This window comes from Pongo abelii, chromosome 16 (assembly GCF_028885655.2).
Source record: "Pongo abelii isolate AG06213 chromosome 16, NHGRI_mPonAbe1-v2.0_pri, whole genome shotgun sequence".
Classification (NCBI taxonomy): domain Eukaryota; kingdom Metazoa; phylum Chordata; class Mammalia; order Primates; family Hominidae; genus Pongo; species Pongo abelii.
The window spans coordinates 4,944,529-5,016,617 of record NC_072001.2 but is presented as its reverse complement, the minus strand read 5'-3'; positions in this window follow the sequence as shown (position 1 = coordinate 5,016,617).

The following is a 72,089-nucleotide window of genomic DNA, read 5'->3' as shown; positions in this document are numbered from 1 at the left end:
CCACGTTCCATTTTACATGCCATTCTACGTTCCATTACGCGTTCCATTGCACGTTCCCTTCCACTTTCCATTCCATTCCATTGCACGTTCCCTTCCGCATTCCATTCCATTCCATTCCACATTCTATTCAACATTCCATTCCACATTAGATTCCATTCCATCCCACCATCCATTCCATTCCACATTCCATTCCTCTCAAATCCACCTTTCATTCCATTCCATTGCAATCCACATTCCATTCCATTCCATTCCGCTTTCTGTTCCTTTCCATTCCATTCAAATTTCCATACCATTCCAATCGACATTCCATTCCATTCCACTTTCCACTCCACATTCCATTAAACATTCTATTCCACCTTCCATTCCATTTCATTCCACATTCCATTCCAGTCTATTCCACATACCATTCCACGTTCTATTCAATTCCATAACACATTCCGTTACAATGAATTCCTCAGTTCATTCCATTTCATTGCATTCCACATTCCATTCCCTTCCATTCCTTTTTATACCACTTTCCATTCCATTCCATCCCACTTTCCATTCCATTCCACATTCCATTCCACATTCCATTCCACATTCTATTCCTCGTTCAATTCCATTTAATTCCACATTCTATTCCATTCATTTCCACATGCCGTTGCTTTCCATTCCACATTCCATTCCTCATTCCATTCCATTCCACTCCACTTTTCATTCCATTCATTTCCACATTCCTTTACTTTCCATTCCACATTGCATTCCAAATTCCATTCCATTCCATTCTACATTCCATTCCACATTCAATTCCATTCCATTCCACATTCCATTCCACATTACATTACAGATTACATTCCTTTACCTTCCACATTCCATTCCACATTACATTACAGATTACATTCCTTTACTTTCCACTTTCCATTCCACATTCCATTCCACATTCTGGTCCGTTTCCATTCCACATTCCATTCCACATTCTATTCCCTTCCATTCCACATTCCATTCCCTTCCATTCGACATTCCATTCCACATTCCATTCCATGTTCTATTCCAGTTTCCACCCTATTCCTTTCTACATTGCATACCATTCCATTCCGGATTCCATTCCATTCCAATCCATATTGTGTTCCATATTCCATTGCCTTCCATTCCACGTTACACTCCGCATTCCCTTTCGCGTTCCATTCCACTTTCCATTCCACGTTCCATTCCACATTCCAATCCATTCCATTGCACGTTCCATTCCACTGTCCATTCCACATTCCATTCCCTTCCATTCGACATTCCATTCCACGTTCCATTCCACTTTCCATGTTATTCCTTTCTACATTCCATACCATTCCATTCCATTCCATTCTGGATTCCATTCCATTCCAATCCATATTATATTCCATATTCCATTGCCTTCCATTCCACATTACACTCCGCATTCCCTTTCACGTTCCATTCCACTTTCCATTCCACGTTCCATTCCACGTTCCAATCCATTCCTTTGCACGTTCCATTCCACTTTCCTTTCCACATTCCATTCCACGCTCCATTCTACATTCCATTCCACGTTTCATTCCACGTTCCATTCCAAGTTCCATTCCATTTTCCATTCCATTCCATTCCAAGTTCCATTCGACATTCCATTCAATTCCATTCCACTTTCTAATATACATTCCATACCACATTCCATTCCACATTCCATTCCGTACAATTCCACGTTGCATTCGACATTCCATTCCATTCCACATTCCTTCGCACATGTCATTCCACGTTCCATTCCACATGCCATTCCACGTTCCATTACGCGTTCCATTCCACGTTCCATTTAACGTTCCTTTCCATACCATTCCACGTTCCATTCAACATTCCATTCCACATTCCATTTCTCATTCCGTACCATTGCATTCCACATTCCATTACACATTCCATTAGATTGAATTCCACATTCCATTCCACATTCCATTCCACACTCCATTCCATTCCATTCCACGATTCATTCCACTTTCCATTCAATATTCCATTCCACCTTCCATGCCACATTCCATTCCAGTCCTTTCCACATTTCATTTCACGTTCCATTACAGTCCATTACACTTTCCTTTTCATGTTCCACTCCATTCAATTCCACATTCCATTTGATTCCATTCCACCTTCCATTTCAAATTCCATTGCAAATTCCGTCCCATTCCATTCGACATTCTCTTCCACATTCTCTTCCACATTCCATTCCATTCCATTCCACATTCCAATCAATTCCTTTCCAGATTCCATTCCACATTCCATTATATTGCATTCAACCTTCCATTCCATTCCATGCCGCGTTGCATTCCACGTTCCATTCCATATTCCATTCCATTCCAATCCACGTTCCATTCAATTCCATGCCACGTTCCACTTCATTCCATTCCACATTCCATTTTATTCCATTTCACATTCCATTCCATTCCATTCCGTTGCATTCCACATCCCATTCCATTCCAATCCACATTCCATTCCACTCCATTCCACGATCCATTCCATTCCACATTCCGTTCCATTCCATTCCACATTCCCTTCCATTTCTTTCCACATTCCATTCCATTCAACTCCACATTCCATTCCTACTTTCATTCCATACCATTCTATTCCACATTCCATTCCATTCCATTCCACATTCCATTCCATTACATTCTACATTCCATTACACATTCCATCCCACGTTCCTTTCCATTCCATTCCACGTCCTATTCCACATTCCATTAGGCGTTCCATTCCATGTTCCATTCCATTCCATTCCGCGTTCCATTCCATATTCCATTCCATTACATTCCGCATTCCATTTCATTGCTTTCCTCATTCCACTCCATTCCATTCCACATTCCATTCCATTCCATTATACGTTCCATTCCACGTTCCATTCCACTCCATTCCACCATCCATTTCATTCTATTCCACGTTGCATTCCACATTCAATTTCAGATTCCCTTCCACCATACTTTCAATTCCATTCCACATTATATTCCAATCAATTCCACTTCCCATTCCATTTAATTCCACTTTCCAATCCTTTCTATTACGTTCCATTCCACATTCCATTGCTTTCCATTCCATCCCATTCCACATTCCATTCCATTCTTTTCCATTACATTCCACAATCCATTCCTTATCATTCTGCATTCCATTCCATTACATTCCATTCCACATTCCATTCCCTTCCATTCCATTCCACATTCCATTCTATTCCATTCCATTCCACATTCCATTCCTGTCCTTTCCATTCCACATTCCATTCTATTCCTTTCCATTCCACATTCCATTCCATTCCATTCCACATTCCATTCCATTCCATTATATTCCATTCCATTCCACATTGCAAAAAATTCCATTCCATTCCGCATTCCATTCCTTACCATTCCACATTAAATTCGATTTCATTCCTCATTCCATTCCATTTAATTCCATACCATTCTATTCAATTCCATTCCATTCCACATTCCATTTCACATTCCATTCCTTTCCATTCCACATTCCATTCCCTTCCATTCCACATTCAATTCCACCTTCCATTCCACGTTCCATTCCAAGTTCCCTTCTATTACTTTCCACATTCCATACCATTCCATTCCATTCCATTCTGGATTCCATTCCATTCCAATCCATATTGTATTCCATATTCCATTCCTTTCAATTCCACGTTCAATTCCATTCCATTGCACGTTCCATTCCACTTTTCATTCCACATTCCATTGCACACTCCATTCCACATTCCATTCCACGTTCCATTCCACGTTCCATTCCGAGCCCCATTCCAATTTCATTTCCATTCCATTCCACGTTCCGTTTGACATTCCATTCAATTCCATTCCACTTTCCCATCTAAATTCCATTCCACATTCCATTCCCTTCCATTCCACGTTGCATTCGACATTCCATTCCATTCCATTCCACTTTCCTTTCCACATTCCATTCCATATTCCATTCCACATTCCATTCCGCTCCATTCCACTTTCCATTCCACATTCCATTGCACATTCCATTCCACATTCCATTCTGCATTCCTTTACATTCCATTCCACAATCGTTTTCACATTCCAATCCATTCCGTTCCACATTCATTCCACTTTCCATTCCATTGTACATTCCATTCCACATTGAATTCCTTTCCAGTCCACATCCCTTTCCACATTCCATTCCATTCCTTTCCACATTCCATTACATTCCATTACACATTCCCTTCCACATTTCATTAAACCTCTCATTCCATTTCATTCCACATTCCATTCTGCATTCCATTTCATTCCCTTCCATTCCTGTCCATTCTGCTTTCCATTCCACATTCCATTCTTTTCCATTCCACATTCCATTCCACGTTCCATTCCACGTTCAATTTCATTCCATTCCACATTGCATTCCATTCCATTCCACATTGCATACCATTCCATTTTGCATTCCATTCCAATCCATTCCACATCCTATTCCAGATACCATTCCATTCCATTCCACATTCAATTCCACATTCTATTCCATTCCATTCCGCATTCCATTGCATTACATTCCATATTGCATTCCATTGCATTGCATTCTACATTCCATTCCTCATTCCATTCCATTCCATTCCGCATTCCATTCCATTCCATTCCATTCTGAATTCCCTACCATTGCATTCCACATTCTATTCCTCATTCCATTCCATTCTGAATTCCCTATCATTGCATTCCACATTCTATTCCTCATTCCATTCCATTCCATTCCACATTCACTTCCACATCCCACTCCATTCCATTCCACATTCCATTCAATTCCATTGCACATTTCATACACTTCCTTTCCGCATTCAATTCCACATTCCATTCCACGTTCCATTCCACTTTCCATTCCATTCCATTCCACCTTCCATACCATGTTCCATTCCGCATTCCATTCCTCTTTCAATTCCACGTTCCTCTCCATTACATTCCATTTTCCTTACCTTTGCATTCCATCCCATTCCGTATTCCATTCCATTCCATTCCATTCCATTCCAGTTTCCATTCCACTTTACATTAAATTCCATTCCACCTTCCATTCCACATTCCAGTCCATTCCATTCCACATTCCATTCCATTTCATTCCATTCCATTCCATATTCCATTCCATTCCATTCCATTCCAATCCACATTCCATTCCATTCCATTCCACATTCCATTCCATTCCATTCCACATTCCATTCCACATTTCATTCCATTCCAGTCCACATCCCATTCCGCATTCCATTCCATTCCTTACCACATTCGATTACATTCCATTACACATTCAATTCCACATTTCCTTCCACATCCAATTCCACATTTCATTCCACATCCCATTCCATCCCATTCCACATTCCATTTCACATTCCATTCCACATTCCATTCCACTTTCCATTCCATTCCATTCCACATTCCATTCCACGTTCCATTCCACATTCCATTGCATTCCAATTCACATTCCATTCCACTTTCCAACCCATTCCATTCCACATTCCATTCCATTCCACATTCCTTTCCTTGTTCCATTCCACGTTCCATTCCATGTTCCATTCTATTCCACTGCATGTTTCATTCCACATTCTATTCCACTCCATTCCACTTTCCTTTCCTCATTCCATTTCACATTCCATTCCACATTACTTTCCATTAAGTACCACATTCCGTTCCACATTCCATTCCACATTAAAATTCATTCAATTCCACATCCCAGTCCATATTCCATTCAAGATTCCATTCCACATTCCATTCCTTTCCATTATACATTCCATTCCACATTCCTTTCCGTTCCATTCCATATTCCATTCCACTTTCCATTCCTTTGCATTAAACGTTGCATTACGCATTCCATTCCATTCCATTCCACTTTCCATTCCATTCCATTCCACGTTCCATTCCACTTTCCAATCCACATTCCATTCCACTTTCCATTCCATTCCATTCCACGTTCAATTCCACTTTCCTTTGCACATTCAATTCCACCTTCCATTCCACTTTTCAGTTCACATTCCGTCCCATTCAATTCCACATTCCATTCCACATTGCATTCCATTACTTTCCACATTCCTTTCACACATTCCATTCCATTACATTCCACATTCCATTCCACAATCCATTCCATTCCTTTCCACATTCCATTCTACTGCTTTCCACTTTCCTTTCCTCATTACATTTCACATTCCATTACACATTACTTTCCGTTCCATACCACATTCCATTGCACATTCCTTTCCACATTACATTCCATGCAATTCCGCATCCCACTCCACATTCCATTCAACATTCCTTTCCACTTTCCATTCCTTTCCATTATACATTCCATTCCCCATTCCGTTGTATTCCATTTCATATTCCATTCCACTTTCCATTCCTTTCCATTATACATTGCATTCCACTTTCCATTCCATTTCATTCCATATTCCATTCCACTTTCCATTCCATTCCATTCCACGTACCATTCCACTTTCCATTCCACATTCCATTCCACATTAAATTCCACATTTCAGTTCGCATTCCGTCCCATTCAACTCCACATTCCATTTCACTTTCCATTGCATTCCATTCCACATTCCATTACACATTCCATTCCATTCCATTCCACATTCCTTTCCACAATCCATTCCATTCCTTTCCACATTCCATTCCACGTTCCATTCCACAACAAATTCCATTCCATTCCATTCCATTCCACATTCCATTTTATTCCAGTGCACATTCCATTCCACATTCCATTTCACATACCATTCCACATTCCATTTCTCCTTCCATTCCATTCAATTCCATTCCACATTCAATTCCACATTCCTTTCCATTCCATTACACTTTCCATTCCACATTCCACTCCATGTTCCATTCCACGTTCCATTACATGTTGCATTGCATTCCACTCCACATTCCATTCCATTCCATTCCATGTTGCATTTCATTGCATTCAACACTCCGTTGCACATTGCATTTCACATTCCATTCCACATTCCATTTCACATTCCATTCCATTACATGCCATTAAAATCCACATTCCATTCTATTCCAATCCACGTTCCCTTCCTTTCCATTCCATTTTACATTACATTCCACATTCCATTCCACTCTATTCCAATTTCCTTTCCATTCCATTAGACATTGCATTTCACATTCCATTCCATTCCATTCCATTCCATTCCACATTCCATCCCATTCCATTCGGTTTCACTTTCCATTTCACATTTCATTCTACATTCCATTCCATTTCCTTCCATTCAACATTGCATTCCATTCCATTCCTTTCCATTCCGTTTCACATTCCATTCCATTCCATTCCACATTCGATTGCACATTCCATTCCTTTCCATTCCACATTCCATTCCACTTTGAATTCCATTCCATTCCACATTTCACTCCACATTCCATTCTATTCCATTCCACATTCTATTCCGTTGCATTCCACATTGCATTCCATTCCAATCCACATTCCATTCAATTCCATTCCACATTCCATTCCATTCCACATTCCATTCCATTCCATTCCACTCCACATTCAATTGCATTCCATTCTACATTCCATTCCATTCAATTTCACTCCATATTACATTCCATTCCATTCCGTATTCCATTTCATTCCATTCCACATTGCATTGCATCACGTTCCATTATACATTTCATTCCATTCCATTACATTTCACCTTACATTCCATTCCATTCCACATTCAATTCCATTCCATTCCACTTTCCATTCCATTCCATTCCATTCCAGATTTCGTTCCACATTCCAAACCATTCCATTCCACATTCTATTCCACATTCCATTAAATTGCATTCCACATTCCATTCCATATTCCATTCCATTCCATTCTGCATTCCATTCCATTCCATTCCGCATTCCTTTCCATTCAACTCCGCATTCCATTCCATTCCATTTCGTTCCAATACATTCCACATTGCATTCCATTCCATTCCATTCCACATTCCATTCTATTCCATTCCATTCCGTTTCACATTCCACTTCAAATTCCATTCCAATCCATTCCACAATCCATTCCACATTAATTTCCATTCCATTCCAATCCATTCCACATCCATTCCACATTCCATTGCATTCCATTCCATTCAATTCCATTCCATTCCACATTCCATTCCACATTCCACTCCAATCCATTCCACATTCCATTCCTCGTTGCATTCCATTCCATTCCACATTACATTCCATTCCATTCCACTTCCCATTCCATTCCATTCCACATTCTATTCCATTCCATTCCACATTCCCTTCCATTCCAATCCACATTCCATTCCATTCCACGTTAAATTTCACCTTCCATTCCTTTCCATTCCACATTCTATTCCATTTCATTCCACATTCCATTCCATTCCATTCCACATTGCATTCTATTCCATTGCACATTCCATTCCATTCAAGATTCCATTCTATTCTATTCCACATTCCATTCCATTCCAGGTTCTATTCCATTCCATTCCATTAAATTTGAAATTCCATTTCACATTCCATTCCATTCCACTCCACATTCCATTCCATTCCATTCCACATTGCATTACATTCCATTCCATTCCATTCTACGTTCCATCCCACGTACCATTTCAAGTCCCATTCCATTCCATTCCATGTTCCATTCCATGTTCCATTCCACATTCCATTCCAAGATCTATTCCATTGAATTACACATTCCATTTCATTCTGTTACACATTCAATTCCATTCCATTCCACATTCCATTCCTTTTCATTCCAGCTTCCATTCCATTCCATTCCGTTCCACTCCATTCCATGTTCCTGTTCACATTCCATTGAATTCTGCTGCACATTCTATTCCATTCCACATTCCACTCCACATTCCATTCAACATTCCATTCCATTCCATTACACATTCCATTCCATTCCATTCCACATTGCATTGCATTCCATTACATATTCCATTGCATTCCACATTCCTTTCCATTCCATTCCATTCCATTCCTAATTTCATTCCATTCCATTCCACATTCCATTCGACATACCATTCCTTTCCATTCCACATTCCATTCCACTTTCCATTCCATTGCATTCTACATTTCATTCCACATTCCATTCCATTCCATTCCACATTACATTCCATGGAATTCCACATTGCAATCCATTCCATTCCATATTCTATTCCATTCCATTCCACATTCCATTCCATTCCACATTTCATTCCATTCCATTCCACATTCCAGTCTGTTTCATTCCACATTGCTTTCCATGCCATTCCATTTCACGTTCCATTCTATTCCATTCCATTCCATTCCATTCCCCATTCCATTCCACATTCCATTACATTCCGTTCCACATTCCATTCCATTCCATTCACATTACATTCCATTGAATTCCACATTGCAATCCATTCCATTTCATATTCCATTCCATTCCATTCCAAATTCCATTCCATTCCACATTCCATTCCATTCCATTAGACATTCCAATCTTTTCCATTCCACATTGCTTTCCATTCCATTCCATTCCACATTCCATTCTATTCCATTCCTTTGCATTCCATTCCCCATTCCATTCCACATCCCATTACATTCCGTTACACATTCCATTCCATTCCCTTCCACATTCCATTCCATTCCCCCTTCCATTCAATTCCACATTCCATTCCCCCTTCCATTCTATTCCACATTCCATTCCATTCCTTTCCATTCAATGCCAAATTCCATTGAACTTTCAATTCCATTCCAATCCACTCCACATTCAATTCCATTCCATTCCACATTCCATTCCATTCCATTCCATTCCACATTCCATTCCATTCCATTCCTTTCCACATTCCATTTCATTCCACATCCCGTTCCTTTCCTTTCCATTCAATTCCAAATTCCATTCCACATTCCATTCCAACTTCCATTCATTTCCATTCCACATTCCATTCTATTTCATCCCACATTCCATTCCATTCCATTCCACAATGCATTCCATTCCATTCCACATTCCATTCCATTCCAGTTTCCATTCCATTCCATTCCATTAAATTCCAAATTCCATTCCACATTCCATTCCGTTCCGCTCCACATTCCATTCCATTCCGTTTCACTTTCCATTCCATTCCATTCCATCCATTTCCATTCCATTCCATTCCACTCTACGTTCCATCCCACGTTTCATTCTATGTACCATTCCATTCCGTTGAACGTTCTGTTCCATATTCCATTCCACGTTCCATTCCAGGATCCTTTCCAATGAATTCCACATTACTTTCCATTCCGTTCCACATTCTATTCCATTCCTTTCCACCTTCCCTTCCTTTCCATTCCACCTTGCATTCCATTCTATTCCATTCCATTACATTACATTGCATTCCATATTCCACCCCACTTTCCATTCAATTCTGCTGCACATTCCATTCCATTCCACATTTCATTCCACAGTCCATTCCATTCCATTGCACATTCCATTCCATTCCACATTCCTTTCCATTCCATTCCACATTGCATTGCATTCCATTCCGTATTCCATTCCATTCCTCATTCCTTCCATTCCATTCCTTTCCATTCCAAATTTCATTCCATTCCATTCCAATCCATTCCACATCCCAATCCTTTCCACATTCAAATCCTTTCCATTCCGCATTCCATTCCACTTTCCATTCCCTTCCATTCCATATTTCATTCCACATTCCATTCCACGTTCCATTCCATTCGATTCCACATTCCATTCCATTGCATTCCACATTGAATTACATTCCTTTCCATATTCTGTTACATTCCATTCCACATTCCATTCCATTCCACATTGCATTCCATTCTATTCCACATTCCAGTCCTTTCCATTCCACATTGCATTCCATTCTATTCCATTCCACATTCCATTCTATTACATTCCATTCCATTACCTTCCACATTGCATTCCACTTTCCGTTACATTCCATTCCACATTCCATTCCATTCCATTCCACGTTCCATTCAATTCCATTCCTTTCCTTTCCGTTTTCCTTTTCGTGTTCCATTCCATGATCCTTTCCTTTCCATTCCACTTTCCATTGCATGTTCATTTCCACAATGCTTTCCATTGAATTCCACATTCCATTCCTTTCCATTCAACTCTCAATTCCATTCCCTTCCACATTCCATTCCTTATCATTCCATATTCCATTCCATTCCATTGCACATTCCATTCAATTCCATTCTGCATTCCGTTCCAATCCATTCCATATTCCATTCCTTTCCATTACACATTAAATTAAATTGCATTGCATTCAATTCCACGTTGAATTCCACGTTCCATTCAATTGCATTCCACATTCCATTCAATTCCATTCCACATTCCATTCCACTCCATTCCACATTGCATTGCATTCCATTCCATTCAATTCCGGATTGCGTTCCATTCCATTCCATTCCACTATCCATTCCACTCCCTTTCACATTACATTCCATTAAATTCCACATTGCATTCCATTGCATTCCATTCCACATTCCATTCCATTACATTCATTTCCATTCCACATTCCATTGTATTCCATTCCACATTCCATTCCTTTCCACATTCCGTTCAATTACACATTACATTACATTCCATATTCCATTCTATTCCACATTCCATTCCACATTCCATTCCACGTTCAATTACATGTTTCATTACATGTTCCAATCCATTCCATTCCATGTTCCATTCCACATTCTATTCCATCCCATTCCACTTTGCAATCCATACCATTCCACGTTCTGTTCCACATTCCATTCCACATTCTATTCCGCAATCCATTCCATTCCATTCATTTCCATTCAACGTTCCATTCCACATTCCATTCCTCATTCCATTCCGCATTCCATTCCGTTCCATTCCACATTCCATTCCATTCCATTCCACTCCATTCCACCTTCCATTCCATTCCATTGCGCATTCCATTCCATTCCATTCCATTCTACATTCCATTCCATTATATTCCACATTCAGTTCGTTTCCTTTCCACATTCCATTCCATTCCATTCCACATTGCATTCCATTCCATTCCCTTCCAAATTACATTCCATTCCATTTAATTTCACATTCCATTTCATTCCTTTCCACGTTCCATTCCATTCCATTCCACATTCCATTCCATTCCATTCCAATCCAGATTCCATAACATTCCATTCTATTCCATATTCCATTCCTTTCCATTCCACATTCCATAGTTTTCCAATCCACATTCCATTCCATTCCACATTCCATTCCATTCCATCCACATTCCATTCCATTGCATTCTACATTCCATTCCATTCCATCCACATTCCATTCCATTGCATTACACCTTCCATTCCATTCCACATTACATTACACGTTGCGTTCCATTCCATTTGACGTTCCGTTCCATGCTCCATTCCATTTTCCTTTGCATTCCGTTCTATGTTACATTCCACTTTCCATTCCATTGCATTCCTCATTCCATTACACATACCATTGCACATTCCATTTCATTCCTTTCCACATTCCATTACACGTTTCATTCCATTCCATTCTACCTTCCGTTCTACGTTTCATTCCACCTTCCATTACACATTCCATTCTACATTCTGTTTCTCTTTCCATTCCATTCCAATGCACATTCCATTCCATTCCATTCCACTTTCCATTCAACATTCTATTCCACATTCCATTCCACTTTCCTTTCCACATTCCATTCTACATTCCATTCCAAATTCCATTCCATTCCATCACACATTCCATTGCACGTTCCATTCCATTCCATTTCACATTCAATTCCACGTTCCATTCGATTACATTCTACGTTGCTTTCCACGTTCTTTTCCACTTTCCATTCCACATTTCATTCCATTCTATATTCTATACCATTCCATTCCATTCCACAATCCGTTCAGCATTCCATTCCACATTCCATCTCCCATTCCATTCCACTTTCCATTCCATTCCATTCCACATTTCATTCCATTCCACGTTCCCTTCCAAGGCGCATTGCACGTTCCACTCCAAGTTGCATTCCATTCCTTTCCACGTTCCATTCCGCATTCCATTCCATTCCATTCCACTTTACATTCCACATTCCTTTCCTCCTTACTTTCGACAGTGTATTCCTTTGCATTCCACATTCCATTCTACATTCCATTCCCCATTCCATTCCATTGCAATCCACATTTAATTCCACATTGCACTCAACATTCCATTACACATGCCATTGCATTCCATTCCTCATACCATTCCATTCCACTCCACATTGCATTCGACATTCCATTCCATTCGATTCCACATTCCATTCCACATGCCATTCCACAATCCATTCCTTTCCATTACACATTCCATTCCATGATGCATTCCATTCCATTCCAAGTTCTATTCCACGTTCCATTCCACGTTCCATTCCACATTCCATTCTACATTCTATTCTGTTCCATTACACATTCCTTTCCACATTTCATTCCACAATCCATTCCATAATGTATTCCACATTCCAAGGACATTCCATTCCATTCCGTTCCTCATTCCATCATAGATTCCATTCCATTCCATTCTACACTCCATTCCACATTCCACTCCGTTCCATTCCACATTCCATTCCGCGTATCATTTCAAGTTCCATTCCACTTTCCATTCCAAGTTCCTTTCCATTCCATTGCACTATCCATTATTTTCCATTCCATGTTCCAGTTCTTTCCATTCTGCTTTCTATTCCACATTCCATTCCAGCTACCATTTCACATTCCACTAAACATTCCATTTCACTTTCCATTCCATTGGATTCCATTCCATTGCATATTCCATTCCATTCCAATCCACATTTCACTCCAGTCCATTCCACGTTCCATTCCGATCCTCATTCCATTCCATTCCGTTCCACATTCCATTCCATTCCTTTCCACATTCCGTTCCATTACATTGCACATTCCATTCCATTCCATGACTTTCGTCATTCCATGCCATTCCATTCCTCATTCCATTCCATTACATTGCATATTCCATTCCACTTTCCATTCCACATTGCATTGCATTCCAATCCACATTCCATTCCATTGCATTCCCCATTCCATTCCATTCCATTACCCATTCCATTCCATTCCACAAACCATTTCATTCTAATTCATATTCCATTCCATTCAATTTAACATTCCATTCCATTACATTGCATTCCACATTCCATTCCATTCCGTTCTGCATTCCATTCCTTTCCATTCCATTCTATTCCACATTCCATTCCATTCCATTCTATTCCACATTCCATTCCATTCCACATTCCATTCCATTGCATTCTATTCCACATTCCATTCCATTCCATTCCACATTCCATTCAATTACATACCACATTCCATTCCCCTTATCATTCCACATTCTATTCCTCTTTCCATTGCACATTACAATCCACATTCCATTCCATTCCATCCCACATTCCATTACACTTTCCATTCCATTTTATTCCACATTCCATTCCACGTTCCATTCCATTCTATTCCACCTTCCATTCCACGTCGCATTCCATGTTCCATTACCCATTCCTTTCCATTTTCAATTCCACATTCCCATCCATTCCTTTCCATATTCCTTTCCATTCCATTCATTTCTAATCCACTAGCCATGCCATATTCCATACCACTCCATTCCATTCCATTCCGCAATCCATTCCATTCCATTGCAGATTCCATTCCACATTCCATTCCACATTAAACTCCTTTCCATTCCACATTCCATTCCACAATGCATTAAACATTCCATTCCGTTCCATTCCACATTCCATTCCACACTCCATTCCACATTCCATTCCACATTCCGTTCCAGCTTCCATTCAAAATTCCATTCCACATTCCATTCGATTCCATTCCACATTCCGTTTCACATTCCATTCCATTCGATTGCTTTCCACTTTCCGTTCCACATTCCATTACATTACATTCCACATTCTATTCCACATTCCATTCCACATTCCATTCCATTCCATTCCACATTCCATTATACGTTCCATTCCGTTCCATTCGACGTTCCATTCCACGTTATATTCCATATTCCATTCCAACCCTTTCCACCATCCATTCCATTACATTCCACATTATATTCCATATTCCATTCCATCCCTTTCCACCTTCCATTCCATTACATTCCACATGTCATTCCATTATTACATTCCACATTTCATTCCATTACATTCCACATTACACACCACGTTCCATTTCACATTCCATTCCATTCCATTCCACATTCTATTATATGTTCCATTCCATTCCAGTCGAAGTTCCATTCCGAGTTCCATTCCACATTCCATTGCACATTGCATTCCACATTCCTTTTCACATTCCAATCCAATGCATTTCACTCCATTCCAATCCATACCACTTTCCAGTCCACATTACATTCTAGATTCCATTCCACATTCCTTTCCATTCCATCCCGCTTTCCATCGCATGTTCCATTCCATTCCATTCCAAATTCCATTCCGCATTCCATTCCATTCCATGCCACTTTCACTACCACATTCCATTCCTCATTACATTCGACAGTGCGTTCCTTTCCCTTCCACATTACATACAACATTCCATTCCCCATTCCAGTCCATTCCAATCCACATTCAATTCCGCATTCCACTCAACATTCCATTACACATTAAATTGCATTCCATTTCACATTCCATTCCATTCCTTTCCACATTCCATTGCACAATCCATTCCACATTCCATTCCTTTCCATTCTACATTCCATTCCATGTTCCATTCTATTCCATTCCATGTTCAATTCAATTCCACTCCACATGCCATTCGACATTTCTTTCCATTCCATTCCACATTCCATTCCACCTTGCATTCTACATTCCATTCCTTTCCATTACACATTCCATTTCACATTTCATTCCACAATGCATTCAACATTCCATTGCACATTCCAACTATGTTCCGTTCCATTCCATTCCTCATTCCATTCAAAATTCCATTACATTCCATTCCGCATTCCATTCCACATTCCACTCCTTTCCATTCCGTGTTTCATTCCACGTTCCATTCCACATTCCATTCCAAGTTCCATTCCATTCCATGATCCATTCCTTTCCGTTCCTCTTTCCATTTCATTCCATTCTGCTTTCCATTCCCCATTCCTTTCCAACTTCCGTTTAACTTTCCATTTAACATTCCATTTCACTTTCCATTCCATTCCATTACATTACATTACATATTCCCTTCCATTCCAATCCACATTCCATTCCATTCCATTCCACGTTCCATTCCGTTGCACATTCCATTCCATTCAGTTCCACTGTCCATTCCATTCCATTCCTCATTCCGTTCCATTATATTCCACATTCTATTCCGCATTCAATTCCATTCCATTATATTCGACATTCCATTCCATTCAATTCCACAATCCATTCCATTACGTTCCACTTTCCATTCCACATTCCATTCCGCATTCCATTCCACATTCCATTCCTTTCCCTTCCACATTCCGTTCCCCATTCTTTTCCATTCCTTTCCACATTCCATTTCATTCAATTTCACATTCCTTTCCATTACATTGCATTAGACATTCCATCCCATTCCATTACGCATTCCATTCCATTCCATTCCATTCTATTCCACAATCCATTCCATTCCATTCTATTCCACATTCCATCCCATTCCATTCTATTCCACATTCCATTCCATTCCATTCTATTCCACATTCCATTCCATTCCATTCTATTCCACATTCCATTCCTTTCCATTCCACATTCCATTCAATTCCATTACACATTCCATTCCACAAACCATTCCACATTTTATTAAACTTTCCATTGCTCATTCCATTCCCCACTCCACTCTATTCCATCCCACTTTCCATTAAACTTTCCATTCCGTTCCATACCACATTCCATTCAACGTTCCATTCCATTCCATTCTACCTTGCATTCTACATTCCATTCCATGTTCTATTACACATTCAATTCCACGTTCAATTGCACATTCCATTCCATTCCATTCCATATTCCATACCTTTCCATTCCATTCCTTTCCACAATCCATTCCATTCCATTGAACATGCCATTCCACATTTCTTTCCACATTCCATTCTATTACATTCCATATTACTTTCCACATTCTATTCCACATTCCATTCCACATTCAATGCATTCCTTTCCATGTTCCCTCCCACATTCCATTCCTCATTCCATTCCACATTCGTTTCCATTCCATTCAACCTTCTATTCTGCATTCCATTTCACATTCCATTCCACAATCCATTACATTCAATTCCACATTTCATTACATTCCTAGTTCCCTTTCATGATCCATTCCACCTTCCACTCCACGTCCCATTCCATTCCATTCCTCGTTCCATTCCACATTCCATTCCATTCCATTTTCCATTCCACATTCCATTCCACATTCCATTCCACATTACACTCATTTCCATTCCTCTTTACATTCCAAATTCCATTCCAATGTCCATTTCATTCCATTCCACATTCCATTCTACATTCCACTCAACATTCCATTATACTTTCCATTCCACTACACATTCCTTTCCACGTTCCTTTCAATTTCACTCCACATTCAATTCCACATTCCATTCCACATTTCAATCCGTTACATTCCACATTCCATTGCACGTTCCATTCCATTCCATTCCACGATCCATTGCACGTTCTATTCCACATTCCATTCGACATTCCTTTCGACATTACATTCCGTTTCATTACACTTTCCTTTCCACATTTAATTCCACAATCCATTCCACATTCCAACCACATTCCAACCAAATTGCATTCCTTTCTATTCCTCATTCCAATCCACATTCCATTCCATTCCATTCCACTTTCCATTCCACATTCCATTCCATTCCTTTCAACATTCCTTTCCATGATCCATTCCACGTTCCATTGCATTCCACTCCACGATGCATTCCATTCCTCATTCCATTTCATTCCATTCCACTTTCCATTCCACATTCCATTCCACATTCCTTTTCACAGTCCATTCCACATTCCATTTCACTTTCCATTCCATTCTATTACACATCCCATTTCACAGTCCATTCCACATTCCATTTTACTGTCCATTAAATTCCATTCCATTCCATTACACTTTCCATTCTATTCCAATCCACATTCCACTCCATTCCATTCCACGTTCCATTCCATTTCAAATTCCATTCCATTCCATTCCACATTCCATTCCATTACAATGCACATACCATTCCATTCCATTCCACATTACACTCCACATTCCATTCCACATTCCATTGCACATTCCTTTCCATTGCATTCTATTCCGTATTCCATTCCATTGCATTCCACATTGCATTCCATTACTTTCCACTTTCCATTCCACAATCCATTCCACATTCCATTCCTTTCCCTTCCACATTCCATTCCCCATTCTATTCCATTCCTTTCCACATTCCATATCATTCAATTTCACATTCCTTTCCATTACATTGCATTAGACATTCCATCCCATTCCATTACGCATTCCATTCCATTCCATTCCTTTCTATTCCACAATGCATTCCATTCCATTCCATTCCACATTCCATCCCATTCCATTCTATTCCACATTCCATTCCATTCCATTCTATTCCACATTCCATTCTATTCCACATTCCATTCCTTTCCATTCCACATTCCATTCAATTCCATTACACATTCCATTCCACAAACCATTCCACATTTTACTAAACTTTCCATTGCTCATTCCATTCCCCACCCCACTCTATTCCATCCCACTTTCCGTTTCACTTTCCATTCCATTCCATACCACATTCCATTCAACGTTCCATTCCATTCCATTCTACCGTCCATTCTACGTTCCATTCCATGTTTCATTACCCGTTCAATTCCACGTTCAATTGCACATTCCATTCCATTCCATTCCATATTCGATACCATTCCATTCCATTCCAATCCACAATCCGTGCCATATTCCATACCTTTCCATTCCACTTCATTCCACAATCCATTCCATTCCATTGAACATGTCATTCCACATTTCTTTCCACATTCAATTCCTTTACATTCCACATTCCATTCCACACTCCATTCCACATTCTATTCCACATTCCATTCCGTTCCATTCCACTTTACATTCAACACTCCATTCCACATTCCATTCCACATTCCATTCCGTTCCACTCCACATTCCATTCCACATTCCATTCCACATTCCTTTCTGTTGCATGCCACATTCCATTGCATTCCATTCAACATTCCTTTCCACATTCCAATCTATTCCATTCCACATTCCATTGCATAGCATTCCACTTTCCATTTCACTTTGTATTCCACATTCCATTCCACATTCCATGCTATTCCATTCCATATTACTTTCCACATTCTATTCCACAATCCATTCCACATTCCAATGCATTCCTTTCCATGTTCCCTCCCACATTACATTCCTCATTGCATTCCACATTCTTTTCCATTCCATTCAACATTCCATTCTGCTTTCCATTTCACATTCCATTCCACAATCCATTACATTCAATTCCACATTTCATTACATTCCTTGTTCCCTTCCATGATCCATTCCACCTTCCACTCCACGTCCCATTCCATTCCATTCCACGTTCCATTCCACATTCCGTTCCATTCCATTACATTTTCCATTCCACATTCCATTCCACATTCCATTCCACATTACATTACTTTCCATTCCTCTTTACATTCCAAATTCCATTCCAATGTCTATTTCATTCCATTCCACATTCCATTCCACATTCCACCCAACATTCCATTATACGTTCCATTCCACTCCACATTTCTTTCCACATTCCTTTCAATTTCATTCCACATTCCATTCCACATTCCATTCCACATTTCAATCCATTACATTCCACATTTCATTGCACGTTCCACTCCATTCCATTCCACGTTCCTTTGCCCATTCCATTCCACATTCCATTCGACATTCCTTTCGACATTACATTCCGTTTCATTACACTTTCCATTCCACTTTTAATTCCACAATCCAGTCCATATTCCAACCACATTCCAAACAAATTGCATTCCTTTCTATTCCTCATTCCAATCCACATTCCATTCCGTTCCATTCCACTTTCCATTCCACATTCCATTCCATTCCTTTCCACATTCCTTTCCGTGATCCATTCCACGTTCCATTCCACTCCACTCCACGATCCATTCCATTCCATTCCTCATTCCATTTCATTCCATTCCACTTTCCATTCCACATTCCATTCCACATTCCTTTTCACAGTCCATTCCACATTCCATTTCAATTTCCATTCCATTCTATTACACATTCCATATCACAGTCCATTCCACATTCCATTTTACTGTCCATTTAATTCCATTCCATTTCATTACACTTTCCATTCTATTCCAATCCACATTCCACTCCATTCCATTCCACGTTCCATTCCATTTCAAATTCCATTCCATTCCATTCCACATTCCATTCCATTCCAATGCACATACCATTCCATTACATTCCACATTCCATTCCACATTCCATTCCACATTCCATTGCACATTCCTTTCCATTCCATTCTATTCCGTGTTCCATTCCATTGCATTCTATATTCCATTCCATTCCTCATTAAATTCCATTCCATTCCACATCCCATTCCATTCCAGTCCACATACCATTCTATTTAATTTCACATTTCATTCCATTATTTTGCATTCCATATTCCATTCTATTTGATTCCACATTCAATTCAATTCCATTCCACATTCCATTCCATTCCATTCTATTACGTATTCCATTCCATTCCATTCCACTTTCCATTAAATTCCATTTCACATACCATTCCGCATTACATTCTACATTCCATTCAACTTTCCTTTCCGTTCAATTCCACATTCCACTCCATTTCATTCCTCATTCCACACCATTCCATTTCACCTTCCACTACATTATATGGCTTTCCACATTCCATTCAAATCCATTCCACATTCCATTCCATTCCATTCCATTCTATTCCATGTTCCATTCCATTCCATTCTATTCCACATTCCATTACATTCCATTTCACATTCCATTCAACTACATTCCACATTCCTTTCCACATTCCATTTGGAATTCTATTCCATGTTCCATTTCACATTTCATTCCACATTCCATTCCATTGCATCCCACAGTCCATTACACTTTCCATTCCATTCCATTCCACATTTCATTCCACTTTTCATTCCAGTCCATTCCACCTTCCTTTCCACGTTGCATTCCTCGTTGCATTCCACGTTCCTTTCCAAGTTCCATTCCACATTCCATTGCATTCCATTCCATATTCCATACCATTCCATTCAATTCCATTCCACAATCCACTCCATTACTTTGCACATTCCATTCCACGTTGCATTCCACATTCCTTTCCTTTCCATTCCGCATTCCATTCCACACCACATTCCACATTCCCTTCCACAATTCTTTCCATTCCATTCCACATTCCATTCCACACTCCATTTCACATTGCACTTTGTACCATTCCAAATTCCATTCCACATTCCATTCCTTTCCATTCCTCTTTCCATTGCATTCCATTCCACATTCGTCTCCACATTCCAATCCATTCCATTCCATATTCCAGTCGATTCCATTCCACATCACCTTCCACATTCAATTCCACATTTCGTTCCTTTCCATTCCACATTCCATTCCATATTCCTTTCCATATTCCATTCCACATAGCTTTCCACGCTCCATTCCATTCCATTCCACGTTCCATTCCATTGCATTCCACATTCCATTCCGTTCTATTCCACATTCCATTCCATGCAATTTCACGTTCCACTACATTATATTGCATTCCACATTTCATTCAATTCAATTCCACATTTCACTCCATTGCATTCCATTCCATTCCACATTTCATTCCACATTCCATTCCGTTCCATTCCACATTCCATTCCACGTTCCGTTACACATTCAATTCCATTCCATTCCATATTTCATTCCACTCCACATTCCATTCCATTCCGTTACACATTTCATTGCACCTTCCATTTCATTCCATTTCACTTTCCATTACACGTTTCATTCCATTCAATTACACGTTCCACTCCACGTTCCATTCCATTATCCATTCCACATTCGATGTCACATTCCACTACATTCCATTCCATATAACATTCCACAATCCATTCCACATTGCATTCCATTCCATCCCACACTCCATTCTGCCTTCCATTCCTTTCCATTCCGCGTTCAATTCCACACTGAATTCCATTACATTTGACATCCCATTCCACATTGTATTCCACATTCTATTTCACATCCCATTCCTTTCCATTCCACATTCCTTTCCACATTCCATTTTGCATTCCATTCCACATTCCATTCCACATTCCTTTCCACACTCCATTCCACATTCCATTCCAGATTTCTTTCCACATTCCGTTCCACATTTCCCTCCATTCCGTTCCACATTCCTTTCCACATTCCTTTCCACATTCCTTTTCACATTCCGTTCAACATTTCATTCCACATTCCATTTAATATTCCATTCCGTTCCATTCCACATTCATTTCCACATTCCATTCCACATTACATTCCACATTCCATTCTATTGCATTCCACATTCCATTCCACAAACCATTACATTCCATTCCACATTCCATTCCATTCCATTCCACATTCCATTCCACATTCCATTCCACATTCCATTCCATTCCATTTCACTTTCCATGCCAGATTCCTTTCCGCATTCCATTCCACATTCCATTCCATTCCATACCACTTTCCTTTCCACGTTCCATTCGACTTTCCATTCCATGTTATAATCCACGTTTCATTCCATTCCATTCCACATTCCATTCCATGTTGCATTCCATTCAATTGCGTGTTCCATTCCACATTCTATTCCATTCCATTCCACGTTGCTATTCACATTCCATTCCACATAGCATTTCACATTGCTTTCCACATTCCATTCCACATTCCTTTCCATTCCATTCCAAGTTCAATTCCACGTTCCATCCTGCGTAACATTCCACATTCCATTTCCACGTACCATTCCATTCCTTTCCACGTTGCATTCCACGTTCCACTCAACATTCCATTCCACATTCCACTCCATTCCATTCCATTGCATTCCACATTCCATTCCACATTCCATTCCACATTCCTTTCCATTCCATTCCACGTTCAATTCCACATTGTGTTCCACGTTCCATTCCATGATCCATTCCATTGCAATCCACGTTACATTCCATTTCATTTGACATTTCTTTCCAAATTGCATTTCACATTCCATTCCACATTCCATTTCCCATGCCCTTGCATTCCCTTCCACATTCCATTCTGCATTCCTTTGCACATTCCTTTTGATTCCGTTCTATTCCACATTCCATTCCACGTTCCATTATTCGTTTCGTTTCATTCAATTCCTCGTTCCATTTCACATTCCATTCTACATTCCATTTCACATTCCATTCCATTTCATTCCACATTCCATTCAACATTCCATTCCTCATTCCTTTACATTCCATTCCACATTCCATTCCACTTTACATTCCATTCCATTCCAATTTCCATTCCACGTTCCGTTCCACATTCCATTCCACATTCCATTGCGTTCCATTCCAAATTCCGTTCCAGATTCCATTCCATATTCCTTTGCAAATTCCTTTCTATTGCTCGCCTCATTCCTTTCCGCATTCCATTCCATTACATTCCACATTCCGTTCCACATTCCATTACACGTTCCATTCCATGATCCATTCCACGTTCTGTTCCATTCCACATTCAACATTCCATTCCACATTCCATTCCACATTCCTTTCCAATCCATTCCACGTTACATTCCACGTTCAATTCCATTCCATTCCGATTTTAATTCCATGTTCCGTTCCACATTCCATTCCACTTTCAATTCCATTCCATTCCACTTTCCATTCCAGGTTCTATTCCACATTCCATTCTACATTCCATTGCGTTCCATTCTAAATTCCGTTCCAGATTCCATTCCAAATTCCTTTGCAGATTCCCTTCCATTGCATTCCTCTTTCCATTCCGCATTCCATTCCATTCCATTCCACATTCCATTCCACATTCCATTACACGTTCCATTCCATGTTCCATTCCACTTTCCCTTCCATTCCATTCCATGTTCCATTCCAATCTATTCCACGTTCCATTTTATGTCGTTCCACGTTCAATTCCACATTCCATTTAGAATCCCGTTCCATTGCACACTCCATTCCGTTCCATTACACATTCTTTTCCATTCCATTTCACATTCCATTCCACATTCCATTCCATTCTATTATACTCCAGTTTCCATTGCATTCCATTCCACATTCCATTCCATTGCATTCCACAATCCATTGCACATTCCCTTCGACATTCCATTCCGTTCCTTTCCATATTCCATTCCACACTACATTCCACATTCCATCGCACATTCCATTCTGTTCGATTCAACTTCCTTTTCACAGTCCATTCCACATTCCATTTCATTCCGTTCCATATTGCATTCCTCATTCCATTCCATTCCATTTCACATTCCTTTCCATTCCATTCCATATTCCTTTCCACATTCCCTTCCACATTCCACTCCATTCCATTCCACATTCCATTGCACATTCCATTCCTTTCCATTCCACATCCCATTTCACATTCCATTCCATATTCTATTCGATTGCATTCCATATTAGATTCCAGATTGCACTCCACTCCATTCCAGATTCCATTTCATTCCAATCCATGTTACATTCCACGTTGCTGTCCACGTTCTATTCCACGTTCCATGCCATGTTCCATTCCATTTCATTCCATGTTCCATTCCATTCAGTTCCACAATCAATTCCACTTTCAATTTCACATTCCATTGCACGTTCCATTTCACATTCCATTCCATTCCATTCCACATTTCATTCCACATTCCAAACCATTCCTTTCCATATTCCATTCCACATTCCATTTCACGTTCCATTCCATTCCATTGCACGTTACATTCCACTTTCCATTCCACGTCCCATTACATTCTGTTCTACGTTCATTTCTACATTCAATTCCATTCCATTTCACTTTCCATTCTCCATTCCATTCCACATTCCATTCCGTTCCATTCCACATTCCCTTCTACACTCTATTCCTTTCCCTTCCACATTCCATTCCACACTCAATTCAACTTTCTGTTCCACATTCCAATAGATTTAATTGCAAATTCCATGCCGCTCCATTCCATATTCCTTTCCACACTCCATTCCACATTCCATTCCATAATGCATTCCTGTCCATTCCACATTCCATTCCACATTCAATTACGCATTGTATGCCGTTCCATTCCACATTACTTTCCACAATCCATTCCACGTTCTATTCGACATTCCTTTCCATTCCTTTCCACATTCCACTCCGCATTCCATTCCACATTCCATTCCACGTTACATTCCACGTTCTGTTCCACGTTGCATTCCATATTCCATTCCAATACTTTCCACGTTCCATACCATTCTATTCTACTTTCCCTTTCATTCCGTTCCACGTTGCATTCCACATTCCATTTCAATTTCCATTCCACTTTCCATTCCATTCCATTCCATTCCATTGCACATTCCATTCCATTACAATCCACTTTCCATTCCATTCCATTTCCCATTCCATTCCAGAATCCATTCCATTCCATTCTATTACACACTCCATTCCATTCCATTCCACATTCCATTCCATTCCATTCCGCATTTTATTCCACATTCCATTCGACATACCATTCGACGTTCCTTTACACATTCCATTCCACAATCCATTCCTTTCCATTTTACATTCCATTCCACAATTCATTCTACAATCCATTGCACATTCCAATCCACATTCCAACCACTTTCCATTCCATTGCGTTCCTCATTCTATTCCACGTTTCATTCCAATGTATTCCATTTTCCATTCCACATTTAATTATTTTAAATTCCACATTCCATTCCGTTTTCCATTCCATTTTCCATTCCATTCCACTCCACGATACATTCCATTCCATTCCACATTCCATTTCACTCCATTCCACTTTCCATTCCACATTGCATACCACATCCCATTTCACATTCCATTCCACATTCAATTTCAATTTCCATTCCATTACATTTCATTACTTTACACATTCGATTCCATTCCAATAGACATTCAATTCCATTCCACGTTCCATTCCATTTCACATTCCATTCCATTCTATTCCGCATTCCATTCCATTTCATTCCACATTCCATTCCACATTCCATTCCTCATTCCATTCCATTGCATTCTATTCCGGTTTCCATTCCACATTCCATTCCACATTCCACTCCATTCCATTCCACATTCCATTCCATTCGAATCCACATTCCATTCCATTCAATTTCACAATTCACTCCATTCCATTTCATTCCACATTCCATTATAATCCTTTCCGTATTCCTTTCCACTGCATTCCATTCTAACCCACATTCCATTCCTTTCCATTGTATTCCACATTATATTCCATTTCATTCCACATTCCATTCAAATGCATTCCACATTCTATTGCAAATTCCTTTCCACATTCTATTCCACGTTCCATTCCATTGCATTCCACATTCTATTACATTTCATTCCACATTCCATTCCATTCTATTTCTCATTTCATTCCATTCCATTCCATTCCACATTCCATTCCATTCCATTCCACATTCCATTATATTCCATTCAATTCTTTACTACACTCCATTCCATTCCATTCCACATTCCATTCCATTCCATTCCACATTCCATTCCATTCCATTCTACATTCCATTCCTCATTCCGTTCCACATTCTTTTCCAAACTCCAATACATTGCATTCCAAATTCCCGTCCATTCCATTCCATATGCCTTTCCATTCCATTCCACATTCCCTCTCATTCCATTCCACGCTTCCTTCTATTCCATTCCACGTTCTATTCCACATTCCATTCGACATTCCATTCCACGCTGCATTCCATTCCATTCCACGTTCCATTAAACATTCCATGTCACATTCCATTCCACGTTGCATTCCATTCCATTCCATGTTCTATTCCACTTTCCATTGCATTCCATTCCACGTTGCATTCCATATTCCACTGCACATTCCCTTCCACGTTCCTTTACACATTCCATTCTACGTTCCATTCCACGTTCCTTTCCACGTTCCATTGGTCTTTTTATTCTGTACCATTCCAAGTTCTATTCCATATTCCATTCCATTACATTCCGCGAAACATTCCACATTCCATTCCACATTCCTTTCCACATTCCATTCCACAATAAATTCCATTCCATTACATTCTATTCCACATTCCATTTCACATTCCATTCCACATTTAATTCCATTCCATTCCACATTCCATTCCAAATTCCATTCCGTTCTATTCCACATTCCATTCCACATTCAATTTCACATTCCATTCCACATTACATTCCAGATTGCATTTCATATTCCATTCCAGATTGCATTCCACTCTATTCCACACTCTGTTCCACATTCCATTCAATTCCATTCCTCATTCCATTCCATTCCTTTCGAAATTCCATTCCACTTTCCATTCCATGTTGCATTCAATATTCCAGTCCAGTTTCCTTTCCATTCCATTCCACATTCCATTGAGTTCCATTACACATGTCTTTCCACATTCCTTTCCACATTCCATTCCATTCCGTTACCCATTCCTTTCCATTCCATTCCACTTTCCATTCCACATTTCTTTCCATTCCTTTCCACATTCCATTCCACATTCCTTTGCACGTTCCATTCCATTCCATTGCACGTTCCGTTCCACGTTGCATTCCACGTCCCACTGCATTCCATTACACGTTGAATTCCACGTTGAATTCCATTCCATTTCACGTTCCTTTCCACAATCCAGCCCATTTCATTTCTGATTCCATTTTACATTCCATTCCACTATCCATTCCACATTCCATTCCACAGTCCATTCCACATTCCATTCCACATTCCATTCCGCTCCATTCTCCATTCCATTCCACATTCCATTCCATTCTATTTCTCATTTCATTCCATTCCATTCCATTCCACATTCCATTCCATTCCATTCCGCATTCCATTATATTCCATTCAATTCTTTACTACATTCCATTCCATTCCATTCCACATTCCATTCCATTCCATTCCACATTCCATTCCATTCCATTCCACATTCCATTCCAGTCCATTCCACATTCCATTCCTCATTCCGTTCCACGTTCTGTTCCAAATTACAATACATTGCATTCCAAATTCCCTTCCATTCCATTCCACATGCCTTTCCATTCCATTCCACATTCCCTCTCATTCCATTCCACGCTGCCTTCTATTCCATTCCACGTTCTATTCCACATTCCATTCGACATTCCATTCCACGCTGCATTCCATTCCATTCCACGTTCCATTAAACATTCCATTTCACATTCCATTCCACGTTGCATTCCATTCCATTCCACGTTCTATTCCACTTTCCATTGCATTCCATTCCACGTTGCATTCCATATTCCACTGCACATTCCCTTCCACGTTCCATTACACATTCCATTCTACGTTCCATTCCACGTTCCTTTCCACGTTCCATTGGTCTTTTTATTCCGTACCATTCCAAGTTTCACTCCATATTCCATTCCATTACTTTCCACGAAACATTCCACATTCCATTCCACATTCCTTTCCACATTCCATTCCACAATAAATTCCATTCCATTACATTCTATTCCACACTCCATTTCACATTCCATTCCACATTTAATTCCATTCCATTTGACATTCCATTCCAAATTCCATTCCGTTCCATTCCACATTCCATTCCACATTCAATTTCACATTCCATTCCACATTACATTCCAGATTGCATTTCATATTCCATTCCAGATTGCATTCCACTCTATTCCACACTCTGTTCCACAATCCATTCAATTCCATTCCTCATTCCATTCAATTCTTTCGAACTTCCATTCCACTTTCCATTCCACGTTGCATTCAATGTTCCAATCCAGTTTCCTTTCCTTTCCATTCCACATTCCATTGAGTTCCATTACACATTTCTTTCCACATTCCTTTCCACATTCCATTAGATTCCATTACCCATTCCTTTCCATTCCATTCCACTTTCCATTCCACATTTCTTTCCATTCCTTTCCACATTCCATTCCACATTCCTTTGCACGTTCCATTCCTTTCCATTGCACGTTCCGTTCCACGTTGCATTCCACGTCCCACTGCATTCCATTACACGTTGAATTCCACGTTGAATTCCATTCCATTTCACGTTCCATTCCACAATCCAGCCCATTTCATTTCTGATTCCATTTTACATTCCATTCCACTATCCATTCCACATTCCATTCCACAGTCAATTCCACATTCCATTCAACATTCCATTCCGTTCCATTCCACATTCCATTCCACATTCTTCTCCATTGCATTCCACATTCCATTCCACATTCCTTTTTATTCCATTCCATATTCCATTCCAGTCCTTTCCACTTTACATTGCACTTTCATGTCCACGTTCCATTCCACATTCCATTCCACATTCCATTCCATTCCATTCCACATTCCATTCCATTCCATTTCACATTCCATTTCACATTGCATTTCACATTCCATTCTGCATTCCATTCCACACTATATTCCACATTCAATTTCCACATTCCATTCCTTTCCATTCCACTTTCCTTTCCGCATTCCATTCCACTTTCCATTCCATTCCATTCCACCTTCCATTCCACATTCCATTCCATTCCATTTCACTTTCCATTCCGTTCAATTCCACATTCCTTTCCACATTCCATTCCACATTCTGTTCCATAATCCATTCCACATTCCATTCCATTCCGTTTCACATTCCACTCCATTCCGTTCCACATTTCTTTCCACATTCCATTTCACATTCCATTCCACATTCCATTCAGCATTCCATTCCACATTCCATTCCGTTCCATTTCACATTCCATTGCGTTCCATTCCACATTGCTTTCCAAATTCCCTTCCACTTTCCTTTCCACATTCCATTCCATATTCAGTTCCAATTTCCATTCCACATTCCATTCCATGTTCCATTCCATTTCATTTCACATTCCATTCCAATGTATTCCAAGGTACATTCCAAGTTCCTGTCCACGTTCCATTCCACATCCCATTCCACGTTATTGTCCACGTTCCATTCCTCATTCCATTTCACATTCCATTTCATTCTCTTCCACATTCCATTCCCCGTTCCAATCCATTCCATTCCATATGAAATACTCTTCCATTCCATTACACATTGCATTCCATTCCAATCCACATTCCGTTCCATTCCATTCCACATTCAATTCCACATTGCATTCCACATTACATTCCATTCCATTCCACTTTCAATTAAATTCCATTCCATTCTGCATTACTTTCCTTTCTGCATTCCAATCCATTCCATTCCACCTTCCAATCCTTTCCAATTCACATTCCATTCCACATTCCATTCCCCGTACCATTCCTTTCCATTCCGTATTCAATACTATTCCATTCCATTACACATTGCATTGTATTCCATTCCACATTCCGTTCTACTCCATTCCACATTCCATTCCACATTGCATTCCACATTCCATTCCATTCCATTCCACATTCAATTCTATCCCATTCCATTCCACATTCAATGTCATTCCATTCCACATTCAATTCCATTCCTTTCCATTCCACATTCAATTCATTCCATTCCACATTCCATTCAACATTCCATTTCATTCCATTCCACGTTCCATTCCATTCTATTCCACATTCCATTCCATTCCATTCAATTCCATACCACATACCATATCGTTCCATTCCATTCCACATTCCATTCATTTCCTTTTAAGATTCCATTCCATTCCATTCCACATTCAATTCCATTTCATTCCATTGCATTCCACATTCCATTGCAGATTACTTTCCCTTCCATTTCATATTCCATTCCATTCCATTCCACATTTCATTCCACGTTCCATTCCGCATTCCGTTCCGTGTTCCATTCCATGTTCCATTCCACATTCTATTCCAAGTTCCATTCCATTCCTTTCCAGATTCCACTGCACATTACATTCCATTTCATTCCACATTCCATACCATTAAATTCCATTCCATTCCACGTATCATTTCATTACACATTGTATTCCACATTCCATTCCGTTCCCTTCCACATTCCATTCTGCATTCAGTTAAATTTCATTCCACATTCCTTTCCATTCCATTCCTCATTCCATATCTTTCCATTCCACATTTCATTCCACATTCAATTCCACTTTGCTTTCCACATTCCATTCCACTTTCCATTCCACATTCCATTCTCTTCCATTTAACTTTCCACTCCATGATCCATTCCACATTCCATTCCACATTCCTTTCCACATTCCATTCCATTCAAATCCACATTCCATTACACATTATATTACATTCAATTCCACATTCCATTCCACATTACATTGTGTTCCTTTCCACATTCCATTCCACTTTCCATTACATATTCCATTCCACATTCCATTCCAATCCCTTCCACATTCCTTTCCACAATATATTACATTACATTCCACTTTCCATTCCACATACCATTCCATTTCTGTCCACATTCCATTCCACATCCCATTGCATTCCATTCCACATTGGATTCCACATTCCATTGCATTCCATTGCACATTCCATTCCATTTCTGTCCACATTCCATTCCACATCCCATTGCATTCCATTCCATATTTGATTCCACATTCCATGCCATTCTACAATCCATTCCATACCAATCCACTTTCTATTCCACATTCAATTCCATTCTCTTCAACCTTTTATTTCACATTCCATTCCACATTCCATACCATTCCATTGCACATTCCATTCCACAATCCACTCCATTCCTTTCCTCGTTTCATTCCACGTTCCATTTCAAATTCCATTCCACATTCCATTCCATTCCACTCCAGGTTCCATTCCACGTTCCATTCCAAATTCCATTTCACATTCCATTCCACTTTCCGTTCCACATTCCATTGAACGTTCCATTCCACGTTCCATTCCACGCTCCATTCCACGCTCCATTCCATTCCACATTCCATTTCCTTTCATTCCATTCCACATTCCATTGCATTTCATTCTATTCCATTGCATTCCATTGCACATTCCATTCCATTTCATTCTATTCCATTGTATTCCATTCCACATTCCATTCCATTCCAATAGTCTCCACATTCCATTCCATTCCATTCCTCATTCTATTGTATGCCATTCCATATTCCAATCCATTCCATTACACATTCTATTTCATTCCATTCCATTCCATTCCACATTCCATACCAATCCATTGCATTACACATTCCATTCCTTTCTATTACACGTCCCATTCCATTCCATTCCACGATCCATTCCATACCATTCCAACTTCCATTCTATGGTCCATTCCACATTCCATTACTTTTTCTTCTATTCCATTGCATTCCATTCCACATTACATACCGTTCCATTCCTCTCCACATTCCATTCCATTCCATTCAACATTCCATTCTATTCCATTCGACATTCCATTCCATTCCATTGCACATTCCATTCCATTCCATTCCATTCCATTCCATTCAACATTACATACCATTCCATGGCATTGCAGATTCCATTCCTTTCCATTATTCATTCCATTCCTTTCCATTCCACGTTCGATTACAATCCATTCTACATTACATTCCATTCCATTCCACATTCCATTCCATTCCACTTCACTTTCTTTTCCACATCCCATTGCATGTTGCATTCCTCATTCCATTCCACCTTCCATTCCACATTCCATTCCATTTCAATCCTCTCCACATTCCATGACAATCCATTCCACATTCTATTCTGTTCCATTACACATTCCAATGCATTCCATTACACATTCCATTCCATTCCATTCTATTGAACAGTCCATACCATTCCATTGCATTACACAATCCATTCCTTTCCATTGCATGTTCCATTCCATTCCATTCCATGTTCCATTCCACGTTCCATTCCACATTGCATTCCACATTCCAATCCACATCAATTCCACAATAAATTCCATTACATTGCATTGTGTTCCACATTCCATTCCACTTTCCATTCCACATTCCATTCCACATTTCATTGCACATTTCATTGCACTCCTTCCACATTCCATTCCGTTCCATTCCACATTCCATTCCATTCTTTTCGACGTTCCATTCTACTTTCCACATTCCAATCCACATTGAATTCCACGTTCCAATCCATTACAGTGCATTTTCCATTCCACGTTGCATTACTCTTCCCTTTGCATTCCATTTCACGTTCAATTCCACATTGAATTCCATTCCTTTTCACGTTCCATTCCACATTCCACTCTATTCCATACCAGATTCAATTTTACATTGATTCCACATTCAGTTCCACATTCCATTCCACACTCCATTCCACATTCCATTCCACATTTCATCCTGTTCCATGCCAGATCCTTTTCCACATTCTATTCCACATTCCATTCCACATTCCATTCTACTTTCCATTCCATTACATCAACCATTACATTTCATTCAATTCCACTTTCCATTCTACGTTCCGTTCCAATGTCCATTCAATTCCATTCCATGTTCCATTCCACATTACATTCCATTCCATTCCACTTTTCTTTCCACATTCCATTTCACCTTCCATTCCTTTCCATTCCACTTTCCATTCCAGTCCATTCCACATTCCATTCCATTCCATTCCCCATTCCATTACACGTTCCATTCCATTCCATTCCATGTTGCATTGCACGTTCCATTCCAAATTCTAAACCACTTTCCATTTCACATTCTATTCCAATCCATTTCAAATTCCATTCCACATTTAACTCCATTCCGTTCCACGTTCCATTCCACATTCCATTCCACAATCCATTCCACACTGCATCAAACATTCCATTCTATTTTCCATTCCATTCCATTCCACGTTCAATTCCACATTCCATTTCATTACATTTAACATTGCATTCCACATTCCATTCCACATTCCATTCTACATTGCATTCCACATTCAATTCCGTTCGATTCCACATTCCTTTCCACAGTCCCTTCCACATTCCAATCCACATTCCATTCCGTTCCATTCCACATTCCTTTTCACATTCCTTTCCGCATTCCATTCCACATTCCATTTCACATTCCATTCCACACTCCATTCCACATTCCATTCCAGATTCCATTCCGTACCATTCCACTTTCCTTTCCACATTCCATTCCACATTCCATTCCATTCCGTTCCACATTCCATTCCACATTCCATTCCATTCCATTTCACATCACATTCCTTTCCATTCCACAATACTCTCCACATTCCATTCCACATTCCATTCCATTCCATTCCACAATCCTTTCCATTCCCTTCCACCTTCCATTCCACATTCCTTTCCATTCCATTCCACATTCCATTCCACATTGAATTCCACATACCATTCCATGTTCCAATCCACGTTCCATTACATTCCATTCCACTTTCCATTCCAAGTTCCATTCCACATTCCAATCCACATTCCATTCCATTCCATTTCATTCCATTCCATTCCATTCCATTCCACTCCACATTCCATTCCACATTCCATTCCATATTACATTCCACATTCCATTCCATTCCATTCCACCTTGCTTTCCACATTCCATTCCATTGCCTTCCTACTTCCTTTCCACGTTCCATTCCAAATTCCATTCCCCGTTCCATTCCATTCCATTCCACGTTCCATTCCATTCCATTTGACATTAGTTTCCACGTTCCATTCCACGTTATAGTCCACATTCCATTTGACATAACTTGGAATACCGCTCCAGATTCCATTCCACATTCCTATGCACATTCCATTCCATTCCATTGCACGTTCCACTCCACATTCCATTCCATTCCAGTCAACATTCCATTCCACATTCCATTCCATTCCATTCCACAGTCCATTCCACATTCCTTCCCATTTTCCATTTCATTCCATTCCACTTTCCATTCCACGTTCCATTTTACTTTCCATTCCACATTCCATTTCACATTCCATTCAATTCCGTTGCATTCCATATTCCATTCTACATTCCATTACACATTCCATTCCACGTTCCACTCCACTTTCCATTTCACTAAATTCCACATTGCATTCCACGTTCTATTCCATTCCATTCCACTTTGCATTCCACATTATATTCCATTCCATTCCACATTCCATTCCACATTCCATTACCTTCAGTTCCACATTGCATTCCACTTTCCATTCCACATTCCATTCTATTCCATTCCACATTCCTTTCCAGATTCCATTCCACTTTCCTTTCCACATTCCATTCCACATTCCATTCCACATTCCGTTCCACATTCCGTTCCACATTCCATTCCTCATTCCATTCCACATTCCATTCCATTTCATTCCAAATTCCATTCCATACCATTCCACATTTCTTTCCGTGTACCTGTCCACGTTCCATTCCAAGCTGCATTCCATGTTCCTGTCGACCTTCCATTCCATGTTCCATTCCACTTTCCATTCCATTCCATTCCACGTTCCATTCCACAGTCCAATCCACATTCCATTATACGTTCTATTCCATTCCATTCCATTCTATGGTCCATTCCAGGTTCCATTCCATACCATTCCATGTTCCATTCCACATACCATTGCACATTATATTCCACGTTCCATTCCACGTTCCTTTCCGCATTCCATTCCACGTTCCATTCCATTCCATTCCACGTTCTATTCCACGTTCCATTCCACATTCCAATCCACATTCCATTACACCGTCCATTCCTTTCAATTCCACGGTCCTTTCCACCTTCCATTCCATTCCAGTCCACATTCCATTCCGCATATCATTGGGCATTCCATTCCACGTTCCATTCCACGTTCCCTTCCGTTTTCCATTTGAGGTTCAATTCCACATTCCATTCCACGTTCCATTCCATTCCATTCCATTCCAGATTCCAGTGCACATTCCTTTCCATTCCATTCCACATTCCATACCATTAAATTGCATTCCATTCCAAATTACACTCCATTCCACATTCATTTAAATTCCATTCCTCATTCCATTCCATTCCATTCAACATTCCATAATTTTCCCTTCCACATTCCATTACAGATTCCATTCCACGTTCCATTCCACTCTATTCCAAGTTCCATTCCACGTTCCATTCCACATTCCATTCCACAATCCATTTCACGTTCCTTTCCATTCCATTCCACGTTCCATTCCGTGATCCATTCCATTCCATTCCACGTTCAATTCCACATACAATTCCGCGTTCCTTTCCATTGCTTTCCACGTTCCATTCCACGTTCCATTCCATTCTATTCCACGTTCCATTCCACATTCCATACCATTCCTTTCCAGTTTCCTTTCCAGATTCCCTTCCACATTCTATTCCATTTCATTCCACATTCCATTCCACATTCCGTCCACTTTCCTTTCCACATTCCATTGTACATTCCATTCCACATTACTTTTGTTGCATTCCACATTCCATTCCACATTCCATTCCATGTTCCATTCCACGTTCCATTCGATTTTCCATTCCATTCCTTTCCTCTTTCCGTTGCATTTTCTGTTCCAGGTTCCACTCCATATTACTTCTGTTCCATTCCACTTTCCATTCCACATTCCATTCCAGCTTCCATTGCATTCAGTTCCACATTCCATTTCACATTCCATTCAACTTTCCATTCCACATTCCATTCTAATCCATTCCACATTCCATTCCACATTCCGTTCCGTTCCATTCCACATTCCATTCCACATTCCATTCCACATTCCGTTCCTTTCCATTCCACATTCCATTCCAATCCATTCAACGTTCCTTTCCATGTTCCATTCCATTCAATTCCACGTTCCATTACACATACCATTCAACGATCCATTCCTAATTCCATTTCATTCCATTCCACATTCCATTTCATTCCATTCCATTCCGTTCCACAATCCATTCCATTCTGTTCCACAATCCATTCCGCTTTCCATTCCACATTCCATTTCTTTCCATTCCACATTCTATTTCACATTCCATTCGACTTTCCATTCTGTTCCATTCCACGTTCCATTGCATTGCATTCCACATTCCTTTCCACATTCGAATCCATTCAATTCCATTCCACATTCGATTCCATTCCATACCACATTCCATTCTATTCCATTCCACATTCCACTCCATTTCATTCAAAATGCCTTTCCATTCCATTTCATTCCACGTTCCATACCATTCCATTCCACATTCCATTCCTTTCCATTCCACATTCCATTACATTCCATTCCACATTCCATTACATTCCATTCTGTTTCATTCCACATTCTATTTCACATTCCAATCCATTCCATTCCAAATTCCATTCCATTCCATTCCACATTCCATTCAATTCTATTGCATTCCATTCGACATTCCATTCCACATTCCATTCCAATCCATTCCACATTGCATTCCACATTCCATTTAACGTTCCGTTCCACATTCCATTCCATTCCAAATTTCATTCCTCATTCCATTGCACTCCATTCCACCTTCTATTCCACTTTCCATTACACGTTCCATTCGACGTTCCATTCCACACTCCATTCCATTCCATAGCACTTTCCATTTCACATTCCATTCCACAGTCAATTACACATTACATTGAGTTCCATTACACATTCCATTCCACATTCCATTCCACATTCTTTTCCATTCCATTCAACATTCCATTCCAGATTCCATTGCACATTCCATTCCGTTTTACATTCTATTCCACTGCATTCCACGTTGCATTTCTTATTCCATTCCAAATTGCTTTCCATTCCATTCCACTTTCAATTCCACATTCCTTTCCATTCCATTCCAATTTTCATTCCACTTACCATTCCACATTCCATTCCACGAAGCATTCCATTCCATTCCATATTCCATTCCACTTTCCATTCCATTCCATTCCACTTTCAATTCCCCGTTCCATTCCACATTCCATTCCATTCCACATTCCTTTCCAAATTCCATTGCATTCCAGTCCTCATTTCACTCCACATTCCATTGCATTCCATTCCACATTCCACTGCATTTTAATCCACATTCCATTCCACCTTCCATTCGATACCATTACACATTCCATTCCACATTCCATTCCAATTCATTCCACATTCAATTCCACATTATATTCCATTCCATTCCACGTTGCATTCCATGTTTCTTTCCACATTCCATTCCACAATCCATTACATGTTCCATTTCTTTCCATTCTACGATCCATTCCACTTTCCATTCCATTCCATTCAACGTTCCATTCCGCATTCCATTGCACATTGCATTCTACGTTCCATTCCACCTTCCATTCCACATCCCTTTCCATTACATTCAATGTTGCATTCCATTCCATTCCACGTTCCATTTCATTCCATTCCACATTCCATTCTACATTCCATTTTACTTTCCATTCCACATTCCATTCCACATTCCATTTCATTCCCTTCTATTCCACATTGCATTCGATTCCATACCACATTCCATTCCATTCCATATTCCATTCCACATTCCATTCCAGGTTCCATTCCTTTCCATTCCACATTCCATTCTGTTCCATCCCATTCCACATTCCACTCCATTGCAGCCCTTTCCACATTCCATTCCATTCCATTCCATTCCTTTCCATTCCACATTCTATTCCATTCTCTCCCATTCCATTCCACATTCCACTCCATTCAATTCCATTCCACATTCAATTCCTCATTCCATTCCATTCCATTCCACATTCCATTCCATTCCAATACAAATTCCGTTCTGCGTTCCATTCCCTTCCAATCAACATTCCATTCCATTCCATTCCACGTTGCATTCCACGTTCCATTTCATGTTCCGTTCCATGTTACATTTCACGTTTCATTCCATTCCATTCCATATTCCATTCCAGATTCAATTCATATTGAATTCATATTCCCTTCATATTCCATTCATTCATATTCCATTCATTCATATTCCATTCATTCATATTCCATTCCAGATTCAATTCCATTCCATGCCACATTCCATACAATTCAATTCCATTCCATTGCACATTTCATTACATTCCATTTCACATCCCATTCCACATTCCAATCCATTCCATTCCATATTCCATTCCACATTCCATTCCACATTCCATTGCATTCCACGTTCCATTCCACAATCCATTCCATTCCATCAAACATTGCTTTCCACATTCCTTTCCATTCCTTTACATATTCCTTTCCATTCCATTCCACTTTGCATTCCACATTGCATTGCATTCCATTCCACTTTACATTTCACATTCCATTCCATTCCATTCCACAATCCATTTCATTCCATTCCACGTTCCATTCTACATTTCATTCCACGTTCCATTCCACGTTCCATTCCACATTCCATTTCATTCCATTCCACATTCCATACCATTCCTTTCCATTCCATTCCACATTCCATTCCACTTTCCTTTCAAAATTACATTTGGTTGCATTCCACATTCCATTACACATTGCATTCTGTTCCATTCCACATTGCATTGCATTACATTCCACATTACTTTCCACTTTCCATTCACTTCCATTCCACATTCCATTCCATTCGATTCCATTTTCCCTTCCACATTCCATTCCAATTTCCATTCCACATACCACTACTTTTCATTCCACATTCCATTCCACATTCCATTTCACATTTCATTCCACATTCCATTTCACATTCCATTCCACAATCTATTCCATTCCATTCCACGTTCCATTCCATTCCTTTCCACATTCCATTCCACGTTCCATTAAACGTAACATTCCACTTTCCATTCCACGTTCCATTCCATTCAATTCCCCGTTCCATTCCACAGTCCTTTCCATTCCATTCAACTTTCCATTGCACTTTCCATTCCGCATTCCATTCTACATTACATTCCTTTCCATTCCTCATTCCATTCTACAATTCATTCCACATTCTATTCCACATTCCATTCCATTCCATTCCACTTTCCATTTCACAATGCATTGCATTCCATTCCATATTAGATTTCATTACACTCCACATTGCATTCCACATTCCATTCCATTCCATAACAAATTCCAATGCACATTCATTTCTACATTCCATTCCTTTCCATTCCACATTCATTTCCATGTTCAATTCCATGTTCTATTCCACATTCCATTCCACGTTCCATTCCACTTCACATTCCATTCCATTCCATTCCATTCCATATTCCATTCCATTCATTTCCACATTTCATTCCATTGCATTGCATTCTACATTCCACTCCACTACATTCTGCCTTCCATTCCATTCCTTTCCATTCTATCCCACATTCCATTCTATTGCATTCCACATTTCATTCCTTTCCATTCCACATTCCATTCCACATTCCATTCCATTGCATTCCACATTCCATTCCATTTCATTCCACATTCTATTCCATTCCATTCGACATTCTATTCTATGTTCCATTCCATTCCATTCCATTCCACATTCCTCTCCATTCAATTCCTCATTTCTATACATTACATTGCATTCCACTTTCCATTCGAATCCTTTCCCTTTCCATTCAATTCCATGCCATTCTATTCAACTTTCCATTCCATTCTATTCCACATTCCATTCCAGTGCATTCCACATTCCATTCCACATTCCATTCCATATTCTATTAAAAGTTCCATTCCATTTCATTTCACATTCCAATCCATTCCCCTCCACATTCCTTTCCTTTCCATTGCACATTCCATTCCACATTCCATTCCATTCCACATTCAATTCCACATTCCATTCCATTCCATTCCTCATTACTTTCCTTTCATTCTACATTGCATTTCACATTCTATTCTATTCCACTCCACATTCCATTCCACATTCCTTTCCGCATTCCCTTCCACATTCTGTTCCACTTTTCAGTGAATTTCATTCCACATTCCATTCCATTCAAGTCCATCCTGCATTCCATTCCATTCTACATTCCATTCCTGATTCCATTGCATTCCATTGAACATGCCATTCCATTCCATTCAACATGCCATTCCATTCCATTCAATTCCACATTCCATTCCATTCCATTCCACATTCCATTCCTTTCCATTCCACATTGCATTCCACATTCATTTCCATTGCATTCCACACTCTATTCCACTTTCTATTAAAAATCCATTCCACATTCCTTTGCATTCCATTCGACTCCAACTTACATTCCATTGTATTCCGCATTCCATTCCATTCCATTCCACATTCCATTCCATTCCATTCCACATTCCATATTAGATTCCATTCCATTCGACATTCCATTCCATTTCATTCCACATTGCATTCCACATTCACTTCCATTCCATTTCACATTCCTTTCGATTGCATTCCAAATTCCATTCCACCTTCCATTCCATTCCATTCCACATTAGATTCCACATTCCATTCCATTCCATTACACATTTCATTCCATTCCATTCCACTTTCCATTCCCTTCCATTCCGCATTCCGTTCCACATTACATTCCAATTTCCATTTCTCGTTCCGTTGCATGTTCCATTCCATATTCCATTCCATTCCATTTTACATTCCATTCCATTGCATTCCACATTCCATTCCATTCCATTACACATTCCTATTCATTCCATTACACATTCTATTCTATGTTCCATTCCATTCCATTCCACATTCCTTTCCATTCAATTCCTCATTTCTTTACATTACATTGCATTCCACTTTCCATTCGATTCCATTCCCTTTCCATTCAATTCCATGCCATTCTATTCCACTTTCCATTCCATTCTATTCCACATTCCATTCCATTGCATTCCACATTCCATTCCACATTCCATTTCATATTCTATTAAAACTTCCATTCCAATTCATTTCACATTCCAATCCATTCCCCTCCACATTCCTTTCCTTTCAATTGCACATTCCATTCCACATTCCATTCCATTCCATTCCACATTCAATTCCACATTCCATTCCATTCCATTCCTCATTACTTTCCTTTCATTCTACATTGCATTTCACATTCTATTCTATTCCATTCCACATTCCATTCCACATTCCTTTCCGCATTCCATTCCACATTCTATTCCACTTTCCAGTGAATTTCATTCCACATTTAATTCCATTCAAGTCCACCTGGCCTTCCATTCCATTCTACATTCCATTCCTCATTACATTGCATTCCATTGCACATGCCTTTCCATTCCATTCAATTCCACTTTCCATTCCATTCCATTCCACATTCCATTCCTTTCCATTCCACATTGCATTCCACATTCATTTCCATTCCATTCCACACTCCATTCCACTTTCCATTAAAAATCCATTCCACATTCCTTTGCATTCCATTCGAGTCCAACTTATATTCCATTGTATTCCGCATTCCATTCCATTCCATTCCACGTTCCGTTCCATTCCATTACACATTCCATTCCATTCCATTCCATTTCACATTCCATTCCATTCCTTTAGAGATTCCATTCCATTCCATTTCACATTCCATTCCATTCCACATCCAATTCCATTCCCCATTGCATTCCTTTCCATTCCACATTCCATTCGATTCCATTCAATTCCACTTTCCATTCCATTCCCTTCCACCTTAATTTCCATTGCATTCCATTCCACATTCCTTTCCACATTCCATTCCACATTTCATTGCATTCCATTCCACATTCCATTCCATTCCAAACCACATTCCATTCCATTCTATTTCACATAACATTCCATTCAATTGCATTCCCTTCCATTCCACATTTGATTTCATTCCATTCCACATTCCATTACACGTTCCATTACACGTTCCTTTCCACGTTCCATTCCGCGTTCCATTCCTCCTTCCATTACGTTACTTTCCACATTAAATTCCACATTCCATTCAACATTCCATTCCATTCCATTCCACATTCCTTTCCACATTCAATTGCATTGAATTCCACATTCCATTCCACATATATTCTATTCCATTCCACATTCAATTTCACATTCCATTCCATTCCATTCCAATCGTTTCCACATTCATTTCCATTACATTCCATTGCATTCCACATTCCATTCCATTCCATTTCACATTCCATTCCACATTCCATTTCATTCCATTGCGCACTCCATTCCACATTTCATTCCATTCTATTCCACATTCAATTCTACATTCCATTCCACAAACCATTCTACATTCCATTACATTCCGTTCCACTTGCGATTCCACATTCCATTCCACTTTCATTTCCACATTCCATCCCATTCCATTCCACATTCCGTTCCACATTCCTTTCCATCCCATTCCCCAATTTATTCTTTTCCATTCCATTCCATTCCCCATTCCATTCCATTGCATTCCACATTCCATTCCAATACATTCCATTACATTCCACTTTCTATTGCAAATTCCATTCCGCTGCATTCCGCATTCCATTCCACATTCCATTCCAAATTCCATTCCACATTCCACTCCATTACCTTCCACATCCCATTCTACATTTCATTTCATTACATTCAACATTCCATTCCATTCCAATGCATTCCTGTCCACATTCCATTCCATTCCATTCCTTTCCACGTTTCATTCTCTTCCATTGCATTCCTGTCCGCATTCCACTTTATTCCATTCCATTCCACATTCCATTCCATTCCATTCCCCTTCTCATTCCATTCCAATCCACATTCAATTCCACTCCATTCCACATTCCATTCCACGTTGCATTCCACCTTCCATTCCATGATCCATTCCCAATTCCTTTCCACTTTCCAATCCACTTTTCATTCCACGTTCCATTCCACGTTCCATCCCATTTCATTCCACATACTATTCAAGATACCTTGCCATTCGGTTCCAAATTCCATTCCATTCCATTCCACATTTCATTCCACTCCATTCCTGTCTACATTCCATTCGGCATTCCATTCCATTCCATTCCACATTCCATTCTAAATTCCACTCCATTCCATTACACATTCCATTACAGATTCCATTCCATTCCATTCTACATTCCATTCCACATTGCATTCCTTTCCATTCTACATTCCATTCCACATTCCAGTCCATTCCATTCCATTCCATTCCATTCCTCATTCTAATCCATTCTGTACCAAATTCCATTCCACATTCCATTGCATTCCACATTCCATTCCATTCCATTAAATTCCACAAGAATTTCCATTCGATTCCACATTCCTTTCCATTCCGTTCCATTCCATTCCATTCCATTCCTCATTCTAATACATTCTGTACCAAATTCCATTCCACATTCCATTGCATTCCACATTCCATTACATTCCATTCCATTCCATTCCACATTAATTTCCATTCGATTCCACATTCCTTTCCATTCCGTTCCATTCCATTCCATTCCATTCCAGTTTCCATTCCATTTCATTCGATTCCACATTCCATTCCATATTCCATTCCATTCCATTCCACATTCCATTCCATTACATTCCACATTTCATTACACATTTCATTCCATTCTATCCCACATTTCATTCCACTTTGCATTCCACATTCCATTCCACATTCCATCCCAATCCTATCGACATTCCATTCCACATTCCATTCCATCCCATTCCACATTTCATTCCTTTCAATTCCATTCTATTCCACATTCCATTCCACTCCATTCCATTCCAGTTTCCATTTCACAATCGATTGCACTCCATTCCACATTCCATTCCATTCCCTTCCAGTCCACATTCCATTCCATTCCATTCCATTTAACATTCCAATCCATTACAATACACATTCTGTTTCATTCCACATTCAATTCCATCCCATTCAACATTCAATTCCATTCCATTCCTTTCCACGTTCCATTCCATTTTCCTTTCCACGTTCCATTCCATTTTCCTTTCCATGTTCCATTACACATCCCATTCCATGTTCCACACCACGTTCCATTTCATTCCATTCCACATTCCAATCAAATCCATTCCATTCCACATTCCATTATTTTACACATTCTACTACACATTCCATTCCATTCCATTCCACATTGCATTCCACTTTCCATTCCACATTCCATTCCACATTCCATTTCATATTCCATTCCGTTCTTTACCCATTCCATTACACATTCCATTCTATTCCATTCTACATTCCATTCCACATTCCATTCCATTCCTCATTCTATTTCATTCCATTCCAGTTTCTATTCCATATTCCATTCCATTCCATTCCTCATTCTATTCCATTCCATTCCACTTTCAATTCCACATTCCATTCCATTTCACATTCCATTCCATTCCAGTCAAGTCCACATTCCATTCCGTTCCATTCCAGTCCAAATTCAACTTCCACATTCCATTCCATTCCATTGCACTTTCCATTCCACATTCCATTCCATTCCATTCTGCATTTAATTCCACATTCCATTCCTTTCTATTCCACATTCCTTTCCATTTTCCATTCCAATTTCCATTCCACATTCCATCTCATTCCATTCCACATTCCACTGATTCCCATTCCACATTACATTCCTTTCCATTCCATTCCATTCCACATTCCATTCCTTTCCATTCCATTGAACAGTCCATTACAAAATCGATTCCATTCAATTCCATGTTACATTCCTTTCCATTCCAGTCCACCTTCCATTGCAGTCCATTCCATTCCACACTCCATTCCATTCCATTCCACATTACACACTATTCCACTCAACACTGCATTCCATTCCATTCCACATTCCATTCCATTCAATTCCATATTCCATTCCCTTCCATTCCACTTTCCATTCCTTTCCATTTCACATTGCATTCCTTTCCATTCCACATTCAATATTCCATTCCATTCCACATTAGATTCCACATTCCTTTCCACATTTCAATCCACGTTCCATTCCCAGTTGCATTCCACATTCCATTCCACGTTCCATTGCACATTCCATTACATTCCAGTCCACATTCAATTACATTCCCTTCCATATTGCATTCCTTTCCATTCTATTCTGCTTCAATTCCATTGCAATCATTTCCATTCTACTTTCCATTCCATTCCATTTCTCATTCCATTCCATTCCACTTTCCATTCCACATTCCACTCCATACCATTCCATTAAATTCCTCTTTCCATTTAAAATTCCATTCCATTCCATTCCGTTCTATATTCAATTCCATTCTATTCCATTTCTTTCCACATTCCATCAGGCATTCCATTCCATATCAGTCCACATTACATTCTGTTCCATTCCATCCACGTTCCATTCCATTCCACTTTCCATTGCATTCGATTCCACATTCCATTCCACATTCTATTCAATTCCATTCCACATTGTTTCAATTCCATTCCACACTCCATTCCATTCCATTCCACATTCCATTCCACATTCCATTCCACATTCCATTCCATTGCACATTCCATTCCACATTCCATTCCCATCTATTCCACATTCTCTTCCATTCCATTCCTCATTCCACTCCATTCGATTCCACTTTCCATTCCAAATTCCTTTCTATTCCATTCCACATTCCATTCCACATTCAATTCTATTCCATTGCACATTTTATTCCAAATTCCATTCTATATTCTATGTGAAATGAAATGGAATGGAAAATGGAATGGAATGCGGAATGGAATGGAATGGAATGTGGTAAGGAATGGAATGGAGTGTGGAATGGAACGTAATGGAATGGAATTTGGAATGGATTGGAAAACAATGTGGAAAGGAATGCAGTGTGATGTGGAATGGAATGGAATTGAAACTGTAATGGAAAGTGGAATGGAATGGAATCAAAAATGGAATGGAACGGAATGGAATGTGGAATGGAATGAGGAATGGAATGCTTAATGGAATGGAATGGAATGCGCAATGGAAAGTGGAATGGAACGGAATGGAAAGTGGAATGCAATGGAATTTGGAATGGAATGGAATGAGGAATGTAACGTGGAATGGAATGGAATGGAAAGTGGAAAAGAATGAAATCGAACGTGGAATGGAAATTAATGGAATGTGGAATGGAACAGAATGGAATGCAATCTGGAATTGAACAAAATGTAATGTGGAATGGATAGTGGAATGAAATAGAATGGATTATGGAATGGAATAGATTGGAATGTGGAATGGAATGGAATGCAGAATGGAGCGTGGAGTGGAATGGAATGGAAAGTGGAATGGAATGGAATGGAAGGTGGAAATGAACGGAATGGAATATGGAATGGAATGTGGAACGGAATGCAACGGATTGTGGAAAGGAAATTGTCATGGAACGTGCAATGGAATGTGGAACGGAAAGTGGAATGAAAGAAAGGGAAAGTGGAATGGAATGCAACGGAACGAAAAATGGAATGGAATGGAATGGAAAGGAATGTGGAATGGAATCTGACGGAATGGAATGGAACGTGGAATGGAATGGCATGGAATTTGGAATGGAATGGAATGGAACATTGAATGGAATGGAATGGAAGGTGGAATTGAAAGGAATTGAATGTGGAATGGAATGTGGAATTGAATACAACGGATTGTGGAATGGAACATGGAATGGAATGTGGAACGGAAAGTGGAATGGAATTGAAGGGAAAGTGGAATGGAATGTAACGAAAAGGAAAAGGGAATAGAATGGAATGCAATGTGGAATGGAATGTGGAATGTAATGTGGAATGGAATGCAATTGAATGTGGAATGGAATGTCTAATGGAGTGGAATGGAATGGAATGGAATTGAATGAGGAATGGAAAGCAAAGGAATGTGGAATATAATGTGGAATGGAATTTGGAATGGAGTGGAATGGAATGTGGAATTGAATTTTGAATGGAATGGAATGGAAAGTGCAATTGAATGTGAAGTGGAATGGAATGGAATGTGGAATGGAATGTGGAATCGTATGCAATGGAATGTGGAAAGGAAAGGAATGGAATGTGGAGTGGAATGTGGAATGGAATGTGGAATGGAATGGAATGGAATGTGGAATGGAATGTGGAATGGAATGGAATGGAATGGAATGGAATAGCAAATGTAACGGAATTGAATGCAATGAGGAATGGAATGCAGAATGGAATGGAATGGAATGGAATCGAATGTGGAATGGAGTGTAGAAAGAAAAGGAATGGCATGGAATTGAATGTGGAATGGAATGTGGAATGGAATGGAATGGAATGGAATGGATTGTGGAAAGTAATTGAATGGAATGTGGAATGGAATGCGATATGGAATGGAATGGAATTGCATGAAATGTGCAATGGGATGAAATGTGGAATGGAATGGAATGGAACATGGAATGGAATGTGGAAAGGAATGGAATGGCATGAAAAGTAATGTGGAATGGTACAGAATGGAATGTGGAATATAATGGGGAATGGAATGTGGAATGGAATGTTGAATGGAAATGAAAGAAATGGATTGGAATGTCGAATGGAATGGAAAGGAATGTGTACTGGAATGGAATGGAATGGAAAGGAATGTGTACTGGAATGGAATGGAATGTGGAATGGAATGTGGAATGGAATGAGGAATTGAATGTGGAATGGAATGGAGTGGAATGCATAATCAAATGGAATGGAATGGAAAGGAATTTGGAATGGAATGGATTGGAATGTGGAATTGAATGTAATGGAATGTGGACTGGAATGGAATGGAATGTGGTATGGAATGCAGAATGGAATGGAATGGAATGTAGACTCGAATGGCATGTATTGTGGAATGGAATGCAATGGAACTGAATGTGGAATTGAATGGCATGGAATGGAAAGTGGAATGGAATGGAATGCAATGGAATATGGAATGTTATGGAATGCAACAGAATGGAATTGAACGGAATGTGGAGTGGAATGGAAGGAAATGTGGAATGGAAAGTGGAATGGAATGGAATGCTTGGAATGGGGAATGGAATGGAATAGAATGGAATGGAATTGAATGGAATGGATTGGAATGGATTGGAAAGTTTAATGGAATGGAATGGAATGGAATGGAATTTAGTGGAATGGAATGGAATGTGTTATGGATTAGAATGGAATGTGGAATGGAATGTGAAATGGAAAAGAATGTAACGTGGAATGGAATGTGGAACGGACTGGAATGGAATATAATGGAATGTGGAATGGAACAGAATGGAATGGAATGTGGAATGGATTGGAATGGAATGGAATGTGCCGTGAATTGGAATGGAATTTGGAATGGAATGGAATGGAATGTGAAATGGAATGGAATTGAATGTTCGAAGAAAGTGGAATGGAATGGAATGGAATGTGGAATGAAAGGTGGAATGGAAAGTGGAAAGAAATGTGGAATGGAAAGGAATGTAAAGTGGAATGGAAAGAAATGGAAAGTGGAATGGAATGGAATGGAATGAGGTATGGAATATGGAATAGAATGTTGAAAAGAATGTAGAATGGAATGGAATGGAATGTGAAATGGAATGAGGAATGGAATGGAATGGAATGGAATTGGATCTGGAATGGAATATAATGGAATGGAATTTGCATTGGTCGTGGAATGTAATTTAAAGGAACATGGAATGGTATAGCATGGAACGTGGAATGGAATGGAATGGAAGGTGGAATAGAACGGAGTGGAATGGAATGTGGAAAGCATTGGAATGGAATGTGAAATGAAATGTAATGGAATGTGGAATGGAACGCGGAATGGAATAGAACGGAAGGTGCAATGGAATGGGATGCAGAATGGAATGGAATGGACCATCAAATGGAATGTGCAATGGAAAGGAATGGAATGTGGAACGGAATGGAATGGAATGAAGTGGAATGTAACGGAACAGAAAGGAATATAGAATGAAATGGAATGGAATGTGAAAGGAATTGAAAAGAATGTGGAATGGAGTGGAATGGAATATGCAATGGAATGTGGAATGGAATGGAATGTAGAAAGGGTTGTGGAAAGGAGTGGAATGGAAAGTAGAAGGGAATGTGGAATGGAATGGAATGGAATGTAGAATGGAATGTAGAATGGAATGGAATGGAATGTGGAACGGAATGAAATGGAAAGTGGAAGGGAAGGTGGAATGGAATGGAAAGGAAAGTAGAATGAAATGTGGAATGGAATGGAATGGAATGGAATGTACAATGGAATGTGGAATGGAAAGTGGAATAGAATTTTATTTGGAATGGAGTGGAATGCAATATGGAATGGAATGGGGAATGGAATGGAATGGAATCTCGTTTGGAATGGAACGCAGAACCGAATGTTGAATGGAATGGAATGGAATTTGGAATGGAAAGGAGTGGATTGAGGAATGGAATGTTGAATGGAATGTGAAATAGAATGGAATGGAATGTGGAATGAAATGTGGAATGGAATGTGTATTTTAATACGTATTGGAAAGTAATGGAATGTGGAATGGGAAGGAATGGAATGGAAAGGAATAGAATGGAATGGAATGGAATGTGGAATGAAAGAAATGGTATGTGGAATGGAAAGTGGAATGGAATGTGGAATGGAATGCAATAGGATGTGGAATGGAATGGAATGGAATGTGGAATGGAATGTGGAATGGAATGGAATGGAATGTGGAATGGAATGGAATGGAATGGAAAGTGGAATGGTATGTATAATGGAATGTGAAAAGGAACGTGCACTGGAATGGAATGGAATGTGGAACGGAATGGAATGGAATGGAATAGAATGTGGAGTGGTATGGAATTGAATGTGGAATGGAATCTGATGTAATGGGGAATGGAATGGAATGGTATGTGGAATGGAATGGAATGGAATTGAAAGGAATGTGGACAGGAATGGAATGGAATGGTATGGAATGTGGAATGAAAAGCAATGTAATGTGGAATGAAATTTGGAATGCCATGCAATAGAACTTGGAATGGAATGGAATGGAATGGAATGTGTAATGGAATGGAAGGAAATATGGAATGGAATGGAATGGAATGGAATGTGGAATGGAAAGGAAAGGAATGGAATGGAAAGTGAAACGGATTTAATGGAATGTGGAATGGATTGGAATGGAACATGGAAAGGAATGGAATGGAATGTGGAAAGGAATGGAATGTGAAATGGAATGGAATGGAATGGAATGGAATGTGGAATGGAATGTGAAATGGAACGTGGATTGGAACGTGGAATGGAATGAAATGGAAAGTGGAATGAAACGTGGAATGTAATGTGGAATGGAATGGAATGGAATGGAAAGTGGAATTGAATGGTAGGGAATGAAATGGAAAGGAATTGAATGGAATGGAATGGAATGTGGAAAGAAATAAATGCTATGAGGAATGGAATGTGGATGGAATGTGGAATGGAATGCAATGGAATGTGGATTGGAATTTAATAGAATGTGCAATGGAATGTGGAATGGAAAGGAATGGAGTTTGAAATGGAATGGAATGGAATGGAAAGTGGAATGGTATGTATAATGGATGGTGAAAAGGAATGTGGAATGGAAGGTGGACTGGATTCGAATGCAAGGTGGAATCGAATGTGGAATGGAATGAAATGGAATGTGGAATGGAATGGAATGGAATATGCAATGGATTTGAGTGGAATTTTGAATGGATTGTGGAACTGATTTGAATGGAATGTGGAATGGAATGTGAAATGGAATGGAATGGAATGGAATGTGGAATGGCATAGAATGGAATGTGGAATGGAATGCAAATTAAGGCAGAATGGAATGGAATGGAATGTAGAATCGAATGCAATGGAATAGAATGCAATGTAATGGTACGGAGAATGGAATGGAATGAAATGAGGAATGAAGTGTGGAAAGAAATGGAATAAAAAGTTGAATGGAACGTGGAATGCAATGGAATGGAATATGGAATGGAACGGAATTTAATGGAATGCAAAGGAATGTGGAATGGAATGGAATGGAAAGTAGAATGGAATGGAAAGGAATGTGGTATGGAATACAATTTGGTATGGATTTGAACGGAATGCAATGCTGAATGGAATGGAGTGCAATGTGGAATGGAATGGAACGGAATGTGCAATGGAATGGATTAGAAAGAATGTGGAATGGAATGAAATGGAATGTGGAGTGCAATTGAATGGAATGCCGAATGGAATTTGGAATGGAATGGAATGCAATGAAATGGAACGCGAAATGGACTGGAATGTGGAATGGAATGGAATGAAAATTGATATGGAATGGAATGTGGAATGGAATGGAATAGAATGTGGAATGGAATAGAGTAGAATTGAATGGAATGGAATAGAATGTTTAATGGAATGGAATGGAATGTGGAATGAAATTGAATGGAATTTGGAAAGAATTGTGGAATGGATCAGAATGGAAAGTGGAATGGAATGTGAAATGCAATGGAATGGAATGGAAGGGAATGAATTGTGTAAAGTAAAGGAATGGAATGTGGAATGGAAAGTAATGGAATGCGGAGTGGGATGGAAAGGAATGTGGAATGTAATGTAATGGAAAGTGGAATGGAATGGAATGGAATGGAATGTGGAATGTAACGTGGAATGGAATGGAATGCAAAGAGGAATGGTATGTTGAATGGAAAGGAATGGAATGTGGAATGGAATTGAATGGAATGGAATGTGGAATGGAAAGGAATGGAATGTGGAATGCAATGAGGAATCGAATGGAATGGAATGTAAAGGAATGTGGAGTGGAATGGAATGCGGAATTGAATGCAAACCAATGTGTAACGAAACGTAATGGAATGTGGAATGGAATGGAATGGAATGTGAAATGCAATGTGGAATGGAATGGAATGTATAGTGGAATTGAATGGAATGTGGAACAGAATATGGAATGGAAGAGAATGGAATGGAATGGAAGGTGGAATGGAATGGAATGGAATGTCAAATGGAATGGAATAGAATGTGGAACGGAATGGAATGGAGTGTGGAACTGAAAGGAAAGTATCTTGGAAAAGAACATGGAATGGATCATGGAACGGAACGTGGAATGGAATGGAATGGAACATGGAATGGAAAGTGGAGCAGAACGTAGAGTGGAATGGAATGAAATGGAATGGAATGGAATGCCGAATGGAATGTCATGGAATGTGGAGTGGAATGGAATGAAATATGAAATCGATTTTGGAATGTAATGGAATGGAATTGAATGGACTGTGGAATGGAATAGAATGAGGAATTGAATCGAATTCAATGTGGAAAGGAATAGAATGGCATATGAAACGGAATGGAATGGAATGTGGAATGGAAAGGAATGGAAGGTGGAATGGAATGTGGAATTTAATGGAATGTGGATTGGAATGGAATGGAATGTGGAATGGAATGCAATAGAATGTGGAATGGATTGGAATGGAATGCGGAATGGAATGGAATGGAACGTGGAATGGATTGGAATGGAATGTGGAATGGAAGGTGGAATCGAATGGAATAGAATGTGGAATGGATGTGGAATTGATTGCAATGGAATGGAAATTGGAATGGAATGCAATGGAATGCAGAATGGAATGGAATGGAATACAGAATGGAATGAAATGGAATGTGGAACGGAATGGAACGGAATGTGGAATACATTGGAAAGGAAGGTGGAGTGAAATTGAATGGTAAGTGTAATCGAATGTGGAATGGATTGGAAAGGATAGTGGCATGGAATATTCAATGGAATGTATTGAAACGTGGAATGGAATGTGGAATGTAACGGAATGGAACGTGGAATGGAAAGTGGAATGGAACGGAATGGAATGTGGAATGGATTGGAAATGAATGTGGAACAGAATAGAATGGAATGTGGAACGGAATGGAATGCAATATGGAATGGTATGGAATGGAATGTTGAATGGAATGTGAAATGGAATGTGGAATGCAATGTGGATTGGAATGTGGAATGGAATAGAATGGAATGCAGAATGCAATGAGGAATTGAATGGAATGGAATGTTGAATGGAACGTGGAATGGAATGGAATGGACAGTGGAATGGAATGGAATGGAATGGACAGTGGAATTGAATGGAATGGAATGAAATAGAAATGGAAAAGGAATGGAATGGAATGGACAATGGAATAGAATGGAAAGTGGAATGGAATGGAATGGAATGGAAGGTTTAATGGAGCGGAATGGAATGTGGGAGGAAAGTGGAACGGAATGGGGAAAGGAATGAAATTCAACGTGGAATGGAATGTGGAATGGAATGGAGTGGAATGTGGAAATGTTTGGAATGGAAAGGAATATGGAAAGGAATGGAATGGAATGTGGAATGGAATTTGGAATGGAATGTGTAATGGAATGTGGAAAGGAATGAATTGGAATGTTGAACGGAATGTAGAATGGAATGGAGTGGAATGTGGAATGGTATGGAATGGAGAGGAATGTGTAAAAGAATGGAATGGAATGTGGAATGGAATGTGGAATGGAATGGAATGTGGAATGGAATGTGAAATGAAATAGAATGGAACGTGGAATGGAACGTGGAATGGAATGTGGAATGGAAAGTGGAATGAATGGAATGGAATACGGAATGGAAGGTGGAATGGAATACGGAATGGAAGGTGGAATGGAAAAGAATGGAATGTGGAATGTAATGGAATAGAGTGGAATGTGGAATGGATTTTTACATGGAACGTGGAATGCACTATGGTGTGGAATGAAATAGGGAATGTAATGTGGAATGGAATGGAATGGAATTGAATGGAATGGAATGTGGAATGGAATGAGGAATGGAATGGAATGCAACAGAATGTAATGAAATGGAATGGAATATGGAATGCAATGGAATGGAAAGGAATGCGGAATGGAAAGGAATGGAAAGGAATGGAATGTGTAATGGACTGAAACCGAATATGGAAAGGATAGGAATGGAATGGAATGGAATGGAATGCAATGCGGAATGGAATGGAAAGGAATGCGAAATGCAATGCAATTGAATGTGGAATGGAATGGAATGTAAAGTGGAATGGAATGTGTAAAGGAAATGAATGCAACGCGGAATGGAATGCAGAATGGAATGGAATGGAATGTAGAATGGAATGTGGAATAGAATGTGACAAAGAATGGAAGGCAAAGTTGAATGGAATGTAGAATGGAATGTGCAATGGAATGGAATGAAATGTGGAATGGAATGGAATGGATGGTGCAATGGAATGGATTGGAATGGAATGTGGAATGGAATGGAATGGACTTCGGAATGTAGATTGGACTTGAATGGAAAGGAATGGAATGGAATGTGGAGTGTAATTGAATATGAAATGTAATTAAATGGAATTTGTGATGGAATGGAATGGAATGTAGACTGGAATGTGGAATGGAATTGAATGGAATGTGGAATGGAATGGAATGGAATGCAGAATGGATCGTGCAATGGAACGGAATGGAATGTGAAATGGAATGTGGTATGGAATGGAATGGAAAGTGGAATGGAATGGATTGGATTGTGGAATGAAATGGAAAGGAATATGGAATAGAATGGAATAGAATGGAATGTGGAATGGAATGGAATGGAATGTTTAATATAATGCATTGGAATGTAATGGAAAGGAAGAGAATGCGGAATGGAATGTGGAATAGATTGGAAAGGAATGTAGAATGGAATGGAAAGGAAAGAAATGTGGAATGGAATGCAATGGAATGTGGAATGTAATGTGGAATGGAATGGAATGTAATGTGGAATGGAACAGAATGTGAAAAGTAATGGAATGTAATGTGGAATGGAAAGGAATGGAAAGTAGAATGGAACGGAATGGAATGTGGTATGCAATGGAATGGAATCTAGAATGGAATGGAAAAGAATGGAATGGAAAATGGAATGGAACAGAATGTGGAATGGAATGTGGTATGGAAAGGAAAGGAATGTGGAATGGAATGGAATGGAATGGAATATGGAATGGAATGGAATAGAATTGAATGTGGAATGGAATGAGATGGAATGCAATGGAATGGAAAGGAATGGATAGGAATGCGGAATTGAAAGTGGAATGGATTGGAAAGGAAGTTGGAATGGAATGGAATGGAATGGAATATGGAATGGAATGGAATGGAATTGAAAGTGGAATGGAATGGAATGGAATGGAAAGGAATGGATAGGAATGCGGAATTGAAAGTGGAATGGATTTTAAAGGAAGGTGGATTGGAATGGAAAGGAAGGGAATGTGGAATGGAATGCAATGGAATTTGGAATGGAATGTGGAAAGGAATGGAATGGAATGTGGAATGGAATGGAATGGAACGTGGAATGGATCGTGGAATGGAACGTGGAAAGGAAAGTGGAATGGAACTTGGAATGGACCGTGGAATGCAATGTGAAATGGAATGGAATGGAATCAAATTGAATGTGGAATGGAAGGTAGTGGAATATGGAATGGAAGGTTGAATGGAATGCAATGGAATGGAATTTGGAATGGAATGGAATGGTTTATGGAATTGAATGTGGAATGGAATGGAATGGAATGTGAAATGGAATGCAATGGAAGGTGGAATGTAATGTGAAATGGAACGAGACGGAAAGCAATGGAATGTGAAATGGAAAGGAATAATAAGAGGAATGGAAGCTGGAATGCAATTTAATGGAATGTGAAAGGCAAAGGAACGGAATGTGTAATGGACTGAAACCGAATGTGGAAAGGAAAGGAATGGAATGGAATGGAATGGAATGCAATGCGGAATGGAATGGAAAGGAAGGCGAAATGCAATGCAATTGAATGTGGAATGGAATGGAATGTAAAGTGGAATGGAATGTGTAAAGGAAATGAATGCAACGCGGAATGGAATGCAGAATGGAATGGAATGGAATGTAGAATGGAATGTGGAATAGAATGTGACAAAGAATGGAAGGCAAAGTTGAATGGAATGTAGAATGGAATGTGCAATGGAATGGAATGCAATGTGGAATGGAATGGAATGGATGGTGCAATGGAATGGAATGGAAAGTACAATGGAATATGGAATGGATTGGAATGGAATGTGGAATGGAATGGAATGGACTTCGGAATGTAGACTGGACTTGAATGGAAAGGAATGGAATGGAATGTGGAGTGTAATTGAATATGAAATGTAATTGAATGGAATTTGTGATGGAATGGAATGGAATGTAGACTGGAATGTGGAATGGAATTGAATGGAATGTGGAAAGGAATGGAATGGAATGCAGAATGGATCGTGCAATGGAACGGAATGGAATGTGAAATGGAATGTGGTATGGAATGGAATGGAAAGTGGAATGGAAAGGATTGGATTGTGGAATGAAATGGAAAGGAATATGGAATAGAATGGAATGGAATGTGGAATGGAATGGAATGGAATGTTTAATATAATGCATTGGAATGTAATGGAAAGGAAGAGAATGCGGAATGGAATGTGGAATAGATTGGAAAGGAATGTAGAATGGAATGGAAAGGAAAGAAATGTGGAATGGAATGCAATAGAATGTGGAATGTAATGTGGAAAGGAATGGAATATAATGTGGAATGGAATAGAATGTGAAAAGTAATGGAATGTAATGTGGCATGGAAAGGAATGGAAAGTAGAATGGAACGGAATGGAATGTGGTATGCAATGGAATGGAATTTAGAATGGAATGGAAAAGAATGGAATGGAAAGTGGAATGGAACAGAATGTGGAATGGCATGTGGTATGGAAAGGAAAGGAATGTGGAATGGAATGGAATGGAATGGAATATGGAATGGAATGGAATGGAATTGAATGTGGAATGGAATGGAATGGAATGCAAAGGAATGGAAAGGAATGGATAGGAATGCGGAATTGAAAGTGGAATGGATTGGAAAGGAAGATGGAATGGAATGGAAAGGAAGGGAATGTGGAATGGAATGCAATGGAATTTGGAATGGAATGTGGAAAGGAATGGAATGGAATGTGGAATGGAATGGAATGGAACGTGGAATGGATCGTGGAATGGAACGTGGAAAGGAAAGTGGAATGGAACTTGGAATGGAACGTGGAATGCAATGTGAAATGGAATGGAATGGAATCAAATTGAATGTGGAATGGAAGGTAGTGGAATATGGAATGGAAGGTTGAAAGGAATGGAATGGAATGGAATGTGGAATGGAATGGAATGGATTATGGAACTGAATGTGGAATGGAATGGAATGGAATGTGAAATGGAATGCAATGGAAGGTGGAATGCAATGTGAAATGGAACGAGACGGAAAGCAATGAAATGTGGAATGGAAAGGAATAATAAGAGGAATGGAAGGTGGAATGCAATTTAATGGAATGTGAAACGCAAAGGAATGGAATGGAATGGAATGTGGAATGGAATTGAATCTGTTGTTAAATGGAAAGGAATGGGAGTTGGAATGGAATGGAATGCAGTGAAAAGTGGAATGGAATGGAATGTAATGTGGAATGGAATGTAATGGAAAGTGGAATGGAATTTGAAAAGGAATGGAATGGAATGTGGAATGGAATGGAATGTGGAATTGAATGGAATGTAATCTGTAACGGAATTTGGAATGGAATGTGGAAAGATCGTGGAATGGAATGGAGTGGAATGTGGAATGGAATGGAATTGAATGGAATTTGAAATGGAAGGTGGAATGGATTCGAATGAACTGTGGAAAGGATTGCAGAATGGAGTGTGAAATGGAATGGAAAGGAATGTGTGATGGAACGTGAAATGGAAGGTGGAATGAAAGGTGGAATGGAACATGCAATTGAATGGAATGGAATGGAATGTGGCATGGAATGCAATGAAATGTGAAATGGAATGGAATGGAAAGTGTAATGGATTTGAATGGAATGAGGAATGGAATGTGGAATGGAATGGAATGGAATGTGGCTTGGAATGGAATGGAATGTGGACAGGAATGGAATGGATTGGAATGGAATGTGAAATGGAATGGAACGGAATACGGAATGGAATTGAGTGGAATGTGAAATGGAATGGAATGGAATGTAGAATGGAAAGTGCAATGGAATGGAATGGAATGTGGAATGGAATGGAATGGAATATGGATAGGGATGGAATGGATTGTGGAATGTAATGGAAAGAATGGAAGGGAAATTGGAATGGAATGAAATGGAAGGAAAAGTGAAATGGAATGGAATGGAATGGAATGTGGAAAGGAATGGAATGGAATGGAATGGAATGCAATGGAAGGGAAAGGGGAATGGAATGTGGAATGGAATGGAATGGAATGAGGAATGGAATGGAAAGGAATGGAATGTGGTATGGAATGGAATGGAATGTGGAATGGAATGTGGAATGGAAAGGAATGGAATTTAGAATGGAATGGAATAAAACGTGGAATGGAACGTGGAAGGGAACATAGAATGGTATGTGGAATAGAATGAAATGTGGAATGGAAAGTTACGGAATGGAATGTGGAATGGAATGGAATGAAATTTGAAATGTAACAGAATGGAATGTGGAATGGAATGGAATTGAATGAAATATTTAATGGAATGGATTGGGGTGGAATGTGGAATGGAATGGAATGGAAAGTTTAATGGAATGTGGAATGGAATTTTGAATGGAATGTGGAATGGAATGAAGTGGAAAGTGGAATGGAATGTTGAATGAAATGGAAAGGAGTGAAATGAGGAATGGAATGGAATGGAATGTGAAGTGAAATGGAATGGAATGGAATGTGGAATGGAATGTGCAGTGGAATGATGGAAAGTGGAATGGAACCTGGAATGGAATGTGGAACGGAATTTCGAAAGGATGGAATGGAATGTGGAATGGAATGTAGAATGTTATAGAATGGAACGTGGAATGGAATGTTGAATGGAACATGGGAAGGAACGTGGAATGCAACGTGGGAAGGAACGCGTAATGGAAAGTGGAATGGAACGTGGAATCGAATGTGGAATGGAATGCAATGGAATGCAGAATGGAATGTGGAATGGAACGTGGAATTGAACTTGGAATGGGAATTGGAATGGAAGGTGGAATGGAAAGTGGAATGGAAAATGGAATGGAAAGGAATGGAACGTGGAGTGCAACATGGAATGGAACGTGGAATGAAACGTGGAATGGAATGGAATGCAATGTGGAATGCAATGGAATCAAAGGTGGAATGGAATGGAATGGAACATGGAATGGAATGTGGAATGGAATGGAAGGGAAAGGAATTTGGAATGGACCTTGAAATGTAATGGAATGGAATGAGCAATGGAACGGAATGGAATGGAATGTGGAATGGAATGGAATGGAATGTGGAATGGAATGGGATGGAATGGGAATGGAATTCAATGGAATGCAATGGAAATTGAAATGGAATAGAATTTAAGGTAGAATGGAATGGAATGAAGTGGAATGTGGAATGGAATGGAATGGAATGTGGAATGGAATGTGGAATGGAATGGAGTGAAATGTGGAAGAGAATGGAATGAAGTGGATTGTGATATGGAATGTGGAATGGAAAGGAATGGAATATGGAATAGAATGGAATGGAATGTGGAAAGGAATAGAATGAAGTGGCAGATGGAAAGGAATGGAATGGAAAGTGGAATGGAACGTTGAATGGAATGTGTAATGGAAAGGGGAATGGAATGTAGTGGAATGTGGAATTGAATTTAGAGAAGTGGAATGTGGAATGGAATGTGGAATGGAATGGAATGGAATGTGGAATGGAACGGATTTGACTGCAATGTGGAATGGAATACATTGGTGTATGGAATCAAATGGAATGGAATGTGGAATGCAATGGAATGGAATGTGGAATGCAAAGGAGTGGAAAGTGGAATGGAATTTGGAATGTAATGAAGTGGAGTGTGGAATGGAATGGAACGGAATGTGGAATGGCATGGAGTGGAATGTGGATTGGAATGTGGAATGATATGGAATGGAATGATTAATGGAATTTGGAATGGAATGGAAAGGAACGTTGAATGTAACGTGGAATGAAAGGTTGAATGGAATGTGGAAAGGAATGGAATGGAAAGTGGAATGGAATGGAATGGAATGTGGAATGGAATGTGGAATGGAATGGAAAAGTATGAGGAATGTAGTGGAATGGAATGTGGAATGGAATGGAGTGTGGTAGAAATTGTAATGGAATGGAATGGAATGTGAAATGGATTGAATGGAATGGAATCTGAAATGGAATGTGGAATGGAGAGGAATGGAATGTGGAATGGAATGTGGAAAGGAATGTGGAATGCAATAGAATGGAAATCGGAATGGAATGGAATTGAATATGGACTGGAATGGAATGGAATGGAACGGAACGTGAAATGGAATGGAATGGAATGTGGAATGGAATTCAATGGAATTTGGAATGGTCTGGAATGGAATGTGGAATTCAATGGAAAGGAACCTTGAATGGAAAGTGGAATGGAATGGAATAGATTGTGGAATTGAATGGAATGTATTGCGCAATGGAATTGAATGGAATGGAATATGGATTGGACTGGATTGGAAACGAATGCAATGGAATGTGGATTGGAATGCAATGGAATGTGGACTGGAAGGGTTTTCAATGTGGAAAGGAGTGGAATGGAATGTTGGATGGAATGTACTGGAATAGATTGTGGAAAGGAAAGAAACGGAATAGATTGGAATGGAATGGAATGTGGAATGGGATGGAATGGATTGTGGAAAGGAATGGTGGGATGGAATGGATTGTGGAAAGGAATGGTATGGAATGGAATGTGGAAAGGAATGTAATGGAATAGAATGGAATGGAATGGAATGTAGAACGGAATGGAAAGCCATATGGAATGGAATGTGGAATGGAAAGTGGGAAGGAACGTGGAATGCAACGTGGAATGGAATGTAATGGAATGTGGAATGCAATTAAATGCAATTTGGAATGGAAAGAAATGGAATAAGGAATGGAATGGAATGGAATGTGGAATGGTCTGAAATGATCATGGAATGGAACGTGGGATGGAAAATGGAGTGGAACGTGTAGTAGAAAGTGGAATGGAATGTGGAATGAAAAGTGGGAAGGAACGTGGAATGCTACGTGGAACGGAAAGTTGAAGGGAATGAAATGGAAGGTGGAATGGAATGGAATGGAATGTGTAATGGAATGGAAGGGGTTGGAATGGAATGTGGAATGGAATGGATTGGAATGTAGAGTGGAAAGTGGAATGGAATGGAATGTGGAATGGAACGGAAAGGGTTGGCATGTGGAATGGAATGTGGAATGATATGGAATGGAATAAGCAATGGAATTTGGAATGGAATGAAATGGAACGTGGAATGGAAAGTGGAATGGAATGTAGAATGGAATGCAGAAAGGAATGGAGTGTAATGTGGAATGGAATGGAATAGACTGTGGAATGGAATGTGGAATGGAATGGAATTGAATATCGAATGGAATGGAATGGGGTGCAATGTGCAATGGAATAGAATGGAATGTGGAATGGAATGGAGAGGAATGTTACATGGAATGGAAAGGAATATGGAATGGAAAGTGGAATGATGTGGAATGGAATGTGGAAAGGAATTTAATGGAATGTAGAATGGAACGCTGAAAGTAACTTTTAATGGAAAGTGGAAAAGAACGTGGAATGGAACATGGAACGGAAGGTGGAATGGAACGTGGAATGGAAAGTGCAATGGAATGGAATGGAATGTGGAATGGAATGGAATGGAATGTGGAATGCAATGTGGAATGTAATTGAATGGAAGGTGGAATGGAATGTGGAATGGAATGGAAAGGAAAGTGGAATGGAATGGAAAGTGAAATGGAATGGAATGGAATGGAATGTCGAATGGATTGTGCAATGGAATGGAAAGAAATGTGGAACAGAATGTGGAATGGAATGGAACGGAACATGGAATGGAACCTGGAATGGAACGTGGAAGGGAATATGGAATGGAATGGAATGGAACGTGGAATGGAACGTGGAATGGAACGTGGAATGAAACTTGGAAAGCAACGTTGAATGGAATGGAATGGAATGTGGAATTGAACGAAATGTAATGGGATGTGGAATGGAAAGGAATGGAATATGGAATGGAATTCAGTGGAATTGAATTCACTGGAATGGAATGGAATCTGAAATGGAATAGAATAGAATGTCAAATGGAATGGAACGGAATGTGTAATAGAATGGAATGAAGTGGAAGGTGAAATGGACTGGAATGTAAAGTGGAATGGAAAGTGGAATTGAATGTTGAATGGAATGTGTAATGGAATGGAGTCGAATGTGGAATGGAATGGAATGAAATGGAATCTGGAATGAAATGTGGAATGGAATGGAGTGGAATGTGGAATGGAATGTGGAATGGAAAGGAATGGAATGTGGATTGGAATGGAATGAAACATGGAACGGAACGTAGAAGGCAACGTGGAATGGTATGTGGAATATAATGGAAAGTGTAATGGAAAGTTATGGAATGGAATGTGGTATGGAATGGAATGGAAAGTGGAATGGAATGGAATGGAGTGAAATTTGAAATGGAATGGAATGGAATGTGGAATGGAATGGAATTGAATGAAATGCTTAATGGAATGGAATGGGGTGGCATGTGGAATGGAATGGAATGGAAAGTTTAATGGAATGTGGAATGGAATGTTGAATGCAATGTGGAAAGGAATGAAATGGAAAGTGGAATGGAATGTTGACTGAAAGGGAATGGAGTGGAATGTGGAATGGAATGGAATGTGGATTGCAATGTGGAATAAAATGGAACGGAATGTGGAATGGAATGAGAAATGGAATGGAATGGAAAGTGGAATGGAATGGAATGGAATGTGGAATGAAATGGAAACGATTACGGAATCAAATGGAATGGAATGGAATTTGGAAAGGAATGGAATGGAATGTGAAAAGGAATGGAATGGACTGTGGAATTTAATGGAATGGAATGTGAAATGGTATGTGGAATGGAATGGAACGTGTAATGGAACATGCAATGGAAAATGGAATGGAATGTCAAAAGGAATGAGTAACGGAATGGAATTGAATGTGGAATGGAAGGGAATGAAATGCGGAATGGAATGTGGAATGGAATGCGGAATAGGATGGAATGATCTGTGGAATGTTAGGTGGAATATAATGAAATGGAATGTGAAATGGAATGGAATGAAATGGAATGGAATGTGGAATTGAGTGGAATCGGATGTGAATTGGAATGGAATGGATGGTGCAATGGAATGCAATGGAGTTGAAAGTGGAATGGAATTGAATGGAATGTGGAATGGATGTAGAATGGAATGTGGAATGGAATGTGGAAAGGAATGGAATGGAATGTGGAATGGAATGGAATGGAATGTGGAAAGGAATGGAATGGAATGTGGAATGTAATGGAGTGGAATGTGGACTGGAAATTAATTTAATGGAATGGAACTTGAAATGGAATGGAATGGAATAAAATGTGAAATGGAATGGAATCGAATGGAATGTGGAATGGAATGGAATAGAATGTGGAATGGAATGGAAAATGGAATGGAATGGAATTGAATGTGGAAAGGAATGTGGAATGGAAAGTGAAATGGAATGGAATGGAACGTGTAGTGGAAAGTGGAATGGAACGTGGAATGGAAGGTGGAATAGAATAGAATGCAATGTGGAATGGAAATGACGGGACGATAGAATGGAATGGAAAGGAACGTGGAATGGAATGGAATGGAAGGTGGAAATGAATGGAATGGAATTTGGAATGGAGTGAGGAATGGAACGGAATGGAATGTCGAATGCAATGTGGAATGGAAATGAATGGAACGTGGAATGGAATGTGGAATGGAATATGCAAGGGAATGTGGATTGGAAAGTGCAGTAGGATGGAATGGAATGTGGAATGGAATGGAATGCAATGTGGAATGGAATGTAATGCAGTGCAACGTGGAAAGGCATGGAATGGAATGTGGATGGGTATGTGGAATGGAATGTGGAAGGAATGTGGAACGGAATGAAGAGGAATGTGGAGAGGAATGTGGAATGGAATGTTTAATGGAATACAGTGGAATGTGGAATGGAATGCAAAGGGGTGGAATGTGGAATGGAAAGGAATTTGGAATGGAATGGAATGTGGAATGGAAGGTGGAATGGACTGAAATGGAATGTGGAATGGAATGTGGAATGGAATGTGGAATGGAATAGAATGGAATGTGGAATGGAATGGACAGGAAATTGGAATGGAATGTGGAATGGAATGTGGAATGGAACGTGGAATGGAATGGAACGGATCCTGGAAAGGAAAAGAATGGAAATTGGAGTGGAATGCAATGAAATGTGGAATGGAATGGATTGGAATGAACTGGAAATTCCAATGGAATGGAATGTGGAATGAAATGGAATGCGTAATGGAATGGAATGGAGTAGAATGTGGTATTTAACCAAATGGAATGTGGAATGGAATGTGGAATGAAACGTGGAACGAAATGATGTTGAATGAGGAATGGAATGTGAAATGTAATGGAGTGGAAAGGTGAATGGTATGGAAAGGAGAGGAATGTGGAAAGGAATGTAATGGAATTTGGAATGGAATATAGAATGGAAGGGAAAGGAATGGAATGTTGAATGGAAAGTGGAATGCAACGCAATTGTACCTGGAATGGAAGGTGGAATGGAATTTGGAATGATTGTAATATAATATGGAATGGAATGTGGAATGGAATGGAATCGAATGTGGAAAAGAATGCAATGTCGGGGAATGCGGAATGGAATGTGGAATGGAATGGAATGGAACGGAAAGGAATGGAATGTGGAATGGAAGCGAATGTGGAATGGAATGTGGAATGGAATAGAATGCAATGTGGAATGGATCGTGGAATGAATATGGAATGGAAAATGGAAACGAACGTGGAATGTGACGTGGAACGGACCGTGGAAAGGAATGTGGAATGGAATGGAATGGAATTGAATGGAATGTAAAATGGAATGGAATGGAATGTGGAATGGAATGGAATGGAACGTGGAATGCAATGTGAAATGGAATGGAATGGAATGCAATGCAATGTGGAATGGGATGCAATGATATGTGGAATGGTAGGTGGAATGGAATGAAATGGAATGTGGAATGGAATGGAAAGGAAAGGATTGTAATGTGGAATGGAATGGAAAGGGAAGTGAATTGGATTGGAACGGAAAGTAGAATGGAATGGAATGGAGTGGAAAATGGAATGGAATTGAAAGCAATGTGGAATAGATGAAAAATGGAATGTGGAATGGAATGTGGAAGGGAATGTGGAATCAAATGGAATGGAATGAGGAATGGAATGGAATGGAAAGTGGAATGGAATGTCAAGGAATGGAATGTGGAATGTAATGGAATGGAATGTGGACTGGAATTTAATGGAATGGAATGTGGAATGGAATGGAAAGTAATGTGGAATGGAAATTGGAATGGAATGGAAAGTAATGTGGAATGGAATTTGGAATGGAATGGAAAGGAATGTGGAATGGAATGTTCAATGGAATGGAATGGAATGTGGAATGGAACGGAATGGAATGTGGAATGGAATGGAATGGAATGTGGAATGGAATGTGAAAAGGAATGGAGTGGAAAGTGGAGTAGAAAGTAAGGGAATGTGGACAGGAACGGAAGAGAGTGGAATGTGGAATGGAATGGAATGTAGAATGGAATGTGCAATGAAATGTGGAAAGGAATGTGGAATGGAATGGAATGGAATTAGGAATGCAATGGATTGCTATGTGTAGTGGAACGGAATGGGATGGGATGGAAAGTGCAATGGAATGTTTTGGAATGTGGAATGAAATTAAATCCAATTTGGAATGGAATGGAAGGGAATGAGTAAAGGAATGGAAAGGAGTGTGGAATGGAAAGAGGAATGGAAGGAATGGAATGTGGAATGGAATGGAATTGATTTCAGAATGGAATGGAATGGAATGTGGAAGGGAAAGGAATGGAAACAAAAGGAATGGAATGTGGAATGGAATGCAATGGATTATGGAATGGAATGGAATAGAATTGAATGGAATATGGAATGGAACGGAATTGAAAGGAATGGAATGTGGAATTGAATGGATGTGAATGTGGAATGGAATGTGGAATGGAATGCAATGGAAAGGAATGTGGAAAGGAAAGGAATGGAAAATGGAATGGAAAGGAATGGAATGTGGAATGGAATGGAAAGAATGGAATGTGGAATAGAATGGAATGGAATATGGAATGAAATGGTGTGGATTTCAGTGTGGAATGGAATGTAGTGGAAAGGAATGTGGAAAGGAATGTAATGTAATGTAATGGAGTGAAATTGAATGGAATGGAAAGTGGAATTGAATGGAATGGAACATGGAATAGAATGGAAAAGAAAGAAATGCAAAGAGGAATGGAATGGAAGGCAATGTGGAATGGAATGTGGAAAGGAATGGAGTGGAATGTTATATGGATTGGAATGGAATTTGGAATGGAATGGAAGGGAATGCAATGTTCAATGGAATGGAATGGAATGGAATGTGGAATGGAATGCAATCTGGAATGGAATGAAATGGAATGGAAAGGAATGGAATGTGGAATGAAATGGACTGGAATGTGGAATGGAATGTGGAATGGAATGGAATTGAAAGGAATGGAATGTGTAATGGAATGGATTATGGAATGGAATGGAATGAAATGGAAAGGAACGGAGTGCGGAATGGAATGGAAGGGAATTTGGAAGGGAATGTGGAATGGAATGGAAAGGAATGGAGTGCAATCTGGAATGTCATGGAATGGAATGTGGAATGGAATGTGGAATGGAAAGAAATGGAATGTGGAGTTGAATGGGGAATGGAATGTGGAATGAAACAGAGTATAATGTGGAATGGAATGGAATGGAGTGGAATGTGGAATGGAATGGAATGTGGAATGGAATTCGGAATGGAATGAAATGGAATGTGGAATGGAATGGAATGGAAAGTGGAATTGAATATGGAATGGAATGTGGACTGGAATGTGGAATGTAACGGACTGGAACGTGGAATGGAATGGAATGGAATGTGTAACGGGGTGCAACGGAATTTGGAGTGGAATGGAAATGTATGAAATGGAAATTGGAATGGAATGCAATGAAATGAAAGGGAAGTTGAAATGGAATTGAATGGAATGTGGAATGGAATGGAATGGAATGCTTAATGCAATGGATTGTAATAGAAGGTGGAATGCAGAGGAATGGAAGGTGGAATGCAAAGTGGAATGCAATGTGGAATGGCATGTGGAAAGGAATGAACTGGAATGTGGAATGGAATCTGGAATGGAATGGAGTGGAATGTGGAATGGAAAGAGGAAAGGACTGAAGTGGAATGTGGAATGGTATGGAATGGAGAGGAATGTGGAAAGGCATGGAATGGAATGTGCAATGGAGTGGAATGGAATGTGGAATGGAATGAGGAAAGGAATGGAATGGAAAGTGGAATGCAATGTGGAATTGGATTTGGAATGGATTGTGGAATAAAATGAAATGGAATGTGCAATGGAATGGAATGTTGCGGAATGTGGAATGGATGGAAGAATGGAATGTGGAATGCAATGTGTGATGGAATGGAATATGGAATGCAATGTGGATCGGAATGGAATATAATTGAATGGAATGTGGAATTGAATGTGGAATGGATTGGAATGGAAAGGAATGGAATGTGGAATGGAATGGAATGGAAAGAAATATGGAATGGAATGGAACGGAAAGGATTGGAATGAGTAATGGAATGTAACAGAATGTGGAAAGAAATGGAATCGAATGGAATGTAGAATGGAATGGAATCGAATGGAATGAACTGCAGAATGCAATGGAATGGAAAGCGGAATGGAATACAATGGAATGTAGAATGGAATGCAATGGAATGTGGAATGTAATGGAATGGAAAGGAATGGAAAGGAAAGGAATGGAAAGAAATTCGGGATGGAATGCAATGGAATGTGTAATGGAATTGATTGGAAAGTGGAATGGGATGTGAAATGGAATAAAATGGAATGCGGAGTGCAATGTGGAATGGAATGGAATGGAATTTGGAAAGGAATGTGGAATGGAATGTGGAATGGAATGTCGAAGCGAATGTGGAAAGGTATGGAAAGGAATGTGGAATGGATAGTAGAATGGAATATGCAATGGAATGGAACGCAATGTGGAATGGATTGGAATGGATTGTGCAATGGAATGGAATGGAATGTGGAAAGGTATATGGAATGGAATGGACTGGAATGCAGAATGGAAAGGAATGGAATGTGGAATGGAATTGAATGGAGTTTGGACTGGAATGGAAAGGAATGGAATGGAATGTGGAATGGAATGGAATGTGGAATGTAATGTGGCATGGAACGGAATGGAATGTGAATTTGAATGGAATGGAATGGAATATGGAATGGAATGGAATGGAATGTGGTATGGAATGGAATGGAATGGAACGTGGAGTGCAATGGATTGGAATGGAATGGAATGGAATGGAATGGAAGGGAATGCGGAACGGAAAGTGGAGTGGATTGGAAAGGAATCTGGAATGGAATGGAAAGGAATGGAATCTGGAATGGAATACAATGGAATGTGAAATGGAATGTGGAAAGGAATGGAATGGAATGTGGAATGGAATGGAATGGCACGCAGAATGGATCATGGAATAGAACGTGGAATGGAAAGTGAAATGGACCCTGGAATGGATTGTGGAATGGAATGGAATGGAATGTGGAATGGAATGTGGAATGGAAGGGAATGGAAAGGAAAGTGTAATGGAAAGGAATGGAATGTGGAAAGGAATGGAATAGAGTGGAAAGTGGAATGGAATGTAGAATGGAATGTGGAATGGAATGTGGAAAGTAATGGAATGGAATTAGGAATATAATGGATTGGAAAGTGGCCTGGAATGGAACGGAATGTGAAAAGTAATGGAATAGAATGTGCAATGAAATTTAATATAATTTGGAATGGAATGGAATGGAAAGGAATGTGGAATGGAAAGTGGAATGGAATGGAATGTCGAGTGGAATGGAATTGATTGAGGAGTGGAATGGAATGGGATGGAATGTGGAAGGGAATGGAATGCAAACGAAATTAATGGAATGTGGAATGGAATGCAATTAAATGTGGAATTGAATGGAATGGAATGCAAGGTGGAATGGAATGCAATTGAAAGGAATGGAATGTAGAACGGAATGGATTTGAATTTGGAATGGAATGTGGAATGGAATGGAATGGAATGGAATGTGGAATGGAATGGAACGGAATGGAAAGTGGAATGGAAAGGAATGGAATATGGAATGGAATGGAATGGAATGTGGAATGGAATGGCATGGAATGGAACGTGGAATGGAATGGAATGGAATGGAATGTGAATGGAATCTGGAATTGAATGTGGAATGGAATTGAATGGAATGTGCAATGCAATGGAATTGAAAGTGGAAAGTAATGGAATGGAAATTGGAATGGAAAGGAACGTTAAAGGGAATGGAATGGAATGTGGAATGGGAAATGTAATGTGGAATGGAATGTGAAATGCAATGTGGAATGGAATGGAATGGAATGTGCAATGGAATGGAAAGTAACTTGGAATGGACTGTGAAATGGAATGGAATGGAATGTGGAATGGAATGGAAAGGAATTGTATGGAAAGTGGAATGGAGTGGAGTGGAATGTGGAATTGAATATGGAATGGAATGGAATGGAACATAAAATGCAACGTGGATTGGAATGTGGAATTTAATGGAATGGAACGTGCAATGGAACGTGGAATGGACCATAGAATGGAATTTGGAATGGAAGGGAATGAAATGCAGAATGGAATGTGGAATGGAATGGAATGGAACGTGACATATAATGGAATGGAACGTGGAATGGAATGGAATGGAATGTGAAACGAAAGGAATGGAATGAGGTATGGAATGGAATCGAATGTGGAATGAAATGGAATGGAATGAAATAGAATGGATTGGAATTTGGATTGGAATGGAAAGGGATGTGGAATAGAATGGAATGGAATGTGGAATGGAATGGAATGGAATGTGGAATTCAATGGAATTGAATGTGGAATGGAATGGAGTGTAACATAGAATGACAGGTTTAAAGGAATGAGGAATGGAATGTGGAATGGAATGGAATGGAAAGTGGAATGGAATGGAATGGAATGGAATGAAGAACGGAATGTGGAATGGAATTTGAAATTAAATGGAATGTGGAATGCAATGGAATGGAATGGAATGTGGAGTGGAATGGAATGATTGCGGAATGGAATGGAATGGGATGGAATGTAGACGGGAATGGAATGGAAACGAATGCAATGGAATGTGGAATGGAATGCAATGAAATGTGGAACTGAATGGAATGGAATGCAATGTGGAATGGAATGGAATGGAAAGGAATGGAATGTCGAATGGAATGGATGTGAATTTGGAATGGAATGTGGAATGGAATGGAATGGAAAGGAATGGAATGTGGAATGGAATGGATGTGAATTTGGAATGGAATGTGGAATGGAATGGAATTGAATGTGGAATGGAAAGGAATGGAATATGGAATGGAATTGAATGGAATGTGGAATGGAATGGCATGGAATGCAAGGTGGAATGGAATGGAATGTAATGGAATGTGAATGGAATGCGGAATGGAATGTGGAATGGAACTGAATGGAATGTGGAATGCAATGGAATGGAATGTGGAATATAATGCAATGGAAGGTGGAAAAGAATGGAAGGTTAAAAGGAATGGAATGGAATGAGGAATGTGAAATGGAATGTGTATGGAATGTGGAATGTAATGTGGAAAGGAATGTGTTATGGAAACGAGTGGAATGTGGAATGGGAAGGAATGTAATGTGGTATGGAATGTGCGATGGAATTTGGAATGGAATCGAATGGAATGTGGAATGGAAGGTGGAATGGAATCAAATGGAATGTGGAATGGAATGGAACGTGGAATGGAATGGATTGGAAAGTGGAATTTGAAATGGAATGTGGAATGGAATGTGGAATGGAATGTGAAATGGAATATGGAATGGAATGTGAAATGGAATGTGGAATGGAAAGTTGAATGGAAGGAAACGGAAATAGGATTGGATTGGAATGGAACGTGGAATTCAATGGAATGGAAGGTGGAATGGAACGTGGAATGCAATGGAATGGAATGCGGAATGCAATGGAATGGAATATTGAATGCAATGGAAAGAAATACGGAATGGATTGGAATGGAATGGTATGGAATGAGGAATGGCATGGAATGGAATATGCAATGGAATGTGGAATGGAATGGAATGCAACGTGGAACGGAACGTGGAATGGAACTTCTAATTGAACGTGCAATGGAACGTGGAATGGAACGTGTAATGGAACGTGCAATGGAACGTGAAATGGAACATGGAATGGAATGAGTAATGGAATGGAATCGGAATGGAAGGGAATGGAATCCGGAATGAAAAGTGGAATGGAATGTGGAATGGAAAGTGGAATGGAATGGACTGGAACATGGAGTGGAATGCAATGGAACGTGCAATGTAATGGAATGGAACGTGGAATTTAATGTAATAGAACTTGGAATGGGACGTGGAATGGAATGGAATGGAATGTGGAATGGAATGGAATATAATGTTGAATGGAATGTGGAATGGTATGGAACGGAATGTGGAATTGAATGAAATGGAATAGTATGGAATGAGGAATGCAAAGGAATGGAAAGTCGAATGGAATTTGGAACGGAATGGAATGGAATGTGGAATG